Source organism: Oxyura jamaicensis, chromosome 3 (genome assembly GCF_011077185.1).
Source record: "Oxyura jamaicensis isolate SHBP4307 breed ruddy duck chromosome 3, BPBGC_Ojam_1.0, whole genome shotgun sequence".
Taxonomy (NCBI): Eukaryota; Metazoa; Chordata; class Aves; order Anseriformes; family Anatidae; genus Oxyura; species Oxyura jamaicensis.
This window is the reverse complement of record NC_048895.1, coordinates 23,583,332-23,654,711: the sequence shown is the minus strand read 5'-3', so window position 1 is coordinate 23,654,711 and position 71,380 is coordinate 23,583,332. Positions and strand designations below refer to the sequence as shown.

Here is a 71,380-nt window from a genome sequence, read left to right as displayed (position 1 = left end):
AAAAAAAGCAAACAACAACAATAAAGAAAACACCAGACTTTGTTAACAATCTTGCAATGGCTGTGAGGAAAAAAAAAAAAAAAAAAAAAAAAAAACTGTTAAAAAATGCTGTTTTCAGTTTTGATCTTTGGTGCTCATCAACACAAGTTTTATGAAAACTGCTCGATCAGTGTGTAAGTCAGGTTCAATGGGTATCTGAATGAATGGATTATGAACACAGACTTCGTGTAAACATAGAAAACATACCCAGACATGACATATAATTGCAGTTATTACTATTCAAAAGAGGTTTTAAACTACATTATTTGCTCTGGTATATCCTCATCTTTATTCTCATGGAGTCATCCATCTCAAATGAGGCTTGAAAATAAATCAAACTGTACTTCTCAACCATTTGTAACATTTTTTCTTTTTAAACCCTCTTGCACTTTGTTCCCCTCTTTCCTTACATACTGCATCAAAGCCTCAGCAGCCATTGATTTCTAGTCTGCTGTTTAGACCTCTGTTATTTTACTAGAGGCATCGCAACACAGGAAACTTTTATAAGTTTAAAACTTCATATCTCCAACCACGATACTGAAATACTTGTTAAAGGTTCCCTTGCGACTCCCATTTGTCTTCCAAGAAAGCATAAATTTTCCATCATAAACTTTAACACAAAACAGACCATTACTGAACTGAAATGATAGAGAAACTAAAATCAAAATCAAATACGACTAAGCCCATTTTGGACTTGCCCCTTGATGGGGCAAAGGACACATTGAATTAAAGCAAGCTTTGGCTGGCTGCTTTCAAAATACAAGCCCTAATCAACCCTGGAACAGGAGACTGGAAGTAATGAGATGCACATTCAGTATGATGATGATCGTATGGTCTATGGTGATTCTTCTGTGGTCATCAGTGCTTTCTCTTAAACTTTTACATTGCACTATAACTTATTGATAGAATAAGTCCATCCGAAGAGAGTACGAATAGTTAATCTAGAAGAAAAAGATCCAGTCCTATTGATCTTACTGCTTTGAAGTTTTATTATAAATGGGTGAGCGTGCCTCAATTAAAAACATTGTTCTTCAGTAAAACTACTCAACAGGTCAAAACTAAAATTGGCTTTGATCAAGCAAAGAAGAAACCATCCAGCTCCTAGAGTTACCCTGCTAATGTTAAGATTCCACTCCTGTAGATCTTTTGGTGACATGGCTGTTGCAATTAACTATAATTAATTCTGATTTCCTTCTTAGCTAGAGAAATCCTACACTTAAACCACTCCTTTGGCTTCCATCGGTAAGACAGATGTCAAAGAGAACAAAAAATTGCTTCATGCTGACCCCAATCTATAAAAGAGCACGATTCCAGCAGTAACAAGATGACGCAGATAGAGAGAGCATAAATAAATTCACAGTGCATTTACAGTGCCTACTTTACCAATAGACAGGAGGACTTTCTTTTCCAAGGCTGTCAGTGCAACAACCCCCTAAATGTTACATTCATCTCAATGATTTCCCTCATTACGCAATTAACTCTGAAAAATACGTTCCATTTATCTCTGTCTTAGCATATGAATAAAACCTCAGAACCACTGAGGCATTATGACTCCATTCCTTCGCATGACCTCACATTTACTGATGTTCACCAAAGTCAGCACTCACACCACTGGGCTGGCAGCACTTCGAACACTTCGCTGTTTATCTAATAATAGGTCACTAACTGTATGATATTTATATTTCCCCTACCCCCTGTATTGCAAACTGAGCAATCTAGCTGTCATCTGAAAGTGGAAGGGTGCAGGACTCATAGCTGTTATACAGCCTGACCTCTGACTGAACACGGGATAAATCTTAATTGTCATTCGTTGGCAACTCACCCCAGAGGCCTCAAACACTGTAACTCTGATTGGGAAAATTGGGGCATTTATACTTTTTGCTCTTTTACAACTCTCCAAAAATGTTAGTACATTATTTGGTTCTGTATTATCTTTTCTAATGTTCCTATCAGAAATATATTTTGGTCAACTTATCCTCTAGTTAAGATGCTATTTGTGAACTTGCACTACGTATGTGTAAATCTGCTTTAAAAATAGAAGCTCTTAGCAACTGAATCATTTTATTTTTCTGTAGTGCCCCATTCCAATTTATAGTAATGCACAAAGTATCAGTGTCAGAAGAAGCCAACCATAGTTTAACAGCTGTGAGCTTATTATCATTTAATTCCTGAAGCAATAAGCTAGAAGCTATTTTTTTCTCCATCATAACAAATAGCTACAGAAGCATGGTAAGGTACAGTGGCAAATCTAAATAATGTTTTTGAGGTAACATGTGGGTTTTAAAGATAAACCCATGCAGGGGTTGGAAAGCAGTGTGTGCAATCAGTTAGTTCCAAGGGCAACAGAAGTTTATTTAGTCTAGAGCAGATATTTCTGATATTTCAGAAAAACAAAATCAAGGTGACTGATTTCTATTACCAGCAGACAGATCCACTCAGACTTGTTGAAATCCTGGGAGGTTCTGATTCCCTTGAAGAAAGTAATTGAAGCTGCATCCAGCATATAATTCTAAAACTATCTATTACAGTCTTTTCGAGCAGAACTGAAATGAAGACAAAGCTTCCAAATATAAGCCTAAGAGTATTCAGAACTAATCAAAGAAATTAAGGAGCTGACAGGCATGTCAGCATCTTACAAAGTATTACAAGATATCTAATCATCAGAGGGCTAAGCCTATCAGTGACTTCTGCTGAGAATCCAGTTCTGGCACTTGCTCTCTATTTCTCCTCTTGTTTCTGCTTCTTATTGTCATGAATGACTACTCAAGCTCAGCTACGGTGGTTCCCTTTCACTAGTCTTTTTGGGAACTCATCTTGGATTTCTTATTTTTTCACACTGTCAAAAAACAACAACAATAAAAACAAACAAAAAACAGAACAACACACACACACACACAAAAAATCATTTTTGTTTGCAACTGTGACAGCTCTACTGCCTACTCCATCACACAGAATCTCAGCCTCTCAGACCAGGTTATTTTCCTTTCTCCTACCCAGTACCAGTTTTTATTGCAACAACACATTTAAAATCTGTTCCTTTCTTTTTGCCTTTAGAATATAAGCTTTGCCGTTCTCTTGTCAAACTGTCTCTTGGCTACCCAAATTATTTCATTTCTCAGTGACTTAAATACTCATATTTACTGGGAATAGCAACAGTAGAAGTAACTGACACCCTGGTCTGAGTTTGGGTCATCAGACTGTGAGATATGACAAAAAGTCAAGTCTTGTCTGAAGGAGCTTGATTCTAAGAGTTCAGCAAAGGAGAAAATGTAGTAAAAACTACAGGGAGTAGGTGGAAGCAAAGAAGCAATTAGATTGTGGTGTTACATTAAAAGCAGTAATCTCAGAAATATTCTCCAAAGTACAAAGAAAAATCTTAATCTTATAATTAAATCCTATTTGAAGACTGATGAATTAGGAAACTTTTATGGGAAATTCTATTGAGGAAAGTGCTGAATTGCCCTAAGTGAAAGTTGGAGATATCAGCAAACAAGCTGCAATCACCAACAGGGTTGAAATGGGAAAGTACGACCTTACACCACATAAAATAAGGAAACCTAGACACAGACTAAGATTGTTCTGTTTGGTGCTGAATAAACACAACAAACAAACAAAAAGGTATCTTGATGCTGCATGAGTATGCCAAGAAGCAAATTTTTAAAGCCACAAGGTCATGCTTTGGAGAGCATAAGAGCAATAAAAGGTAGGGAGAACACCCAATCTGCCAGTTTCTGGGGAAACCCAGTCTGTCCCACTGGTGTCTTAAGCTGTCGACAAGTACACTACAAATACACACAAATCATGTGGATACCATGTTTTATATGTTGCCTTTCACTGTCAGAGGGAAAAGTGAAATCACAATGAGGCTCCCCATCATGAATGGGGGGCATTGAAGTAGCCTGCACATGCCCTGGCAGTTCCACATGACATCATAGGATAGTTCAAGATGGATTTAATGTTGACGTAAACCACTGTTTAATTTCAGGAGTAGAGGTATCAAACAGCTCTAAGACTTGCTTCATGGATATGAAAAGAAATGTTTACTTTTTCAGGCAATTACTTAAGTTTCCCAATTATCCAGAAAAATGACCTCATTGTAGCACGTAAATGTGCATTGGAGACTCTGTATGTAAGTCACAAAAATACAGCTTTTAAAAATAGATATAGAACAGGACTGAAATACCTGAGCCCTGGACATAGGCAGTATGTATGCAGCAAGACTGAAGCGATCTTCTCCACTGTCATTACCACCCAGGCTTTACTGAACATTTACAGAAATAAGAAAATCTTCTGAAGTATTTATATCTACCTTATTTGCATGTAGTCAGTCATGGGATGAAAAAGATCAAGATTTCACATTGTGTAAAATACAAAGCTATAATTCTAACCTTCTGCTGCAACCCTTAGTTAGCTCTTACTATCCACGTTCTGCTGGCACTTTGCTCTGTTACCTTACCACCACACAGATGTTGCCAAGGGTTGTGGGATGGGACATCTTCAAAGAACAAAATCTAGGCTATCTCCTCTCTTAGCATCTAAACTGAACATAGAGAAATAATCCAGAGATTTTATTAATTCCATTTTCCTTTAAAATGTTTGTTTTAAAAATCAGGAACCTTGTAGACTGTATCTGATGATTCCTCACTGCTGGTTTAGCAAGAAGGCAGAATTTGTAATATTCTCTAATCAAAAGATACTTTGGTGTCTCGTACATTGTTTGTACAAGGTTTGACAGAGTTTCTGCATGTACCAAGAAAATCAAGGTCAAGAAACTGGCAAGCATTAAATTACCTAAATTACAAATTACCTAAAATGTTGTCCTTGCTTGCAACCTTCAGTCCTCCATTTAGCTTTCCTTTCTTGCAAGTCCTGCAGGTTGAATCTGTTCCAGCTGGGAAAGAAAAAGGCAAAGGCTTGAAGACCTCCAGTGATGCCAACTACCAATTGCTTCTCACACTCTTTGGCAGCATAAAAAAAGCCATGAAGGCACATGCACGAGCAATACGTGTATGTGAAAAAAATGATTATGTTCCATGAGACATTGCATACATTTTCCCAAATAAAATAGTACAGTGGAGGCTGAAGGGATAAACTCATGGGTGGCTCTGAGAAGTATGATGCAAAGCCAAGCTTTCTCTACTGCCACCTTCAAATGCTTCTCTGTAAAATATTAAAAGGAAAAATATCATCAAAAGAAGTTTGCATCTAAGGTTTTGAGAGAGCTGGTTAGTATGCACAGTTGTCCCAATAAATCGTTAAATGTGTTTGCAGTGAATTCGTAAATCACTGTGTGAGGCATTGAAATAACTGGCACTACTGTTTTGGCTCAGTTACCAGTTTTACATCAGGGACTTATTTTCCAGTTTTTTCCTCTAAGTTGTTGTAATCATTTGCTGCAGTTGAATCTAAATTGAATGGCATGCACAATAAATATGCTCCCTCACTGAGATCATGCAAGCCCTATAAAATGTAAAAGAAAACAGTGGAAGGCATTGAAGTGGTTCACACTGTGACCTTTTATAAACCAAGAAGAGAAAAACAGCAGAAAAACAAATTTTGTCAGATTTATCTGCTCCTTTTGGCTTAATAACAGAGAGTGCATTTGCTTGTCTTGCGAGGACATGTGGGGCGCAGGAAAAAAACACTACCTGAGCAGAGAAGAAACCCCAGCTCAGATCCCTCTTTCATCCACTCACAGATGCAATCCAACTGGGGTTTTATTTATTTATTTTTAAATCTTGCATCTGAAGCGATGACCTTTTCACAAAAGAAGTCACTGGAATGAGCAGACACTGACTTGCAAAGTAAGCAACATGTTTGGAGCTGAAAGACTCATTCTGTACCTCACCAGCACTCCTGTCTGTCACAGCTTTGTTATTGCTTGATCTTATGCCATGTAAAATCCACAAATCATCAGAAAGCAAAATAGCTACACATGCCAGAAGAGACATTAGCATCTCTCAGTCTCCTCCAAATGTAAACAGTTACAAATCAAAACCTGGTCTTACAAAGTGCCCTTATCGGTGTTTAAAAACAATCAGAATCCTATAACACAGGGTTATCTGCTCTTGGTTGATTTTGGTTCTTGCATTGACAACAAATGCACTGAGCAGGATAGCGAAAAGTGAGCTGAGCTGTATTTGCCCAGAATACAGAACTGTTTTCTCACCCCAAACATGCCCCCTGCACGCAGAGCCTCCACGACAAAAGTGCCATGCCATGCTGTGGAGCATGGTTTTTTCTGTCTTCTAGTTGTTTATTCATCTGGTCAATTTAGACGACAAGTTCTAAAGGGCAGGCAAACTTTTTGGTAAGCTTCAAAGTAAAGCTAATGCAAACTGACAAGATTTTGATTGCTGTACTGGTGATACATTAGCAAAAGGCCAGTTCTTCACATTTCTTACCTTCTACAATTGTGCTTCAGATTTAAAAAAAAAAAAAAAAGAAAAGGAAATAAAGAAAGGAAACAATAAGTAAATAAATAATCAACAATAAGTGTAAATCACCTTTTCATAACATTATGCAGTGTTTTGAGAGCACTGTTTTCTAAAATATACATCATACGTGCAGCTCCAAGATCACTATTTTAAAAATGCAAAATTATGTACATTAAGTGACTGAAAATGTGTGAATAAGTTCTACATGTTTATATATACACATTCATATACATGCACAAACATACTTGGAGAACGTGACTGATACTTTCATTTCCTGCTTTGAAATGGAAATAAACTATTTGTTAAGGTTTTTGTTTTGTTTTGTTTTGAAAAGCAGGAACTAAAATATTAAGTCTACGGGTACTGTACCTTCTCGCAAATTACAGGAAAAGTCTTCAGTCATATCTGATAGAGGTTATTTGCCTGCTGTCTGGAACTAAACTCCTTTTAGAAGGGTCTGTTTTGAAGATGCTTTATGCTTAAATCCACTTTTCAGTAGAGAAAGAAGGGAAAAGAAGAGCTGCCCAGGTTCATAGCTGTTCAGTGTCATTACTGTAATACCCTCATAAGACACGATGTTTTCCAGTTGACTACCAAAGAACAATTGGGTTTTTCACAACAGGCCTCAGGTTTTGCTTGGGCATGCAAAAGGCATGTACAGAAACAGTAGGGACATAGATAAAGCTTTCTGTGGGAACGCTAATCCAACCAAAGCTACCAGAACTCAGAAATGATTACATTACATACCTAGTGGATGTAGATCCTATGGGTAATTTTCAAGGACCCATATCTTGTGTTAGAATCATAGAATGGATTGTGTTGGAAGGGACCTTAAAGACCATCTAGTTCCAACCCCAATGACATGGGCAGGGATGCCACCCACTAGATCACGTTGCCCAGGGACTCATCCAACCTGGCCTCGAACACCTCCAGGGATGGGGCATCCACAGCTTCTCCCGGCATCCTCTTCCAGTGCCTCACCACCCTCTGAGTGAAGAATTTCTTCCTTATATCTAATCTAACTCTCCCCTCTTTCAGTTTTAAACCATTCCCCCTTGTCCTGTCATTATCTGTCTGTCTTTTTTATTGACCCCTTTAGGGTACTGTAAAGCTGCAATGAGGTCTCCCCAGAGCTTTCTCTTCTCCAAGATGAACAGCCCCAGCTCTCTCAGCCTTTCTTCACAGGATAAGTGCTCCAACCCTCTGATCATCTTCATGGTCATTCTGTGGCCCACATCCTTTTTGTGGTGCGGGCCCCAAACCTGGATGCAGGACTCCAAGTGACAGAGCAGTGGTGAACAATCACCTCCCTTGACCTGCTGGCCACCTCTTTGTTGATGCAGCTCAGGATGCAGTTGGCCTCCTGGGATGCAGGTGCATGCGGCTGGCTTATGCTGAGCTTTTTGTCCACCAGAACCCCCAAGTCCTGGTTTGCAGGGCTGCTCTCAGTGAGTTCTTCTCCCAGTCACAGCCCAAGGAAATGTACCTGCTCGCCATGTAGCACTGCCAAAATCCCAGCAACCTTGACAACTTGAAGAGTTCACACAGAGCTGAGGAACAAAAGTCTGGACAAAGTGGTTAAATACGAACCAGCAATGAAAATATCATAGCCCTCTGTCGTTCATACCAGAAACCTCCACAGGTGCATGAGGATGTAATAACAACAACAACAACAAACAAACAAACAATTGTTTTCAAGCTGGCACCCAAAAAAAAAAAAAAAAAAAGCAAGGGTACATTGCTTTGGTTATGCCCTTTCGTAGTCTTTAAGAAGAACACCATGGGGGCCAAATGAGTCACACTGACAGTCTTGTGGACTAAGGGCTGAACCAATTGAATACATCTTTTGCACTGAAGTAATTTAGAAAATTGTTATAAATAACCCACATGTTGGTCTTTGTCTTCCTGTAGCCAGTGGCAGTATGAGAAATGACTCCAGGAATAATTCCAGAAAAAAGCCCTGTCCACTTGCTGACATCCATTCTGCCTTTTGCTTTCACATCCACTTTGAGATAAAATTGCTTCTGGTTGGAATATCTCAGCGCACTGAAATGCTACAAGAAATCACACTGCTGCTCTACTTCTCCTGCCTTAGGAAAGGAAAACAATCATAGTATTTTCTTCTAAGAAGAAAATACTTCATGCTTAGAAGCATTTTGCATATACTTTTTCAGTGGGTTTGAATGGAGTGTGGAAGAACATTTCCATTCTGCAGACTAACATTCTAGGAACCCTTATCATTTCACATTTTGTGAGTCCCATAGCTGGCATTCCAGCCCCATTGGATGAATATTCATCCATACAGCAAAACTGTAACTTTCCTCAAGCCAGCAACATTTCCTAGCATCCTCTGCCCCGGTAAACACCACTTTGAGTATCTTAATTAGTAAATCTATTGGCTCAATTAAATGAACTGCCTAGTCAATAGGAAAAAGTCCAATGGCAACATAGGAAGTCAGGAAACACTGGGCAGATCCAGCAAAAATTACTGGGGGGAAAATCAAATGCCTGTACGGAAAGTGTTGTAATTTAGTTTTATTCCAGGTCTAAAAGTGGAAAAACTTAAAGCTTCATTCTACTTTACAGCGGCGCCGTTCAGGGTCTGCCAATGTTTCCATTATGAACTGCAATTTTCAGGGGTTTATAACTCAGCCATAAAAATTTGCTTTGGGATGAAACTAGAAATAAAAGCTTTCCAGCCAAAAACTAACACCCCCCCCCCCCCTTTTTTTTAAGAAGATAAATAGAATTTATTTTTAAGCCCATTCGGTTTAAAATAATAATAATAATAACAACTTTGACAGTTTTTGTACTAAGTCAAAACAGGTTAATTTAGAAGGATCTGGGGTTATACTGGATGACAAACCAAACACATATCCATACCACTGCACTGCAAGAAGGTAAAAGTCTTTTTAGTTTGTGTTAAAAAAATGAGCATCATTCCTAAGAGGCAGGCAGTTGTTACCCTATGAAATTTTGCAATGGCAAAACCTCATCCAGAGCACTCTACCCAATTTGAGCATCATGTGTTAAAAAGGAGCAAGTCACAAAAGAACAATAAAAATGATACAGACCTACAAAACATGACATATGAGGAAAGACCAAAGAACTTACATTTCATCTAGAAACAGAACAGCAAGGAATAAGTGGTAACAGTTTCCCAATACACAAAAGAATGTACTGAGGAGGATGGTGATCAGATGCTTTCCAGGTTCATTTCATATACAGTAATAAAAATGTAAGTTTATCTGCAAGAAAGAAGTTTTAAGTTACGTCTATAATTTTTTTTTTCCCCCTAAATACATGGTAGTGAAGTCATACAGTGGAATCAGCCTCATCTTGACCTGGTCATATAACTTAGCAAATATTTCTCTTGAGGCTGGATAATCATTTTGAAGCTGGTGGTGAAACATAGCACTCAAATATAGTTCACTCAAATATATACTCCTAAATTGTAAGACCAGCTTAAATATACATCATTCAGTATTTTTTCCCCTTTCTGTTGTATTTCTAGAGTTAGAGAAAATGTCCTAAGTTTCCCCAGAACTGTAAAGACTGAAAACTGGACCATACTAATAAGTGAAATTCTCGCATAATCACAAGTCTATAGAAGTTACAACTTTATGAAATACATCATAAAACCATGAAACTTGAAAAACAAACAAACAAAACCCCGAGTTTCTAGCTCTGCATGTATCCCATTATTCTTTCTTTCTTTTTTTTTTTTTTTTTTTAGAGCTTGACTTTTATTTCACTCTGTTCTGTTAAATTAACATAATTTCAAAGATCTTTCAGCTAGTAATCTTCCAATCTTGACCTAAAGAATTATTTGCTATATAACCAAAATTCCAGACTCCTTCCAGAGTAATCTACACTGGTTTGAACAGAATTTGGGAATCGTTTTTTCAGTCTTTTGGTAGAGAATTAGGAGTTTGTTCTCAGATTATTAGCAAGAAATATTTGCTGGCTTCTAGTCCTTTCTGTGGTAGCTTATTATAAAGTCTGTGTAGTTAATGGCAATCTCAATGCAGTGCAAAAACATTGATTTACAATTTAAAAGATTACAAAGCTTTGAAAAGCTTCTGACTAGGTTTTATATTTGGCAGAAGGATCAGCTGACAAAGCATTTTATTTTATGCATATCACATAAATTTTAAATATTGCTGATTCTTTCCTAAGCAGCAGCTTATCTCCAAGTGGTGGTTGGGGAACATATCATAACCATCTGCCCTTCTCAAAGGCTTGTGACATTGTCTAATCCCCTTTTGGCTCCTGTAAGTATTACGTCTTCTCTCAACCGAGTTTACAGGCCCCAGGGTCTTTCCTCTGCAGGTTATTCACCGTCTTTTCTGTCCTCCCTCGCCCTCTCCACCCATGTCCCATTGAGGTGAATCATACCTGCATTTTCATTAATGACAAAAAAGGAGGATAATGTCATTTTTTTTCCCTTCCCATGCATGCTGCAAAGACAGCAACCCACTCAGTACACATCTGTTTGCAACACGGGTTCCAAGCGTCCTCAAGACGATGTTTTATCTCTCCATCTAGCTTTTGTCTCTCTAGGCACGAGCCATGATTTTCTTGTGGAATCACAGACGTAAGTATAAGATTGCAGACAAAGTGCACTCATCTGGCAAAAACATGCCCTAAATTGTTGAGTCACCAAACATATGAGGATGGAATTTGGATTTACACAGAACCACATAGATACGTATTACTGCTATGACCTGTTGGTTCTTGGGGGTCTGAAGTAACACCCTGCATCACTATGAGGAGCATGCAGCCTCCAAGGTGGCCATGAACCCCTTCACAACAGAGCCTTTTGCCAACATGCGTCACCTCTCACCCTTGTGCTGGCTTCCTGGAGGAGGAATTTCCTGTTCTAGGTACTGCATGGTAGAAGTATAGCACACAAGATTCAATCCCCAGACTGCCTTACCTCCTCATTCCACCATCACCAGGATTTTAACAAAATAGCAAATTCCTTTATCTGCACAGAACTCTTAATTTTGGTATGGCACTTGAGGTTCCCTAGACCACATCTCACCTTTAAGTAAGAGATTTTCAGGAGAAATAACAAAATGAATCAACACTGTTATAAGCAGTCCTTGGGTGGGTTGCAAGTCAAGCTGCTGATGGTTGAGTAAGTTACAGAATGCAGTAACCTCCCTGAAATAGCCTCAAATGTTATGAAATTGAATTTGTACACGGAAAGCAAGGAAAACAGACCTTTTTTTTAACTGGACTTACAACTACGATTATGACGACAATGGTGGGTCAGAATGTTCCTGTTACATCAGTGCCTCTATAATTAGCCCCTAGTTTTTGTTTTTGAGAGAGCAAGCACATCCTCCAGCTTGCCACTGGCTGCTACATTAATTGCAACACAAGTGCCCCTCTCTGTCTGCCAGCATCATGCTACCTTTTCACCTCCAGTTTCTCAGGGCTTAAAAATCACCCCACTGAACTGCCTCTTCGACATCCTCTTCTATTTGATGTACGATGCAGGAGAGCTGGCTCCTCAGCTGGCTCAGTGTCGAACCCCCAGCAGCTGCACTTATGCCAGCTCCTTGGCTGATGCACATTTGCACAGTTCATCTGATCCCAAAGGAGCTACACCAGTTTACAGAAGGAACTGGCACAGATAATGCTGCTCTACTCCGTATAGCATTAACAGGTCCTCTAATTATTTATTGAAAGAACATTTTATTTTCCTGCTGTGCTCTAAAGCCAAGTCCTTCCCAGGTGGTCTCAGTCCAGTGCCTGGATCTGGATGCTGAGCTATTTTTGAATGCTCATAAGTCCTGCGTGCCACAGTCAGGTAGTGTTACCAGGTTTGGCTAGCTGGCCAGAAGTTAAAGCACATTCAAAGTTCTGAATGTGATGCTGGGCACAAATATGGGAACACAACTTGCACCATTTAATGGTCTCAGTAAACCAAAACACAATTTTGGCTACACGAGACATCAGTGCATGCAGATGTTATACATGTAAAGCATTATACCATACTCGTGGTTATAGCACAGGAGGGAGTTGACATAGTAAAATGAGGCCCATCACTCTTAGAACCACTTCAACATTTGATTAAGTACAAAGGGAAGGGTTTAAAGAAATTACAGTGAGGTAAGTTAAAGTTAAGTGACTAAAGTTAATTACAGTACAGTGATTTCTAAAGCACACCTTACAGCACTGACTGCTATGGAAGAACAATATGCAAAACTCTGACACGTATCTGTTTCATTACAACAAGGGAACAATACCGATTTCAAATACTGCTACACAAGTAGTACGTATATGTATGCAAATAAATGTCTGGTAGGGAAGGATGTATGTGTAATGTAACCTACTGTGTTATCCCATTGAAATTCTGTGGCTGAAAAGGTGATGGCTGAAGCAATGTGATTGGGAAGCAAAACTTTTTCAGCATTGCTTCCTTTCAAAGAACACAGATTGTCATAATTAAGGAAAAAAACAAACAGTGTTTTCTGAAAAAGTATTTTTTCCAGAAATATTAATTCCTACAGTAATAATTTAAACTGTGGAAAAAAAAAAAAAATCCTTGCCTTTTCTTCAGTTTTTCTCCCTCCTTTTCAATCAGTTTCCACTGGTATAAAGGAAATAAGTAGACGGGAAATGGAGACAAAATCCTCAAAGGAACGAAAAAACTTCATGGATTTTAAAGATAAAGCAAAGCTCTTTTCCAGATGGAAAGTGCAGAGAAATGAGAGAATAAAAGCTTTAGTTGAGTAAAATTTTTATGTAAAAAAATTAAGAAAAAGAACTGTTACACTGAAAAAAGCCTTTTTTCTTTCTCCCCCCGCCCCCCCCCCCCCTTTTTTTTTTTTTTTTTCCCCATCAATACTATTTGTAGCATTTCAAAACCTCATACAATAAGGGCAGCCAGCCTGCAAGTCTGGAAGGGAATTCAGCACATTATTGGTGGATGATTTCAACATAGCCACAAGGGGAATGCATTTAAAGATCCATATGTTTGGTTGGCACCAAATCAAGTTCCATTAAATAACACTGTATTCAGCTACACAACAAATTTACTTACCATACATTTCACATGAGAACTAATTTGTTTGATAGGAATATTGCTGATGTTTATATTGGTTTACTGTAATGAAAACAGTATTTTCCAAACTATGAACAAATGCATACCAGTAGTTTTACAGTGGCTTAACCAAAGTACTGGTAGTGCTTCAAGAAGGGAATTTATACAATACGTATGTTTCTTAGTGCTGCTCACGCCAAATGTAGTATGGGGTTCTGCTACGAAGAGGGAACCTTCTTGTAATTCCCGCAGAGCAGACGTGATTTGCATGCTGGTGACGGGGATAGCTGCTAACACCAAATTCAAGAGTTTGCCGTAACCATGTTCAGAAATACCAAACAGGTATGTCTAGTCCTGGTAGAGTGGAAGCACAATACAATCCCCTGTAGAGCCTTCCTCATGAGGCTCTACAGAAATTATGAAGGCACTATTTTAGCTGAGCATCAACATCCTAAATTTTAGATGTGAAACAAAGGCCTTTACATGAAAACACAGAATTCACATACTGTTTCCTATCTGGTCAACAAAGCTGCCAAATATTTTCACATACAGAAAAACACTGGCGATGGAGTTGTGCTATAAAAACAATAGAACATCTTGAGGATTTCACTTAATAATTCCATGTGGTCTGGCATTAATCAATTGGACATCTTCAGGAAAAAAAATATATATTTCCTTAGTGGGAAAAAAAACAGTTCTTCCAAGAAAGTCACCTTCAGTGTTTCACATGTTTATATTTTTGCTTAGAGAAGCATCATTTAAAGAAAACAATTGAGAAGGAGCCAAGGATGATTTAATGATGCACTTACTGAAACTTCTGCAAATTGTCTTTTTTGTCAGCTTTCGATATACAAAATCTGCCTTGGCACTTGTAATCTTAATATCACATTCTTTTCTCTTCACCAGGACAGTTCTGGCTTCTGGTTATGAGTCATGCTAAATTATAAATACAAACAGAAGCATCAACTACATTATTTCCAAATACTATGTCAACTTATTATTAAAAATACTTGCAGCACCATGCTTCATTTTTGATCTGGTTCATTACTGAGAAAATTACTTAAAATTAATCCATGGTATTCCACATCATTTCATATGTGCTGCAAGTGTCTTCTCAGTATAAAAACCTTTCCTTGTAAAAAGAAAAATCTGCATGGTTTTCTAAACGTAAATCTGACGTACAGTGTCACGGGACCATTTATTCCTCTACAGGCTGCCTGGTCAATAGGACAGGGAATTCGCTTTTAAACAAGCTTTGTCTTCCTTCCCAAACCAATGGGGAAAGAAAGATGACAGTGCAATGTGCACTTGTAAAACCTAACTAAAAAAAAATACTCTGATGTATAGCAAGAAAGGATACCTCCCATTTCCAAACACTGAGCTCCTCATTGGGTGTTTATGTAGACTGTAAACTTTTCAATACTAGAAAGCATTCATTTCTCTCAAAGGTGCAGGACCAAGGCGTAAGTCAAGTTAGGTCTATGGATAAAACCTAATTTCTGCATATTTGGAAAAAAAAATATTGATGGTGATGCAGTTGTTCTCACCCAGAAGGTCATCAGTCAGCCATTACTATTTCTGCACTGTAAACATAATGGAGGGAAGCTTATTTTTAAGTATAAATTAAGTTTGCTGCCAGAATGATGCATCACATTAACCTGCAAATTGGTCTACCTTAAACTTCAGGAAAAAGTAAACCTAAAGGAGAGGCCTTTCTCGAATATAGGCTTACCTTAACTGGGCTGAAGATTAGCTATTAAAAATCACATCCATGAAAGGGATGGATGGTCGAGCATTCAACCATTCTTACTACTCTGGAAGTATTAAATCACTGCCTTTGCATTTTTGGCACAGTACTGTGACCAAGATTCATAATTATTTTGGCTGCCCCCCACAAGACCTTGGCTACATTAAGAATTTCACCCTAAACCTTCCAAGCTAAAACAAAACAAACTCCATCTTTGAAGTCAGACTTGCTACTTCGATCCATCAGTGGGAACCATAGGCTCTAAGGCAGCAGAGGTTGTTCACAAGCTAGAATACTAGTTTTGGCTGAAACATGCTACAGGGAGGATTTTTAAGTTTAAGATCAACTATGCAGGTAAGCCTTGCAGTCTGATCTAGTTCTGCATAGTTCAAAGGTCATGAACCAGCAGAAGTCGTATTTTATAAATTCCTTACTCTATACATGACAGTAGCATCTCATAGAATCATAGAATATCCCAGGTTAGAAGGGACCCATAAGGATCATTGGGTCCAACTCCTGGATGGACTTGATGGCCTATTTAATTCAAACTACAATACAACGTTTGATGTCTATTGTATATGCTCTGACAAACACCTTCAACTACATCAGGAGAGCACAAGCAATCTATTAATAAATCTTCTGCAGTTTTCTTCTGAGTATCAGTATCAGAGTATTAGATTATTACTCCTTCGTGTTGCGTTTAATTTAAAACAATAAGGGCTTTGCAGAACCCTGTGCAACATATCCTCCAACCACAAAATACCGGCCCCATGAAGTAGTGGAAAAGTTGTAAGTGTACTCTGGCCTATTTTGACTGTCTTCACTATGTTTTAAGGCCTAGGTTACAAAGTCTCATTGGCTTTGTTCTCAGGCATCTAACTTCCTCATCGCTAGCAATTCGTGATCCAACAATAATGTGTAACACTCAATACACAACTTTTTTTGAGAACTTAAGTTAATAAGGAACAAGCAACTTTTGCTTGCATTTTCATAGGAACCTATGGATTTACAGAAAAAGCCACAAAAAAAAAAAAAAAAAAAAAAAAAAAGGAAAGAAAATCAGGTGCCTCCACACCAAGGCAGCATCTGCAGCCCTCACATGCATAACAAAAGAGTGCAATTTCTGTACTTCAAATCAAACTCACAAAAGCTATCTTAATCACCCTTAGGTAATCTAAGGTTGTCAGTCAGCTATGCCCTGAGGAGTAAGGGGCCTTACTAGATCCAAACCACAGTTACTGCTAACATTTATTTTTTTTAATCCAGAGAGGATTTTTTTTTTTTTTTAATCTGCCTGAGAGGGTGCAAGTCTGTATCCCACATGCGCAGGAGTTTATTCAAACCATTTATCAGTAGTCTGAGGCAAGATACTCTGTCTCCTCTACTTCAACTGCAACAGGTAACTATTCTCTTAGAAGAGAGATGGAGAATAAGCTTAACTCATTCCCAGCTACTCACCTAAGCAAAGAAAATACATGACACCTTCTCAGTTCCAGTGAATACAATCTTCCACTGAATATAATCAATACTAAACAGATGTTTGATAAATGGACTATATAGGTAACATGTTAAGGCCTGGCACACAGGTGAACATGCACAGAGAGGCATGGGAATTAAATCCAGGCATAACACATCTCTAGTTAAAACTAGCCATTGTAATACAGATTGGTGGTGGGGACCCACTGACCTCCTTCTGGCTCTCATTTGTAAAGACAAATATTCTCACTCACAGCTCTGTACAGGAAAAACACTTGTCTCCCACATTCTGGGTGAGTGCTACTGATCAACTGGTAACTAAGACATGAACAGGATGTAGTGAAGTCCCACAGCAGAGAACAGAGACATGTTTGAGCATGTAATCTGATACTGAAAATAGAACTGCCAGCTGTTTCTTCTACGTAGTGATATCATATCCCCCCAGTGGAAGGGGGTAAAAAAAAATACTAAGAAAGTAGGAAACGGAATGAATTGGTAATAGCGTTACTTCCTTTCTCTGGAGTACCTTTAACTATCTGCATCACAAATAAAGATTGACTCAAGTCAGAAAAGGCACAGTATAGGTTTGTCTTCTAAGTTGTCTCAAATAACCTTAGCTGTCCTAGAATGTGTGCTAATGGGAAAGTAAACTCCCATTGCTTTCCTCCATCTCTGTCTTAACAAATTTTATGCTGTCATAGCCCACTAGGTTCCCATTTCCATGTTTTGCCATCTGGATCTCATCTTTATAAATACAAGTTACATTCACCCACTTGGCTCACTTCATCTGTAGAGACTTGTTAAATAGCTTTAAAGATGATTTACTGAAAAAACCTAGAGCTAAAGATTTAACAGGAGAATAGATTAAGTAGAGAACTTCTTACTTTAATGTCAAAGTTACATTACCAATGACTTTTGGCTTCCCACATTGATCAGCTGATTACGGCCTCCTTTACATTTGTTCTCTAGCTTGGTATGCTTGTTCTAGCACATTAATTACTCAAAAGGTACTCAAGTTCACAGCAATGATCAAGACAGATTTCAAACGTCTGAAATACAACCGTGTGATATCAGAAAATTAAAAATTGAGTCCGAGTACTGGGGCTTTGTTTCTGAAGCAGTACAGAACACCCTCGCTGAGCCCAAGAGAGTTAAACTTTCATTTAAACTAGTTCTCTTTAGCTCAATAAATTGCTTTTCAACGAAACAGTACCAAGATCCAACAAGATAATATCAATCTGAATAGGTCTACTCAGTCAGTTATATTTTTTAATTTAGTGTTCATGCTAAAATGCCAAACTCTATTCTAAGTTATTTTTAAAAAAGGGCCTTGGAAGAGTTCCACAATGGCCATGAACAGCATGCCAACTAATCGCTCCTGCCTTCTCCAGATCAGCACAGAGCCATCTTCTTCCTAGTTAATGTTCTTTTGTATCTTCAGTAGTTCAAATGATACAGATCCATTCTTGGCACTGGAATTTTTCTATTTATTCCTCAAAATGATGTACAGGACTCTATCACTCAAAATGTTTTCTCTCCTTCAATCTGAAAGAAAGAAATGTGAGAAAAGAGAAGGACCTGGGGGTGTTCAAGTATTAAAAACTGAACATGAGCTGTGCTTGCAGTCCACAAATCCAGATGTATCATGGGCTGCATCAAAAGAAGTATGGCCAGCAGGTCAAGGGAAACGATTCTCCTGCTCTACTCCGCTCTTATGAGACCTGGCCTGGAGCACTGCAGTCAGCCCTGGAGCCCCTAGCACAAGAAAGATGTGGACCTGTTGGAGTGGGTCCAGAGGAGGGCCACAAAGATGATCAAGGGGCTGGAGCAGCCTGTGAAGAGAGGCTGAGAGAGCTGGGGTTGTTCAGCCATGAGAAGGTTCCAAGGAGACCTTGCAGCAGTCTTCCAGTACTTAAAGAGGGCCTACAAGAAAGCTGGGGATACCCTTCATCAGGAAGTATAGCAATAGAGCAAGGTATAATTGTTTTAAACTAAAGTGAGGTAGATTTGGATTAGATAATAAGGAAAAAAATATATATATTTACTCAGAGCATAGTAAGACTCTGGAATAAGTTATCCAGAGAAGCTCTGGATGGCCCATCCCTGGAAGCGTTTAAGACCAGGTTGGATGGGGCCTTGAGCAACCTAATCTAGAGGGTGGCATCCCTGCTTAACATACAACCAGTTCCAGTTAGTCAAAAGGGAACACTTCCCAATCTTTAAGCATTCTACCAAGTACTTCAAAGCCCACCCAGCAACCAACAGGTACATCCCTCATCTGTAGTGCCATAAGCTTTGTTGAGATGCCCACTTGGGTAATGAACCACTGCCTTGTGCTCCACTACCGATCTGAAAATGATGAAAATGAAATTTTGGAACTATAGTAAAAATGGGCCAGGCCCTAAGTTTTAGTCTGTTTGTCCAGTCTTAGCAAGGCACCATCTCGGACACAGAACCACACCATCCTCAGCAAATGGGCTAGACATGCACTGTCCTCACTGTAGCTATCTGCATGCTGAAGGAAAACATTATTGTTCTCTACCTTCCAAAAATGTTGAACTCAGATTCTGAGATGTGGGATCCCCTCACAGCATAGACCTAACAAATGCCAGTCTTATGTCACAATACATCTCCTGCATAGCTGGAGTTTCACTCACAGACCAAGGAAGATGGAGGAAAACAGACGCGAAATAGGGACCTGTTTTTTGAGAATGCCATGAATGTATACAGGTCTTTGTAATTGCTCTCAACTACAGCAAGAGAACAAAACCAAACTCTGTATCCACTGTATTTGCAGTTATTGAGAATAAAAACAAACAAACAAAAAAAACAAAACAAACAAAATGACAACAACAATAAAAAAAACTGCCAAAAGAACAGTTTGACTTGGTAATAATTTCTCAACTGTTTTGTGTTATCCTCCAGCCTTGTTAAAAGCCACCTTGCCAGGAGCCTGCCACTTTCCCATCCAGCTGGACTTGCCACCAAAATGAATTACCACCTTGCACTAGTGGTTCAAACAGCCTCCTGATAGGAACTGCAGGAAGAGCAGAAAATAGTGCAAAACTCAAAATGATGTATTATCACTCAAATGTTAGAACTCTACTTGTCAAGGACTGTAATTAGAGCTGGACCAAAGCAATGTTAGCTCAGCTGCCTCTGAACACACCTGTTTCAATTTAATTTGTAATAATTAGGAAGCCTAGGGAACCAGGAAAAAGTGCTTTTCAGTTACTGTTTCAAATAGCAGAGTTTTCATGTGCCATTTAGAGTCCTGTTTTCCGAACAGACTGCTGACTTGCTAATGCTAGCAAAATGAAATAAAGCAAAATATTTTTAGCAGCAGGAAGTTGTTACTTGCTACTGCCAATTACATGCCTTGTACTTGAACAGTGACATTTTTTCCCCTTTGCTTATTCTTCAAGATAGGTAAAAGCTGGCTTAGGTCTCAGTGCATGAGAATTTGAACAAAACTCAGTCCCCTGGAGCTGGCCGACACTTCTGGAGTCATAGCCAATACTGGCAACAATCTGCTGTGACAGAGCAAACAACAGTGTCCTAGATCCACTCTTCAGAAAAGGGGAAAGGGGGAAGGAGAAGATTAAGCAAGAGACTTGGATCTGTGGACTTTGGCAAAAGGCTGGATACCTTGTCATGCTAATAAAATTACTGAATTTGGGGAGGAGAAAATTGGGCAGAAGAGAGGGAAATAAAAGCAAAGCATAGAAATTACAGAAAAATAGATATTTATACTCTGAGTTAATAGATCAAACTGACACAGAGATGAATCATCCACAATTAAAATGGATACAAGGTTTCTTTATATCACAATCATTATTTACAACTCTTAAATGCTCATGGAGGAGTCAAGTATCCTTGTCTTTTAATTTAAAATGTGATCTTGAAAGCCAAAGTAAAACTATTGGCAAAAATAAGTTTCTACAGGAATAGTGCCCAAAGAATGATTTCTTCAAAAACAGAGAATCTTAACAATCAAGGCTTTTTTTTAAAACCTACGTGGTAAGCCACATGGACCTCAAGCAGCTCACATAAAACTCGATCTGTAAATAATACCACAATGATACCAGGTAGTACCAAGAGTCAGTGGTACAGCTAGACACTCCTACTTGTGACTTTTAAAAAAAATATAACACAAACACATACCATTCTAAGTTAACTAATGCAAATTGTATTTTGACAGGTAAAGGTCCATTATTTTAATGTCTGCCCTTTGGTCTGCTGTCTTGCAAGTGGAGACAACTATACCACTGCACATTTTCTTCCACTTCAGAACACAAAAAAAACTGCAGAAATGCAGAGGGTTACTTCCTGAATGTTGTTTTATTATTTAAGAGTTTTTAACAAGATCAGTCATTATGTTTCACAGACTGACATGGACGGGTCTTCAAAAACTGGGCAAAACAGAAAAAGAAACCCATATGATAAAGTGAGTTTTAATAGTCAGCACCATCATATCAGTACTTAAGTGAACTGTATGAATTTAAGTGTTTACCTGAAGGTGTGCTTATATAGTATATATGATCTTAAACCCAGAAACATCAGACAGTATATCAAAGCTGCATCTTTTATTCATTTGTCTCTGCTGCTTCAATAGGCAATTTCTTTAGAATCCAGGTTTTTAGTTTTTCTATTTCATTTCTGTTTAACTCATGATTAAGGTTTGGAAAAGTATGAAGTGATGTTGACACACCCAGTGACTTTAACATCTTGTTGGTTTCTTCACCCCAAGAGTAGAGAACTAATTCATCTGCAGTTCCATGACACTGAAATAATTCTGGAAGGACACTTTCATTTCTTTTCAAAGTCTAGATGGAAAAGAAACACTGTTAGACACATCACTACAATTTTTCAAAGAGTAGTTACAATTACATGTAAATTGTCCCCATAGCATTTCATTTACTTATCTGCCTTTTAGTGTGCATATCATACTGTCTCTACAAAAGCAAACAAGAAATATAATTGGAAAAAAAAAAACGCACTTCAAATTCCCATGTGCTACCTCTTGACAAATTATAAGGTTTACATTTAGGGCTATGTCCCTCTCCAAATAAGTGAAACAGAAGAAATTCAAGACAGCAGGTGGAGCCCATGAGTGTTATAATTCACTAAAAATTTTCAAAGAATATTTACATCTACAGGGACTCTAATACCTAATGACGACTTGCAAAGCATTTCATTTGTTAATCTGTCTTCTACACTGACTTACTCTGAACACAGTAGTTGTTCTGTCTGTGCAAAAATCAACATAACATCAAGGATAATTTTAAAGTCTTGTCTCCCTAATACCCTTCTTACCTATTTACAGGAAATGTTTTAAGTTTAGAATATTAATCTCTTCATCTGAGGCAATAAATATGCTATATCTGATTTTAATTATCATGCTTTTCTTTTAGCTAAGCAATATTTCTGTAAAAGCTTTTCACTTACTCACCTGGTAAACAGCAGAGTCTTTATTGAGAAAGCTAGACAGCGCAAAGACTCCTGCCAGATCTTGATGAAACCTATATGCTAAATGCATTGCCATTCCACCTCCCATTGAAAAGCCTCCTACAATGCAACAAAAGAAACAAAGATTAGATTTTACTATGTATTTATAACCCAGTGTCCAGTTTGATTATTTTTATCTTCAGACTTTTATCTTTTATACACAATGCAACTGAAAACCATTTTGAATAACAGGAAGATTATTATAATCTTAAATCAAAACATGATTCAATTAAGAATTGAGTGGGCAGCTAAAGAACTGCTAAAGAGCTTTTTTCTTGGAAAGAATCAGCCAAAACACTTTAGAAGCTGTTTTGTGTATGCTCCCCACCAGGTACTTGAATGCCATGGCTATATATTCTGTGTTGTTAACAAAGCAAAACCTTTAAAACAGAATTCTGTTTTTGTAATGCGACTTATTTCCCCCTTAGGCTAGTACCATTAATGCATGAAAGATCTTTTACTATTGTACATAAATGATAAACTTTCACATCATTAGACTACCACACAGAGTTTGAAGTTTGTTTTTTTTTTAAAAAAAAATTTCTACTCCTTAAGATAGATAATAGGGAAAACCAGCAACATACCCCACCCAAGTTCTAAGAAGATCTCTGAATTAATGGCTTTCTGTGTTCCATAGGTCTCTTAAGCTGCACCAATTCCTCATGCAAGAATTCCTCAGGGATGTTTTTTACATGACAAACAATTACTCATTACGAAAGAAATCCAGACCAGTATGTTACTTCACAAGGACGCAGTACATAGGTTATTATATTGACTATATCCAGATAACTACTAGCAGTAAGAATGACTGGCTTCCTAAAACATCTTCAGAATCAAGATTACAATTGGTAGAAAGGCTGAGACTGCAACTCTACTCAGAGCAGCTTTAACATACAAGTACTGGTGATATAATTGGTTTGTGCCAGGCTGTTAACTGGTGTTAATTAGTTGCAAAATTCTGCACACAAACCTTTTCACACAAAAGACATGAAATTAGAGATTGAAGGAGAAATACAAAAGAAGCAGACAAAATATCCAACCATTTTGGCTTGTTACCCTTCTGGAGTGATCAAAAAGACTCCCAGATGAGCACAGCTCATTTGCAAGGACTGTACAAACCCCCGTGGCTTGACTTAGTGCTGTCCTATGCAGAGGTTTCACACAGCTGCCAGACAAGAGCCCAGCCAGAGGAAGCAGTGCCTATGCAGCACTGAAACTGAGCCCAGTGACACCAAACAATTTTGACACTTCACTGGATCCCGGGATCACACGGGAAGTCCCTGGTGCACACAAGTTCAAAGGCAGATAACGGTTGCACTCTATAATTACTAGTTTGGTCAAGGCAAGACAGTCCCTAATAGATAATCTTCCAGCATGTTTAACTGCAGGTCCCACCAGGTCTGAGACCCTTCAAAGCTCACAGTCCATCCTGCACCACAACTGGAAGATTTGGCTTGATTTACATAAGAATTTTTCCTACAAACATTAGACAAATCCAGACAAAGTGTCTTCTTTTTCCCCACACAACAGTATTTTTTGATTTCTGATCATTTTGTTATCAGAATTTCTATTGAATTTTTGTTTCTACTTACTGTCACCTTGTAGTCTTCAAAGTGAATAGTGCCACAACTGTAACTGAATTTTCATCACTTACAGAACCTGAATCTTAGGGAGAAAGTAGAATACACAGCTGGGAAAACTGGAGGCTGGCCTTCCTTTGTAAACACAGTCCTCAAATTGATTTGGAGAGCTGTATCCTCAAACCAGGTGATATACCTGTAGCTATGCACCAGGGAGCTAATAACACCCGATATTTATCCTTGGTAATTAAAGACAGACCTGCTGTCTATTCTTTGAATCAATCTTTTGTTTAAAGTTAAAAGCAGTATGTCTAAGTGCCCAATGGCAATTCAGAAACATCAGTAGTTAAGGAAAAGAAGGAACAAGCGTGAATAAACAAATGCGAAGCACACTTTAAAAACCTCACACAGCCCTCATCACCTGAAATTTCGGAGAAACCCATCTTCACAAAAACATCAACCACGGCAATCCTTTCACCTGCATCATCATTTCCTACCAGATGCGTTCTCTGTAACACGTATGAAGATTCAACAGTGAAAAAACAACTGTACAAGACTCAGAGTAAACAAATTACAACACCACTGACCCTGCATTCAGAGAGAAAAACACAGCTTTCTGAGAAAGTATATAAAAACAAAGCAAGTTACACAGTAATTATATAAATAACCTGTCTTTAGCTGAATTTTTATTTATTCTCTTCTGCAGAATGTAATCTTTTACTTGTTCATTTCCTCTTGATCATTCTGAATAATGCTGTACCTTCCCCCCCAGGCACTTACACTGTAAGAGATCCTTTTGCATTTGTTTACAAATACTGTCCATGCATAAATAAAACCCATTTTAAGTGTTTCAGAATACAATAAAGAAAAAGTTTGTACTGAAAACTCATTACTAGTTTGTAAATGATTTAATCTAAAATTTTGTACCCAGTTAGTCACAATCTGGCAACTCTATATGCAATTACTCACCAGCAGTCTTTGACAATGCAGTCACCTTCTGTTTAGAAGAATATTAGGTAATGGTGCTTTCATGTGCCTCATACTACTGTGAGAAAATGTAGTACATAGGACTAGCTCTTCGAATTTGCTTTTCCAGGGGAAAACCTGAACTTTATCACTTGACACCACAATAATCTCTGAGCAAATGCCATATAGTAAATATTTCAGAAACAACAATTTGGATAAGCATCTGCAGTTGGATGATCTTTCACTTACAAGAAGCATTACATTGTAAGTTTGACATAACACAAAAAAGGCGTGTTCATTCAGTTACTTCTATGGAAGTCAAATTTCAGATTAAGACAAAATAAAAGGGACAGTACAGATACTACATGAAATAATGTATGAAGTGACAGAACATAAGCAACACAGAAAAGTTATGTACACTGACGGTTTCAGTATAGTAAATACTGAAACCTTACAGCATTGCTAAGCAGACTATAATAAGTTAAGATCAAAAATGACACTACATTTCAAATGTGAATTGGCAAAACACAGCAAGACCTTTCAGGACAAATCTATATGCTAAGAGAACAAAGGCTGTACACAAAGTTCAGAATTTACTTATGTTTCATACAAAAACTCTGCTTATTTTCCAATTTTCCACCCTTTATCTATTTTTAAAGAGATCTGTGATTAATGTTTAAGAGTTAAAATAAAGATTGGTTTTATAATGTCCAGGAGCAGTGATCTACTAGTATTATTTCTCCTTCCATTTCAGGAAGGCAGGAAAGCAATTAGCCATTTGCATTCACTTTCCTGCATTATAAAGGAGGTTTATGCACAGGCTAAAACATAAGTGCATACAAAGTGGTCTCAATTCAGTAAAGCCATTTCATGGTTACTGCAGCCAAGGCTGCCCTTGAGCTTCACATTCCCCTCAGCCCCTTCTTGTTAGTGATAATGAGGTCCAAGATAGCAACTCTCCTCATTGGCTCCCCTACCATTTAGAGAAGGAAGCTATCATCAACAAATTCCAGGATGCCTTAGTTGCTTTATTACAAATAATGATTATGCATTTATGAAACAGCAAACCATGTCACTTTTCAGGTCTTTCCAGCACAATTTTTAAAAAGTAATCACAGCTGTTTTTTCAGCAGTAGAAATCACAGTGGCAGGAAAGAATCTTAATTATTTTTCATTTATAATCTAAATTAAATCTATTTAGTGCATGAATTCTGCCATCTGCATATGGTACAGATCTTGTGTTGCTGTGTTGCTTGCAGAGACAAAACTTGAGATCTTGCATGAGTTACTTTTGCAGAGGTAGAAACTGCGTTGTTACAGCACAGAATCATGGAATGGTTGAGGGTGGAAGGGACCTCTGAAGAGGAGTAACCCCCCGCCAAGCAGGATTACTTAGAGCACATTGCACAATACAGCATCAAGAGGAAGAGGAGTAGCTATGCCCGAGGCTTTTATAAGATAAGGATACAGGTTTGGGTGTAGGGGTTTCATCTTGGAGTGTTTAATTTAAGCAACATTTCTTCCTTTGTTTCTCTCTAATAGTTACCTTTCATCTTTCCTGAATTTCTTCAAATTTGTCAGTACAGCTTTGGTAACAAAGTGGCAAGAGACGGATGTCACAGAGCCTGTGCCAGCACAGTGCAAGCAGAGACAGTTACCCTTCTGTTCTATGAGGCTACACCAGCAGTTAGAAATTGCCTTGGTCCATTTTGTTATCATCACGATACATAACATACTCTTACCTAATTTTCTTTCTATTTTCCCAGCATTTTTCATTCTCAATTTCTCCTTTCTTTTTGAGATATTAACTTGGAGTTGCTTTAATCAGTTTATCATCACAAATTTTTCCCTAAAGCTACATTTCAGTTTACTTTCTGCTCTCCCTAGGGACTTTCTGTGATTTACCTTCTATTAATGGTAACAGCAAAACCTTGTTCTACACATCATCTGCAAAGAAGCTGACTTTCTGTTCTGACCTTCCTTTTTCATACATGAATGGAAGTATTATATACATTTAACAGTGCTCATATATGAATATCAGAGAAGAGTACAAAAATGGCAGTGGAACAGCAAACTCCGTTCTCTACAGAACTCCCAGAACACTGCTCCTGTGTAAGTGCTTCAACATGTACTTTGTCTCAAGCGAATTTCCTCAGAGCAGCAATTTTCTCCTTTTAATCTATCTGCGAAACTTTACCAAACACTAACCTTACACACTAACAGAATTGAAATGAATGGTTTAACCCCTGTGAGAAGTGTTACTGTTTGTTAATCAGTGTCTTTACAACAAAGGCAACTTCCCTTGACTGCATCAGCCACTTTGTCTTGTTAGTAACATGAATAAATTTGCTATTCAACCTTTTCCCCAGAAAACAAAACATGCTTTTAAATGTGTATTTAAGTGGCACAAGTTTCACTGCTTTCTTGTAAAAAGCATACAATAGTTTTATTGTGAAATGATGCATTAGAAACTACAATCCAGTTATGCATTTTTTTCAACTGAAACAGGTGGTAGAGGGAAACTCTATGTGTACCTACGCAATAACTCTTTAGCAATAGAAGGAAAATAGGACTGGTGAAAAAAGTCTCAAATCAATTTTTACACAGATGTTACTCTATCAAAGTATTGCTCTATCTACACCTCATGTGTGTTCATGATTGTTTCTAAGAATGACAGCAGTCCTACTGCAATACTTACTTGACATTTTTATGGGCAGTTCACTCTTAATATTGACGATGAGTTCTGAAATATCTACAAGTGCAGACCCCCATATCCCTCATGTGGTTTTATGGTGCTCTGCTCAGATGTGAGTCCCTCTTCTTTCTAGTGAGATGAGTACCTTTTCTCTTGGCAGTCAGGCTATAATCAACAGGATGGAGAAAGACGCATGACAATACTCCAAAACCAAATTTGCTCCCAACAAGAGAAGTCCTAACTTTGTATGCATGAGGTACAGAAGAGGAGTACCTTTGAGGGCAAGTCAATATGAAAGAAGGGATGAAAAAATTAGGTGTGAGTGCAGGAAGGAAGAGATATTCACCACCTCTTAAGTATAAAGATGGCCTAACATCAATGCCAGTCACCGAAGAGAAAGTCTTCTAATAAGATCAAACAAGCCATTCTGTTAAAAGTTTCCCCGTTGTTAAACTTACATTAAAAAATAAATTTAGAAAACTTCCTTTAAACACCTCCTGTCATTTCCTTCCATATTCTTTCTCATACCTTTGCTTCTTCCATGCAATCTGATACACTAACAAACTCATCTTGAATACTAACCCTCCCTATTTTCAACTCCTTCCTTAAAAAATAGAACATTTTCCGTTTCTTTGCAGAAAGTACCACCTATGACTCAACTAACCAAATCTATAGCAACTATTTGCTGCATTGCTTGCAGCTAAATGTTTATCTTTTGTAAAACAGAGGAACTGTAAATGAGAACATGAAACCACATGAACATTTTGAAAGCATACACACAGAGCAACCTGCATCAAGATCACAGAACAGAAACTATGTCATTCATATGTGAAATGTCATTCACTCTGTGTATCAAAATTGATAATGTGCCACCTTTCAAAGCCTCCCAATTTTAGGTGCATCAATAAGCAATGCAAATTTACTCTGAAGCACTGAAAGTTAATGTAAACTTTGATGATATTAGGGGGAAGATGGACTAACAGTACTGCATTGAGCCCAGGACCTCATCAGCATAATTTAGATAAGCCACAAAGCCATGTAATGGGTGGTACAGAAAGAAATCTCATTTTAATTGTAGTGAAAAATAGCAATGCAAAACCATAAATTTACTCTATGAGAGCAAGGTATTAAATCCCTCCAAATTAAAGACAACATTTCCCACATAAAGGCAGAAGATAAAAGATGAGATGACAGCCAAAGCTTTTAAGGCCAAAATAATAAAATACCAAGATTGTAGGTGAAGTACTTTGTGAAGTGTTTTAATGATTCATTGTTGAATTTTCATCTTCCCATATTTACAGTATCCTCTTTCTCCGGGATGTCAAAGCCAAGTTATTTCCTCCCCATCCCATTCTCACACACGCACACAGAGATGAAAATGCTAATATTTACACACACAGAGGCACAGAACTTTCATGTTACTTCCACCATGGTTCAGTAGCTATGTAAGAAGTCTAGCAATAAACAAAAGTGGTTGTGTGTCTTGTGTTATTGTTACAGTACAAGGGGTTAGGAATCATGCATGTGTTTTTTGGCATACAGTCAGATCTACAGGACTGTTGCTGAAAGTTTATTTTCACTGGCTGCTTACACAACTGACTACAGGTGGCAAAGCCCAACGTGCTTGGATCAGCGTTTCTATGCTATAGAAAGTGGCCTGTAAAAGAAGAAGTACTAAAACAAGAACAGAGAACAAAAGGATGGCCTTTCACTGAAATGTAGTTGACTGAAGCGAGCAGAATCAGTATGCTCCAAATGTGAAGTGGCTATTTCTGTATTTTTACACACTATCACAATGGGAGTGGTAAAAAAAGAAAAGAAACAGACAAAAAAGACCCACCATCCCCTAAAAACCAAGTCAACTTTAAGTAGAAAATGAAATGATCATCTCACATTTCAAAATCTGTTTATTTGCTTAACTAATTTTAAGACATTCAGACATTTATATAGGACTACATTCAGTTTTTAATAAGGGGTACTATCAAAGGTCCAAGTGTCATAATTTGACTAATTTTATCATATTCTTATCTCCAAAGTCAATATAAACTACTTACAGGGTTATTTGCAAGTGCTTTAGCCAGGAAGACCAGTAAGAGTAACATCAAAGGAAGTGACTTCCATTATCAAATTCAGAGGATGATGTAATTATTTTTGAGTAATTAATACTTCAGTAACAGTTTCCCTTCCTTCCCACTACAAGGTCAGGGGAATAAAAACCTCAATGAACCAGAAGTCCACTTCTATCAAAAGACCTCTGTATTAGGGGGAAAACAGCACATCAAATTATCAGGAAAAAAGAATGGATAGATGAGCCACATGCCACTATAAGATGGTTGGCACCATGCATTTACTTGCAGGTTTTAATAATACTTTATCTCCAGTGCATTAAGTAATTCTTTTAGAAGTAGATTCACAGTGCAGCTGTTAAAAAACAAGTTTGCTGTGATTTTTTTTTTTATTGATATAGAAAATAAGGAGGGGCATGGCACAACCAGACTCCATTCTCAGGTTTAGGGTTCAGCTCTGCAGGCAGCTTCTGAACTTCAGAGCTAACTGTGCTACCCAAACAAACAGCACACGCTGTAATTTTTCTCACAACACATGATCTTACTGTACCCATAATCTTCAGCCTGGTGGAAAGTTTGAATGACTCCAGAAGGACAATCATCCCACAGAACACCAGGTGCTAGGCTTCTCATTTTCCACTGCTCAACTGCCTGCCCCTGCTTCCCCTCTCTCCCTTACGCAGGGCTCCCTCAGATCTTGCCTTCTTATCCCACACCTCAGAGCTGTCAGCAGCTGCCCACCTTCCTGCTTGCCCAACACCTAGCTCTCCCTCATCTAACAATATCTTACACTCATCCTCAGCCTGTAATTTCTAGTCCACTATTCCATATAAAACCATAACCTTCAATCTTGTTACCCTCCTCATACTTTGTTTACTTTCCACTCATTAAAACTCCCACATATTGCAAAATAGACTGTCCTACAACCCAGTTCTCCTTAACCATTTAACAACCATCTCATTCTCCCTGACTCCCTGCTTATGCAACTGCTCTCAGACTCTGTGACTTCCCTGAAAAGGGCCCCCACTGCTCTGCACAGACTTTTGTCCGTGTCCTCCAGTCCCCTTCTCAGCTATTTTGTTTGTACCTTCTGTAAGACATGTATCATTATGGGCTTTATAATTTGGTGCAGAAGGACTGAATACATCTTCATAAATTGTGGTCTCATGTTCTCTGTTGATGAAAGACATTATAAAGCTGCTGGGTGCCTTTACAGGAATCGATTTCCTCTAAGAAACAATGCCAGAATCTGGGAAACTATTTACATAAAGTCTCACCTAAAACAACCTAGGATGTCACGTTATGCTGACTGTGACTGATATTTAAACCAACCTTTATGCACAGAAACCTCACAGGATCTGTTCAGCTTCATTCTCCATTGGATCCCATGATAGCTAATCATTAAAACCAGCACAGAGAAGGCACAAAGTTCCCACTGAGGAGCACAATCTTGTGCAGCCATATGTGACAACTCATTTTCCACTAGACAATTTTTTTTTAAAAAACAGATTCCTTTCTGCACTTTGGCTGGAGCTAATTCCAGGCTGCCTTATTTTGTTTGTTACATAAAAATAAGATTCAACTGTATAGAAGCAACATCTGTAACAGAGGCAAGGAAACAGTACCTTACTCTAGAAGCCTGCAACCAATGTTCTTAAGAACAAAGAAAGTAACTATCAATACTTTTTTTTTCCTCTTACAGAGAAGGCATGCAAGTATGCAGGGAGAGGGACTTCCAAAGACATGCTGAAACAACTGGCGCATATCAACTTCCTTACTCTGTTTACAACTTGCAAAAAAAAAATAAACCTTTCATACTCTGCAGTCCCAATACTACTGATGTTGCGGGCTACAGAGAAAGGAGAAAAGCCTAGTAGCAAATTGGATCTGTAAACAGAACATCTCCCAGCTCACCCTACAGAAAAGCACCTGTGCTTCTTCAGCTGTTTCCAAGCCATCAGGTATAATACAGGAAAGACAGATCAAAGAGAGTGCGCTGACAGCCATCCAAAACAATGCACTCGGCAGCCAGGGCAAAAAGCCAGAAAGGAAAAGTAAACAGAGGCCTTCAAAGAGCAACATAGGGCTGGACCAAGAAAACATGTAGGCTGAATGGTAGTGGCTCCACCACACAGGAGCTTGATGGCATGACTCAGTTGGCCATAAATTTAAAAGTTCCCACATTAAGAGTTTTTTCCCTAACCTGAAATAGTTTGTGGTCTAGGAATGGGATACTGAGCCAAGGACTCCTGAATTCTCATTCCCTCTCACACGCACACTATTTCTTTGGCCTCAACATCCCACTACCTATTTCATAGTACTGTGAAGACCACTGGAAACCTGTGGAAATTAAGAGGGGCAGGAAGACAGACATATGAAATATCACAGCTAACACATCATTTGTTATCAAGTGTTAATCTTCAGTGGCATAACATGAGACTCGTTTCCCCATAAATTAACTTAAACCAAGATGTTTTGAGCAGTAAGAAAAAGTCCATGATTATTTATGTGCTACCTCTGCATTCTCCAAAATACAAGCTGCTTTGGGAAAGTATGTTTTTCCATCCTCGAAGAGGGCAAAAAATGAGAGGTATATATTTTCCACTGTTTAGAGTAAAGCACTGTTTTAAATCACAATTACAAATTATAATTTACAATAAAAGCAGTTTTAAATTACATTTGAGGACATTGCTTGCAGTTGCCTCATTCACCACCTGACACAGGTTTAAATAACTACTAAATATCCTTGAGGACTGGCTGCTGTAGGAGTTGTTCAACAGAGGCAAGGCATGCTCATGTGAGTTCAGGGTAGAGTAATTTCAGAGTAGATGATCTCAATTAGAAGGATTAAAATAAACACTTTTAAAAAAGTCTTACCTATTAGTATCCTATTCTTTGCGATGCCATTTTTAACCTCATCATTGATCAAGTCTGTAAGTCCCCGACACATAGAGTCAATGCTTTCAATGTGTTCTGGACAGTCATTAGAGATCTTATACCTGTCAAACCACACAGTAGAAAACGCTCCTTTCATGGGTGTATATGGCCTGGAGTGGTGGAAGGAAAAGAAACAAATGATTAGCGAAACATAAGATCAAAGTGGTCCACATCACTGATAAATAGAAACGATTCACTATGTGCCCAACAAAGGAGAGAGGGAACCTCTTTCAGCTCTAATTCAATCACTTTGCATTTTTCCTGCACTCAAAACACCATCCTTCAAGAGTGAAGGCGACATTTGGCAGCCATAAGATGCAAGTTTCAGTCAGTTCAATGTCAAGGTTCATTAGCTGAGCTAAACACTTTCAATCATAATCCTGTCAAGAGGTTCCTAATCCTAAACAAAACTGGGATTGAAATCTACCTGGGAACAGGACAGACTGAAGTAACTGCTCAACAAGACATCTTGGAAGGATCTAGCTTTACGTGATCCAGTTGTCTTATTTCTGTTAAAATTAACAGGAGAGGGTTATTACAAACCTCCACGTATTTACAGAAAATTTCTTCCGTTAATTTTTTTTTCTTAAATAGATACAGCCTTCCTCACCTTCATGAGGCAACTATCTAAGTAACTGAAATAAATGCTGTGGAGGTACTGCTTGGTGTGCAGACAAATTACAGACACAATACTTTTTCCTTCCATAATACTGTGTTGTCAGATCAGTATCTTAAATTCTTTAACTTGCTGCCCAAACCTCAGATAACCATGAAAGGTACAATTTAAAGCAGTCTTTTCTTTGTTTTTATATAAAGATTAATTGAGCTCTGAAATCCCAGGAAAGGTGATCTAATTGCCTAGCGACAGTTTCACAATTTAATACCACGCAGTGGTATTAAAACATAGTGCTTAGAGATCGATGCTTCAGCTCAAAACCAAGCCCCCTAAAATCCTTAATTGCAATGTTTAATCAGCTGGCACATATTTCATTTTTACTTAAGCTCAGATGAGTTCAGATCAGATTACAGATCAGCTTTGCCTAAAAACAGACAGCCTTTGATAAATTTGTCTGGATGAGAATACACTGAAAAGCTAACATTGACTTCTGTGCTCTCTTGACTTTTTTCAGTATTAAGATTAAACAAAACCACAACTAGCCTAAAATGAGAAAGCCACTATTTCAATTATTCTTAATGAAGGAACAAATTCTGCTTTTATTAATACCAGAGAGGTTTCATATATGTAAATGTCTATTTCAAACACAAATACTTCCACTAGCAGAAGTGTACAAGAGACTGATGCCTTTTGGATTACGCAGTCATACAGGTCAAAAATGAGGATGCAGATTTTCTTCTGCCGGGTACTATGAACACAAAATATGTAAGATTCATGACAAAAGCTGATAAACCAAGCATAAAGAAAGAGGCAACAAACAGCAACAGACACACACACACACATTGTTTCAGCAACAGTCCACACACACACACTACATTGTTTCATCTATTTGAACACAGCCTCAGTGAAAAGTATATAAAAACTGAAACAATCCACTGTTACTCAAAATGGCACACATGTATGTGGTCAACTTTAGTACAGAGTGCCCCTTAAGTTATCCCTCATTCGCTTAGTTTGAAACTAAACATTTACTTAAGCACTAGAATTAGCATGTACTTTTAAAATTAGCCCTTACTTCTCCACTAAAAAAAAGGAGACTCTTAATGTAAAGGACATTCAGTGGAAATATTTCACACACCCAACAAGCTGAAGATAAATGAAAAAAATAGTTTCACTTTCCTAGCATTAAGAGTGTCTCTAGGACTCTTCCCTAATGAATTCATCAACACCTAAGAAACAAGAAGTTTCTAATTTACCTAAGTTTATCAGTTTCTAAGAGGAGCTGTTTCAGCCAAAATTACCAACACTGGAGTCAATGGAGTTTCTGAAAGTCACTTGGATGATCTGATGTACAACAGACGAAGCACTTCAGCAAACAGCATTTAATTCATGGTCTAGGTTTCTCAAACACTTTTACATCAGTCCTGGTAAAAACACTTAACAGCTAGAGCCAGAATGCTTTATTTTCTAGTAAAACCAGAGTAACTTACATGTATGTTAGAAGAGATGTGTAAGGTTTTAGTATTAGTATAGAAGGTCAACCCATGATTTCCATATAATGAAGATACATTTTGCATTAAACAAACAAAATATACTACAAAATATTAAAATGTACTTCCCCATAACTGAAAGACAATCTAGAATCAGGACAAAGTCCATGATGAGATTATAATACTTGATCAGAAGTCAAAACTCAGGACTTTTACCTTTCTGTCTTTTCAAATTCTTCAAAGACTAATGTGTCTTAATCCCACAGGAAAAGACCCCCAAGCAAACAGGCAAGACTCTTTCAGCTGTCTCAAGAACATCCTTGCAACCATTCTTGATTTCTCAGAAATGCATTAAAAATAACTTTTACATAAAGCTGAGAAGTAAGATTCTTTTAATGGTTCACCCAACTGGCACATCTGTTTTAGTCATTCACCTTGTTCCTTAAATAAATCCCTTTATTAGTTGGCACACTACAACTCAGACATTACCACGGTAAACAAATATGTTTGGCATGGAACCATCTGTACAGCTCCAAGAATACAGCACAAAATTTCTTCATACAATTAAACCACAAAAGAAAAAATTTCCCTATGTTACATTGACACGAGAGGCTGGACTAAGACACACTAATGCAAAGAAATAAGCCTGGAGTTAAATCTCCAATTAAGCACAGCATGGTCAGTTATAGACAGTACCAGGCCAAACAGTCACTTTAAGTTTGGATTTTTTTTTCTTGCCTAAATTCAATCAAAACTTGAAACATTAGTCCTAATGCATTTAGGTGTGTGCGCGCCTCACTCTCTTTTTAAATGGTATTGAAAAATAAAGCTTTGTGTCCCTAAACCACATGCTTTGGAAACTATGAATACAAATGTATAGCCCTGCCCACACCCCAGACTATTCATTTTTTTTTTTGAAGGATGTGTTTTTCACTTGCTTATTAGGCTCCTGGAGCACACAAAAGATTCAAGATCATATCAGAAAATAAAGATCACAAGTCCTTCTTCCAGATATATCCAACTTCCCAATTTGTTCCCATTTTTAAGAAATGTTTAAAACAACTTCCTAGAAGTTGCACCAACTCTCTATCAGAGATAAGAAGAGGGAACCGAGACACGGCTAATGGCATTTAAGAAACTGCAGGCAGGTTACCTCAGGAAAAGAAACTTTAAAATGCTTCCTAAAATTCTCACATTGCTTCAGGCCATTTTTTTCTTATTACTTCACAGGTCTTTTTCGAGGGTGTGTAAGCGTTTTCAAGGGTGGGTAAAGCATCTATAATGCTTGCCTCATGAGTACACTTCTTGAAGGACTGAACATGAGAATGCAGTTTCAGGAAGATCCTACATACCTAACATCTGAATGTCTTAAAAGGAAAATACATGCTGTAAAACTCTATTTGTCAACCTTTTAATCTTTTAAGCATATATTCAAATACAGAGGTAATCTTCACTGTTGGTTTCAGTGCAAAGTTCCTAAGTAGCACAGATCATTGTTTTCACAAATTAAAGATAGGTAGGCTTCTGCTAATATAAGTTATGTACCAATGATGAAAATGTAATGAAAGCAAGCAGTAATGCCTCCATCTTCTTCCACCTACCTGAAGCATGGAGGCCTAATTATGCTTAGAATTGTGTCAAATAATTTGAAGTCATCTTAACAGAAGTGGAGAAGAACCAAATAATGCCACACAAAGTTCAAATTCAGATCTAAAGACATACACAACTCCATCTCCAAAATGTTATTAACATAGCAATTCAAATAAAACTGTTTTGTTCATTAACCAATAAATCACTGTCCCTGTCAAACATTTTAAGACCTAAAAAGATACAACACCAAGACAACTCGCTGCTTTAAATAAGAAACATGAGACAACACCTTGATAAACAGTAAGTATTCTTCCCCCAACTCTTTCTCCTAATGAAAAATTATAACACTGCCTTTACATTCAGAACTACAACCAGCCTAATACAGACACAAACCCCAAACCAGTGGTGCTGGCTTACAACTTTCTTGAAGTTCCAGACAGAACTTCCTGAGATGTCAGACAGAATTGGAAATTTATCGTGAAGTTAGGCTTCAAGACTCACATAAAGGAAGATATGTTAGAATTCATGTTAGAATTTCTGAAATCTTTAATTTTGCTTCCTTCCCAAATCCATCCCTTTTCAGTTAGGAAGCACAGAGTCATGTAAGACTTTGTAACGTTGTCTTTTAGAAGTCTACACATCCCTTCAAGAAAAACTGCAGAGCACATGGCCAGGTTACTCAAGTTCTCAAAGCAAGTCTTGACTCTGTTAAAACTGATGGCAGTTTTTCCAATGAAAGCAAGTTTACTCCCCAGTCTGCAACAGAAAACCTGGTTCATAATTCTGCTTTTGATTCTGTCTACTTGAAGCAAAAAATGAATTAGGAAAAGGTAGGGGGAAGGCAGAGAATCTACTTATTCAAACCAGAAGCATTATGCAAAGATCTAATCCAAGTTACACTTTACGCTAAATCTGAGGCTCAGCACAGCTTACCAGTGAAACTTTGTGGTATGGTAACACAGCACACATCAGGTGTTGTTTTTTTTTCCCAGGTGTAGGGGTGGTCACTTGTGGATTGTACATATCAGAGAAACAGAAATAATGTTGTGGTTGAGTACGCTATTAATTACCTTTCCCACATTACCTGTGGCTGCCACATTACCTGTGGCTGCCTTATAAATTCATTGAAAAAAATTGCAAGAGGCAAACCAAGGCTCTGATCTGAATCAGTTCTCCATTAAGGGGTTTGAAAGATGCTTTAGTTTTCACAATGGTATCCCTTCACAAACTGGTGGCAAACAACACTGAAGATGGATGAATGACATTAGCTAAGTACAAAAAGACCCTTAAAACTCTAAAAAGACTGTAAAGCAACAGTACAGAATGACAAAATTTAGAATCCCACAACTGCTTGATGGAGGGCCTATACGTAAAAGACTATCTCCAATTCTTCAGCATTGGAAAGTGGTTGAGGGAAGAAAAGCAAAAGGAAGGATGTTTAAGTGTGTGATGTAGTTAAAAAGATTAATAATCCTAGATTATTGCCAGTAGGTTCTCCTTTGTCTCCCTCAAGCACTATTAAAGCATCTCTGACAAGAGCTTATTGCATCTACGTAGTATTTAGTATATATCCACATTTTCCTCACCTAATGTAAGAGGAGCAATAAAAGGAAAATATGAAGTTTGTCCATACATGCTTTCATCATTATTATACAGAATATGATAAATTTCTCTTTAGGAGGAGAAAGAACTACCCCGTAATAAAAACCCAAACCCTTTTCACTTGTCCCTCAAAATTCCACTTCTAAAAAGACGTCTTTGTGTTAAATTTATGAATGAGGTTAGGGCTCACAAAAGTGAAGGATTAATAACATTTGCTTGAGCCAAACATACTATGATAGGCACCGTGCACGCTCCCCAATGCGGCTCCGCCAATCCATCTCCAGTCTGACCTGCAGTACCCCTGCTGCTTTTCCAGTCCTAGGCCTCTCACAAGGAGAGGCTGCCAATGTAGCTGAATGGTGCCAAACTGTCTGGTGGTTTTGCAATATAGCCAGATGGGGACTGTGATGAGATGAAACTCATTTCCACCCGTGAGCAGAGCAAAGATACAAACTTAGGTAAAAGGATGGAGACCAATGCATACAATACTGAGAAGCTCAGAGCAGCCACATAGTTACAGACAACGGAAATTAGAATACATTGAAAAAATAGACAACAAACTCTGCAGAGACATATTGGCCATAGAAAGGTATGTTGAATGAATGTCAAAAAGATCCACAAAATAGCCTGAGCAGTATTTATAGTTTACTTTCTGACTTGCAAAAGAGGAGTACTGTCAGAATGGAATGCTAGACAACGCAAAGAATCTTTGACCTAGATTTTTTAAGGGAATTATAGAAGGTAAGGTATACTTATTAAAACAAGTGGAGCCTAAATGGTTTTAACTTTACCACGTTAGCTCCTGCAATGCCAATTTAAACTATCACTTTCTATTAAAAAAAAAAAAGGTTAAATTGGGTGGTATTCAGTTCTGATTTAGAAACTCAATAGAAACCTAATGTTTAAGTCACAGGCATAGCAGCTGAAACAGTATTTAAAGCTGTAACCATCCTGACCCAAATAAAAAAGGAAAAAAGGAAACCCTTTCCTTTAAAACTATTACTGTAGACGTGGCTTTAGGGATTGCATCAGATACTAGGTCTACAAATTGAGATTCTGCTTTTTAATTAGAAGATACGCACTGGCATTACAAGGGAGAGGAAATACCAATCCTGTTGTCTTTAGCAAGTTAGCACTGGTCTTGAAAGAAAGCTAAAACTGAAAGAACCATCTACTAAAATAAAAAACTTATATTCAGTATCCCAGTTGCCTATGTTACAAAGAAAGTAAAAACCCTCTCTAAGAAGAATAATCTTAAAATTCAAGTTTGTAAAGAAAGACATCTGAACAAAATCTGCATGTATCACCTTCACGTATTTAATTTCCAAACATTTTGCACTTTCAGGTGCTGCTACTCTTGCTGCATCACACTGAGTCTCCAGATCTGTGTATTATTCTATATATTATTTAAGCATGCTCTTAACTGCAAGGATTTATTTTACTGTGATTTGCTATTAAAACAGCTGCACAGTTTCAAGCTACATTCTGTTATTTTCAGTCAGGAAATAGGCAGATTTGAGACACTTAAGACACCCCAAAGTGATGGAGAAAGTGTGAAAATGCTGCACATATTTTATCTGTTTGGGGGACATCCAGTGATTATTCTCTAAATAGACCCTGTATATTATATAAGTGAGTGATCAAATAAAAATTAGCCTTTATAAGAGACATCTAGAGCATTTTACAGAGACCTACGGAGAACAATACAAAATATTTTTTTTTATAAAATATAGTTCAGAACGGTTCTATTGCTTGTACCCATATAAGGAAAGTACCCTCTATAGTGTTTGCTGAAATCAATGCTAATCAAGCAGAAAACATGTTTTAGAATTCTTCTAGATTACATGCTGGGATGGTTTTCCAAAATAATTTTCAAATGTATTGACTCTTGAATCAAAACATGTCTGAACATCTGATGCTGTAGTAATAAATGAAAAACATGTGTATCAGTGCTGGGGATAAAATCTACATAAATTGAAACACAAAATCAACCCACCCTCCACAAAGAACAAAAAGTATAATGCTTCATTGAAAAATTTGAATTCTACTGCTTTTCAGAACTCTTTTTATGTGCATGTAAGAACCCTTTTTATGAGCATATAAGGCCAAGTCTACAGATCTACCTATCAGCAGAATTGTATCAGTCAGAATTGTGAAGAGGTTATTTCTGACCTGCACTTCATCCTGTAAAAGCCTCTAACTCTGCAGTTGTATCAAACCTGCTTTTACTGGCATAGCTACTTTGAGAGTGGTCAGTGTGTATGTGGTAAACTATGCTGGAAAAAAAGGGAGCTTACAGACTATGAACTACATCCACATAAGCAGTATTTTGCCAGAAGAGCCTATTAGTCAAACAATCCTACATCTTGCCTAACTTTAAGCTTCTCTTCGATTTCATTATCAGTGTAAAAACCTGCTGGCAAACTTTGCACTCTGCTCCTAAAACTGACAATGCAGTGGCAGGTTATGCCATCCCTCTTGTCCCTGTAGCTTTTTACCAGCACCCCTCTTTATTTCCACATGTTCAAAGGCTGGATTAGAACTTTCTTCAGCATTATCTGCACACCTGTAAGTATCATTATCAAGGACACTTAATTCTCCTGTGGTGCCAGAAGCATTTAGCATTCTTGTCAAAACATATATGTTTTTGTATGTGCATGTGTGTATATATATTTATACATACACACAAAATCAGAGCATATATTCAAGTGGCTAATGCAGATAAAATTATTTTAATGTTTGCTATTCAGTTTTGGATGTTCTAAACCTTGTTTTTGTTTTCTGCGGACAGAAGGAGAGGAAACATTGCAAGCATTCTAAAAAGCATAGTGTGTTTTGAACTTGAATACTAAAACAACATTGAAAGGGTCTGCAAAGGCTTCTGCTACTTCTGTTTCCACCAGTAATCCGTATCTTCACAAACTTCACTTCTCATTGCTGCGAACAGTGGCAAACATTATCGTATTAAGGGTTTCTGTTTTATTTCACTATGTCAGCTAATGGTGCTTATCAGCAACAGAGGGTTCTACATTAATATTCCTAAGCATACTTCATATTGCCAAAGACAAACATTGTGGGTGCTTTTTTCTTTTTTCAATACAAAACTGCTCACAGTTCTAAGAAACACTCCTGAATCAAATCCTAAACAACTTCAATCTGCTCTAGAAAAGAGTAAGAATGGCTTCAGCTTAAAGAAAGAAAGAACTATTATTCAGATCTTGCAATTACAACCATATATTTCTTCCCATCCCTTTACCAAATTAAATAAAACCAAAGCCTTATGATAAAAACAAATTCCCCAAAATGCCATCCATTTGACTCTGATCTTACCGGTTATTAATATATACTTTATATACGTAGTTATCAAAAAAAAAAAAGAAAAATACTGGACCTCAAAATTGCAGTGGGATGGAAAAATGAAGCACTGGCATAACAGACACGGTTTGAGGTGCTCTGGCTGCACATAACATGTGAAGAAAGATAATTTCACAGGGAATCAAAGCCTCAGCAACAGTACTTGCTGTTGATTGGGAAGAAGTGGAGCCCATCAGCATGTTTGATGTGATACTGAACACCCCAGCCATCACTTTAGTCCGTCATTGATGAGCTAATGATCACATTATTTACAGTCATATACCTACTAACCCCAAATACACTGCTTCAAAAACTTCTCATGGGCTTGATTTTTCTAGAACAGCACGTATATTCACACAATCTCTCGATGGCTTTTCCTGCCTAAGTAGATCATAAAAATACATGGTCAAGGAAAGGCTTTTCACATATTAGTGAGTGCCAGACAAAGTCTACTATTATACTTGTTTATACCCTCCAATAATTTTCTTTCAAACCTCTGTACCTTGAAAGTCCACATAGAATGTCACAATTTCCTTTCCCCTTCAGCATTCAACCACACTTCAGAGCAAATTCAGATTGAAACTTAAGTCCTGTTATCTTTAAAGGAGACATTTTCCTAACCTTGGCCCAAAGACACCTTTAAAAATGGACTGATACTAAGAAAAAATAAACATCTTTGAAATATAAAGGCAAGTCTTTAGGTTGCTAAATATGAAGGTAGGTACCCAAATTCTGGCCTTTTTGGTTAACCTCATTAACTTCCAAATTGCAGGAGCATATATTTTATCTCTATTTCTGGTATACCACTATGACAGATGTCACCTAATAAGATTTTACCTACAGCGACCACTGAACACAATTCTCATTTAAAAAGTTGTGTCTGACACAAAGTAAAGGAAATGTGAAATGTTAAATTCCCAGTCCTTCCTCCAGTAGCTGAAGATCTTTCATATCCTATTTGTCACAAAGACCAACCACCAATAAGGACTGAAGCTTGGCATTAAATACAACGACATATTTTAGTGGTTAATTTATGGAAGTTAAATTAGGTAGAACAGCGACCCAGAATACAGCTCTGTAATATCATTACAACACACACTGGAGTATCTTCTACTTGCTTTGAGGATGTGGAAAGTGGCTATGAGGACAATATTTGAAAGTGAATTAGAAACTGACTTATGTGAAGTCTTAACCATTCAGCATTACAGATGCAGGACAGAAATGCACTGTTGAGCTCTGATTTTTGTCAAAAAGCATATACACTAGGAAAGAAGAAGGAAATGTTACCACAATCTGTACCAATATTCACAAGCGTACTTTACTGTACTGGACTACAGTAATTTAATCATACTGTTAAAATATACTGTGCAATACCTGGCAGGAGCTGTTGGATAAATTACTTTTATATGCTGGAATGCCATGTCTTGATTCAAAATTTGTTTTATCCATGTTCTTGCTCCTTGGCCAGTATCACCTGTATCACAATGAAACGTACAACAAAAATTATTCTGTGCATTTAGAACAAAAACTACATCAAATATATTTACACTAGATTTCTAAATTAGATCTGATTTCTAAATCAGAAAGTTAATCCTTCAAATTGTTATATTTACATATATATTCTTTAATAACCTCAATTACCTTCACAATGAAGATGGACTCAAAGATTCCCAGAAACAGACTCTTTAGGAGTCTCGACAGCTTAAGCTTAATAAATACTTTACTACATCCAGTGGCTAAAGTACCTCCTAATCAGTGCACAAGGCTTTATGCCTTACTTGCAACTTACCTTATTTGCTGGTAACAGAAACAAACAAAACATAGCAGTGAACATTTTAAAAAGTAAGAAAACCCACTGCTTCTCTAGGAAAAAAATGATCATTTTTACTACAGCATTTTATATGAACCCACTTCAAAATTTAGTCAAGCAATACAGAAGACCTTCACATTTAATTATGCTAGTATTACACAAGCTTTAAGCAAAGTATGAGTCAAATACCTCCAATTTTTCATAAAGTGTTCAAGATATGAGTTTTAATTAAAATATCTTGCAGGCTGCTCAAAAACATTAATCCAACAGTTCAATTTGAAGACTACTTGAGATCTGATTCTCAGCGTGCTTTTTTTCCTAGTCTTATCAACGGAGCCTATAGACAAAACCCCTATTGACTGAAGGGTGATGAACAGATATACAAGAACTCAAATGCAGCACGTGTTCCTTGTGAACAAATATACATCAATCTGACTTAGTCTACTCCATTACTTTATCTTAGATTGGTCAGGTTGACTTTGGAACTCACTCTATTCGATAAAACACCAAGGCACAAGAAAAAGTATTGTCCTAATCTAAGCTTACTGCCGCCTTACATGGTTTATTCCAAACAATGACACGAGTATACCAATTTATTCCTAAAATGATTATAATCCCCCAGCAAAGGTTTTCTCTTGCTTTACCATTCACAGAAAATTCAGCCATTTATATTTACAATTAACACATTTGCAGAAATAAAAAAGGAATGGAAGAAGGATCCAAACCCAGCTTTTTTTCTTTTACTGAGCATAAATGGCCTACGAAATTCTGTTTGACCTAAATATTCCAAGTGGCAATTAAACAACAGGGTCCCCAAACCAACACAGATCTTATTCTATGCTATTTTAAACTGTAAAAATCGAACTTAAATCTCTAACTGGATGCTCCTGAACACAAGCACTTTCCTTATGCAAGCTGTAAGGCCTGAGGTCCAAATACAACCTCTCAGAAGACATTGTTGAAACCCAAATCTCAAGAAGGCATCATTAAATTTTTTTTTTTTTTTTTTTTACACTTTTTTCCCTCCAACTACAAAGCAAATCTACCCATTTCAAGTACTTGCACAGGACCAACCCTCATGAAAGGAAACCTAAGCAACTATGCAAACATGCAGAATTAGGACTTAGGTCTTCGTAAACTCCTTAATGATGCGGAACATATATTTTATTATTTACTCACATTTCTTAAGCTTCACCTTCAGCACAAGCATCTAGAGTTCTTGAGCTAGCTTGGCAATGAAAAGTTAACAGAAAACTCAGTAAAGTAATAGAAAAACTGACTATGGCATTGCGTGTGCCAAGAGTCCCCATAGTCCAAGGGCTCTGCAATCTGCAAGCACTTGTATGCAGACAAAGCATTTTGGTTTGCTAAGAACAGGATTTGGAGGAGAGGGTGAGGAGACAGCAACAGACTTCCAAAGAGTTTGTCTTTCAAGCTGTTCGTAGATTTCAATACTGTATGTTCTTCTGACTGTTACTGATAAGAGGCAATTAACACAGTCAGATCTCTGTTACAAACCTGTAATAAACTGCTGGTAACACTGTCTTTTTCTCCCCTCTGAAGTAAAACATGAATTATTTTCCTTCAAAATATAGCTTGAATTTTCAAATTTTGTCTCTGTATTTGTCAAGTAAAGTTGTAAACTTACATGGAAGTGCATCGTACAACATGCAAAGTTATAAAATTAAGTCTATAAAGTTACTGTACATCTGATGTTTATGTCCATTTGCCTTCCTTGGTGAGCTACAAAACGGATGGATCCTTTATTTAAAATTAGAGGTACAGCACTGGGAATTTTCTCTACCATTTTGCACCTCCATTCTCAGCTTGTTACAATTTGTCAGCAGCAAGCATTATGGATTCATGCCATCTGACTGCCACTTTCCATCAGAAGTGCTGTACAGAAAGCACCAGTTGCGCTTCATACGCCAACCCACAGCAACGGCACTGTGGCCACCTCTCTGTTTTAAATTCTGTTCTGCGGAATTGCTAAACAAAACCAAATAAAAGCACCCTTGTACTTCTCCCTCGCAAACACTATGGCTGAAATCGTATCAAAAATGAAAAATTGTAGAGTACTTTAACCACATGTGGCATCAACCTCTAACCATAATCCTTCCTTACTCCTCCAACATGAGAGGAAATTATTTCCTCAAGTATAAAAGTATTAGTGTTAACAAGAGGGCTAAAAACATCTTACCAAGCCTTTCACTTTAATTCTGTAACATACAAGACTTGAGAAAAATGTAATTAAACTATATTAAGGAAATTAATTTAATAAACACCTACACCTTTGTTAAACTAAATATAATTGCTAGCAAAAAGCAAAGGTTAGAGATAGGCTGAAGGAATTAAGCACTTTGACGTGCACAAAGGCCAACAGAACAAATTTCCAAGGCCTTGAATCTACTAGTCTGTGACCTATGACATTTTTTTTTTGTTGTTGTTACATAAACTTTTTTGCCCTATTTAACGGTTCTGTTAACCCTTCGGGGAACACCCTCTGGTCCTCCCTGACTGCTCACAGATGCGGCAGAGGCTCGGGGTGGCCCGTGGGCACAGGCCGGCACCCTGCTGAAGAGGCACCGTGCATGGCAGAGGCACACATTAAAGGAACCTAGCGATGCTCTGCCATCAACCTGAGCCCCCATTCGGCACGAGGCACAGCAAAGCAGGAGGCACGCCAGCTCTGCGGGCCGCCCGGACACACGCCGCGGCCCGGCCCGGCGTGCTGGCTCCGTGCGGGGAAGGCGAGGCCACAGCCGCGGGGACACGCGCACCCGGAGCGGTTCTTCCTCGCCCTTCGGCCCCGCCGTGACCAGGAACCGCCCGGCCGCGGAGCGGGCAGCAGGGCCCGCCGAGCCCCTGCCCCGCCGCAGAGGGAAGGAGGGAGGGGAGAGGGAAGGAGGCAGCCACCTGAGCCGTGCAGGAAGATGAGGGAGGCGCTGTGCCGGCCCGCGGGGAGCACCACGCTCCGCTGCAGCGCGGCAGGCGCCGCCATGCCCGGAGCTCTCCGCCTCCTTCTCCCTCCCTCAGCCCGGCTCGGCTCGGCCCGGCCCAGAGGCGGCCCCGGCTGGCCCTGGCCCTGCCCAGCAGCTGCTGCCTGCCCCTGTCGGCGTCTCGTAGCGCCCGCCCGGTTGGCAGGAGAGCTTCCCTCGCCCCTCTGGCACAGCCAGGGTGTGCGTAGGCATACCTCTCACGCTTCTCGGTCGCTGTAGCCAGACCTGAAAAGCTGAAGGCTTTACGTTGAGAAAATATAAATTATATATATATATATACACTAAGGGCTTGCCTCACCGCCTCTGCGCCCAGAACCCCCAGCTCCAGGCACTGTCTCTCCAGGGGAAGAGGCTTGTTACTTGTTCTCGTCCAGGCCACAGAGAAAAACTGCAGCAGTACTGCGTTGTTCTCACTGATTTTTCCATCTTCATCGGTACTTCTTCAACCTTGCAAACGGCGTTGTCTTAGATTTAAAATGAGGTTTCCATAGGTACCTATAAATCTGCCTTGCCTTTTTTTTTTTTTTTTTTTTTTTACTAGGCCAAGTAAAAATCTTGCCATGCTCTCTGAGTTAGGCCTGGCTCTGAAGTTCTCACTTTTAATTCCATACTCTATTACTGCCATCTATTTATAGAATATACTATATCTGTACAAACCCTTTATTTAGAAAGGCCATATGGTGGACAAACCAAGGATCAAACAGCAAAGAGAGGGGGGGAGCTTGGAGGGTGTCCCTTTTATGTAGCTTAGATGTTTGGAAACGTGATTAGGCTTCAGTCTCACCAGGTGCACATTTGCGAGAATAAAAGCCCCATTGGCAAATGAACTGAGGAGAGGCAGGTGGCAAAGGGCCCTTTGATGAATCCTTCAGACCCCATTTCAGAAAGTGAAGGGTCTGTAAGGGCTAGAATAAAAAAGGCCCAATGGACATTTGCAAGCTTATCTGACCTTAATTCATTTCTGAGCATAGTGACCCTGATGTTCTTGGTAGGTTGTACCTGTGCTGCTATATGGGAATAAAAAGTAGGAGTATTCTTCTGCACATTTGCTTTTTTATTTTTAATATGTTAATATACGCTTTCATCGGGGTCATAAGGCTTTTTTCTAGTAATGTGTAGCTTAGCCACCTGCCTTGATGCTTTGAGGTTTGCAGCACTGGAATAAAGATGACCAAGCATAAACTCCGTTACTGCCATTTCACTAGCCAGGTGCAGTGTGATCCAGGGGGTGAGCAGCAAGTTTACAGATTAGTTTTGCAGTTCATCATGAAGTATTTTGGCAAGCCACAGGGGCACACCTGTTAGTCCTTAAAAATGTAATGAAACCTTAGCCTCTTGAGGTAGCATGTTATTACCTTAAGAATGGCCTGTGGGTTAAGTAGATGAAACATTGGTGTGTGTGTGTGTAATATGAAGAGCATGCTGTACTTGTATTTCTGTATTCCTGTCCTGCCTACTATTTTCCTAAATATTTAGGCCATGAAATCTTCGGGCAATAGTTAAATCTGCAGTGACACACTAGCATGCTATGATGTCCCTACAAGAATGTGAGCAGCTGTCTTTTTAGTATAGCTAGGAGCATTCTGCAGCTGGTCCATGAAGTAAATAGAAGAAGGAAAAAATCTGATAGTTGTGGAAAATGAGAAAATTGCATGTTGGGGAGGGATGAAATATTCCTCCTGATATATCCAAGATTTTCTACAGTCTCATTTTCCCAATTCAAGAACGAAATCTCAACGAAGTGGTATCACCCAGGCAGGCGGTCAGTATTGCTAGTGCTTGATAGCTGAGACATGCCTTACTTTTTGTTTGACTTTCAAAATACCAAAATAATTATGATATTTGAGACATCAAGGTTCTATTAAAACAAACAAACAACAACAAAAACATAAAGAGTTTAGTGGGAAAGTTTTTAAATCATGATTATAAGATGTAGCCATTCCTCTCATCATGCTTATCTGTAATAATTTAATACATCATATTGTCTTTCATGGGCATTATAGTTTAGTGAGGGCTATTGTATGTGAAGGATGACTGAATAAAGTACAACAGTGATGAGTGGCTTTGGACAAACTCCTCTACGCAGTTATGGCAACAAACTGACATCAAACCTTTTTAAAACTATGGTTTTTCATTCCCTGCCTTGATGAGTTAGAAGCTTGGAGGTACATTTCTTTGTGCCAGTAAATAAAGCTTAATGCCAGGAACAAAACAAAGGATAAAATATCAGACCATGCAAAAATAGTATGCTAGGATTAGAGGATTTTGTGTGTTGTTGTTTTTAAAGAGAAACAGTCAAGTTCTAAAATTTAGTTTCTTTTCCCTTGGAAAACAAGCAAAGAGTTGTCTTTCTCTTTCACTGAATGAAGAGGGCTTCAGGGAAAAACCACTAATTTTCAAAAATTAAAGACAAAATAGCCAACAGTGTAGAAACCTGGGAGAGGATAAGAGCTGTGAAAAAACATAAATGGAAAAGAGCTGAATTAAAGTGCTGATTACAACAAACTTACTGTAATAACTTGTTATTACAGAACAGAGGAAAATCCATTGTTTAGGATTTTTAAATTGCATTAATTATATTAAATTTTAATGATATTTGAAAATAATGGCTTTAAGAACAAAAACAAACAACAAACAACACTTTCTAATTGTGATAGAGCTGAAACGAGAGCTCAGAAATGGTCAGGAGATTTTTTTTTTCAATTCTGGGAGTTTTCTGTTGCTAGATAATGTCTCCTCCCTTGCCAGTTTTGCCTTCTATCCTAAGAAGGAGGGGAATGAGGGAATATGCTTGGTGTAAAAGTAGAAAAGGATTACAGTTATTTCACTGGGCTATGAAGCAGACAGAAAACCTGTGAAAATTGTGGCTGCTGCTAAAACTGGAAGGACTATCCTGAATGAATTAACAGTATGTTAATAGCTCTAGAAAATTATAGACAGTATGAAAATCTTTCACTGCTGACATGTAACATCTCTAAAAGGAATTTATTACATTTCACAACCTCAATAAAATGCCTTCTCACACCCTTAAAAGCCTATTGTTGCAATTGCTTCTCTTTTTAAAATTTGCCTGGTCTTAAATAAATTGATTCAATTTTGACTTAAATACTGCATAAAAAATTGAAATATGTGTCCACACACTTAAATTTTCTAACAAATTTAAATGTGAAGTGTGAACTGTGTTTTGTTCTGTATGATAGGCTGTTGTTCGCAGGGCTCTCTGTTTGGACTGTGTCCTCTCATACTGACTGAATTCAGAAGAAACCAGAAGAGTTCAATTTCTTGCAACTGTTTCAATATTTTTCTCCTTTAAAATGGATTTAAACTTCAAAATTAATTTTCGCTGAGAACAGTAAGTTGCAGAGTAATGTTTATGTACAACATGTCTACATATGTAACATCAAGAAATACTGTTATCATTGTATATGCAGAATTAATACCTTTGAATCCCACACTGAAAAATAGTTTGTAGATATTGTATGGTTACTGTGGTGGTATTTTATTTTATTTTATTTTATTTTATTTTATTTTATTTTATTTTATTTTATTTTGTTGTTTTTTAAAGGTGTGATGAGTTGAATCATTATAGAAGATTACAAAGAAGTTTATTTTAATTCTACTTGAATTTAAGTGATTTTGACAGAAGCAGGAAATAAAAATATAAAGTATTTGGATCTTTCTACACACGCTCTATATTTCTTTCTCAATAACATGGCATTATCACTGTGTCAGAAGATTGCTTCATTTATATTTAGTCTTTATTACTTGAGTGACAGCCATCATACACTTCCTTTCTTCATTATTAAAGGCATTGAAGTTATATGCTGAATTTCTCTGACTTTTTTGTACATTCCATCCATCTTATACTTCCTTTTATATCTTTCTCCCATTTTTTTGCATGTTGAAAGATCTGTCCACTCTGTCTGTTAAGACCATCATACCAGTTACTGTGATATGATAAAAATAAGTTAGTTCCTTAGAACAGGTTGCAGGTGATTTCACTCACAGGAGATGAATTGCAGCAATATGACAAATTTTATCTGGCACATTTTATTTTTAGATCTCCTCTTTGAGTGTCTATCTTGGCATAGCTAATTCAAAAAAAAAAAAAAAAAATCTTCCAAATAGTTTTCTGCTACAGTGCCACAGTAGAGGTAGGAAGTGCTGTAGTGGTTGCTATTCAAATGCACAATTTAGTGCCCCATTTATCATGCTAAACCATTCGTGCCCTCACCAAGCCAAACAAAAAATGTATTTACATTGGTATTTTTTAATAAAAAGTTTTAGTTTTTAGCAAATGATCAACATTCAAAATATGTGGATTTTGAAAATTTGTTTTTCTGTCCAGTGAGAAATATATTTTGGTCCCTGGTTCTTCTGTTCCTTACTAGAAAAAAAAAAAAAGCTCCTCTGTAGCTCCTAGGCTACATCCCTCATATTGTGCATTACAGATATTATTTACCGTCCAGTTTGGTGGGCAAAATTAGTCCGCAAAGAGAAAGTCAAGTTATGTTCTGCATCTGAATACAGTCTGACACAACAGGATCTTGACCCAATGTTTCTAGTTACCACAGCAAGGTAAACAAGTAATAAATAAACAAATCGTGTTCTTTTTGGCCCAATGTATAATTAGTATTTAGGGTCTTGTGAGATAATTTTGCTAGCAGAAGCCAGATATTTACTGCATGCCATCCAATCAGTTTAAAAACAAATGAGGGCACAGTCCCAGGGACAACAGGAGGCAGTTCCCTTCTTTAGAAATCTGAGTCTGCAGCTAGCCAACACCCTGCCAAAACAAATCCAGTCTTGGCTACATTACCGGGGCCTGTATGTTTCTTCTACTTGTTCTTTGCAGCGGGTTTGCTGCTTCTGAGTCATTTGGACATCCACTCGGCTGCTGCATCTGCAGTCATCTCCCAGGCAAGCTCCTTGGCCCATCTTGTTCAGCTTAGAGCCCGCTGGAGCCTGGAGGGATGTTCCTCATGCAGAATTCCCCAAAGAATCCCACAGACATGCTCAGGGCTTACCAAAACCACGTTAACAGTGTTCTCAGCAAATAGTGAAGCTGCTTTCTATTAATGCAGGAACTGGTGCTGTCTGCCTTTTCTTTAATACGTTACTAATTAGAGTTACGGCTGCTAACTGGTATGGCTGGTTTTACATTGACTTGACAGCTGCTGGCCGAGCTGCTTTAAATTGCAAACAGTATTTCAGAGATGCTTACCCTCGGTAAGCATCCCCTTACCCGGGGTAAGCATCACCATACTCACCTCGGCTAGGGGAGATGTGAGTTCAGGATGTTTTGGAGAAGGCTGAAGTGCTCTGGGAGGGTTTGACTCCATTGGAGGATCGCCTATGGAAGTATGGCCGTCCTGGGAGCACATTATCCCAGTCTTTTTAAAAATTTCAGATCTCAGAATGAAGGATCCTTTGTCCATTTATACTTTGGTATTCCTGATTTCCTTGCATTTTTGGTATTTTTCTCCTGAAGACTACTTCTTGCACATAATGTTACTGAATATGAACCTCAGGTTCTTATTAGTTTAAAAGGACATAAGCAGTCCTGAACTGAGGAAAAAGTTTTGAAAACATGAACCTAAAATCCAGACATACAAGAAAAAAATCCCCAAGATTCTTGTTTTTAAACTCTCATAATATTTGACTCCATTTTTTTGAGTTCTGGTTTATGAACTAGGAATTCTGGATGTTAATGGGAGCTTTCTAGTGAGATTACTGCACTGTAGTTCATAAATGGGTATACTCAGCTCTATGCTGCCCTGTTCTGCATTCACAGGTATGGGAATTGAGAGTGTTAAACATACCACGCTCTCAAATAACATAGCTGTGCTAGCAAGCTCTCTCGTTTTCTCCACAGAAATGTAATCTATCCATCCAAAGTATCTCGTGTTGATGTGAAGTACTTTTGCCAGTATAAATTGGAAGTCTGAAAGAGGGCTTTGCTCATAAATATATTGGCAAGTCTTTATACAGTCACAACAATATCTAAATTTGCTTTCTTAATGCTAAAATCTGGTTTTGGTTACATTACTGTCAATCTGGAGTAACTCCTCTGGTTGACCCAAAGATATGTTGGACCCAACTAAAGAGTCTTCTGGACTCATGACCTTGTCATGACATTGGAACATGGAAATAGCAGAAACCATGTTTTTAATCTGCAAGTGGAAACTATCTTTATTCACATTTTTATTGTTTTTGATTAATTTACCCCTTCTGAGCCTCAGCAGGTAAAATATACACATTTTTATTAACTCAGAGAATGTATCATATGGAACAGCCAGACAGACCTATTTGTTGTTTTCCTTCCGCTTTCATACCAGTGGGACTTCATTCCTACGGCTTCCACATTTTGGCATTTATTTGTCAAAACTGGGGCGTAGGTGCAAACATTTTTTATTTTATTTTTTATTTTTTGGTGCCAATTTACATGATGCCATAAAGCAGCATTTTGCATTTTTCAACACTTATTAGCTCAGCTTCTCAGCTGTGCAGCACCACACCCTGGTGTGAGACTTATAGAGGCATAATTCTGACAGGTTTATATTGGCTTAAATTTATAGCATTTCATTTGGGAAAATGAGTATCTTGTTCACATTTCCAGCACAATTTTGTGACTATTTGACAGGATCAACCACCAAGACCTCTGCAACACTGGAAATCAGAGAGAATCCTAAAGACTATAGTTCCACTTTCAGACAATGGATTAATGGAAACCCTATTTATTTAAATGGAATGTGTCATATTTTTATTTTAAATTATTTTAATGGCAGTGCTCCAAATTCTTCTAAAAGAGTGTCCAACATGTACGTACATACATGTATAATATTAACACTTAGGTAAATTGTGTGGTGTAATACTGTACTCTGAACTTTTAAGATAAAACCTGTAATGCCTGAAGATAAAACTATGTGGCGTATTTTTTCATTATAGACCAGATATGGTATAAGTGCATACGATACATCTATAAATTTTTCTTACATAGAAATTTATTATAGAATATAAAGACAATATGCAGAGTGAGTATCATACACACATTTATTAAGTTATGGGTTTTGTTTTGTGTTTAAAGGGATTATATCTCGGAAGAGTTGATCTGTAATCTCTGCTAATAAATTCTGGATGTACCATTTTGTTCCTGGGTGCTAAGAATAATAAAAACTGTGGTTGTTCCTTACTGTTCACAAATAATTTGAGTTTAAGGGTGTATGTATCCTTTTCTGTGTCAGTAATACTTTTTTTTTTCTTTCTGTAGTCAAGAGAGACACTGGTCAAGTTATGGATGGCAGCAGGTGCCTATGGCAATTAGCACAGTTATGGCCACCTGAAGTTGGGATGTCTAAAGTGAGATTTAACACACCCTAAGTTTCTACCTTGGTTTTGTATTTTTGGATTCGAGATCAATGCCATGCAAGTATTAGCAGATAACTGAAAATCATGCGTCTCAGCAGTCTAAGTCAATTCCAGTCTGGATCTCTAAACTCTCATAGTTGGAAGATGATGGCTGTGGCTATTATCCAGTTATGCCATATCTGAAATGTACCTGCATTTTTAAAATCAGCTCCATCACACTAGCAATAACAAGGATTTGTTTTTGTTTTCTGCAACAGAGGAACTATGGAATTAGAGTATGGAAATTATGAACAGGTCACTGTAAAAAAGTTACCCACTGGGGTGTTATATCTGCTCTAAGTCTAGCTGTAGAGAAGTTCTTCCATTATATACCTGGATGAATTCTCATGCTTGTGAAAACTGAAAAATGGGATGACTCTCCATTCTGAGTCAATTAACACAGAGAGAATTATGTAGAAGATTAAATAGATTTTCAGACAAACATAATCAGTGGTTTTGGAAGCACTTGCAGAGAGGCACATGGTATGTGAACAAATCTGGCCTGAAGAGTTATGTATTATATAGGTGCAAATTGCTCACTGATGTCTTGAAATGTGACCTTTATGAAATGCCTGTGAATTAGAATAAAATATGATAAGTTTATGACATTAGAACATTGTCTCTTTAAAGGAGCTGACACCAAAATATTTAAGTGTTTGGATAATGAAAATCCTTGCCTGGATTTCTGTGCTTCCCATTACACAACATTTAGCCACAATTTTCAAATAAATTGGATATTCTTTCAGATTCAAAGGGAATTACTTAGTTGACTGAACCCTGCTTGAAGTGGGGCCCATCCAAATGAAAGCCAGTATTACATGAGAGCAATTACTTTTCATGGAGCCTAGCATAGACCATGTGATGCTGGGGAGTTCTGAACGTTTGAATATGCTAATTATTCTTTTCTTTGCTCTGTGGTAGATGCTGTTTTGCTATATAAATTGGCTCAGGAATCTGCATGTTTTTTTGATGTGCTAGTTGCCATCTGCTTTGGAGCTATTCCCATGCACTTTTGTTGATGCAACAGCTATAGTGTTTTCAAATGTTGATACTATAGAAATGTAATGTGATTGGACTTGGACAGGTGCCTTAAACAGACCACCCATCATATTTATTTTGCTGCCAGTCAGATCAGGCAAAGTCTTGGGTAAAATGTTGGAGTGCTTTGAACTTTCCAGATAGATGCTGAGTAATTTACAGTTCATTTTAAAAGAGATTTTGACAGTCCGAAGAAAGTCGTGCTTAATTAACTAAAAGTAACCATTATGATCAAAATTTTCAAAGTTTATGATGTAATTTAATTTTAAGTTTTCAAATTCTTTTCAGAAATCAGCTTAGGTCAAATACATTATTTTTGTAGTAGAGAAAAAATCTTGCCAAAGAGCAAGCTGTAACAGTATGTTTATTATTATTATTACTCTAAGTCAAATGAGAGCAAGCAACTATATTTGCTTATGTTTATAAAGTGACTGGATTTGGTGCACAGGGTACATCAAAGATTCTGTACATATACAATGCAAAGAATGTTTAATGTGGACCTAGAAATGATGTGGACCCTGAAGCTTAGATATGCTTGTGTCATGAACATCATTGGAAATCACTGGTCTTATATCCAGTAGGAATGTTTTATCTCTGTCAGTAAGAGAAAAATAACAAAGTCAAGGGTCAAACCACTAAAACAAACTACATTCACAATAACGTACACTCGAGCTTGTGTTAAGCTATTTGATGTCTTGATTTTGCCTCAATAGTAAGCTGAGTTAAAACTTTGACTTGAAGCCTTAACTTTTTCAAGTGTTAAAGACTGAAAGTGATCAATACAAAGTTCCTGGGTAGAATACTGATGGTTAAAGTAGATGGCAATATAGGTGATCACAGTAAAACACAGTGTTGTCATCACAGATCCAGAGAATTATCTGATACTGGACCAGAGAAATTTTATTTCAGGAAAAGAATACTCCTTGTGGTGGAAGATATCATAGTTACAAACACAGAATAGTTAAGAGTGAAAAAAAAAAAAAAAAAAAAAAAGTCTGAGTGAAAAATAACAAAGCAGACCAAAGCAGACAGTCAGGATCTTGTTCTTCTGAAAGGTTAGATGCAATTAAGAGCAATTCACTGAAATTATGGCCCAGAAATATTGGCGTAAATGGGAAAATAACTTTTCATATGGTCACTCGAGCAAAATTAGGGGACTCAGGAGTTTAGGTTTGAATTGACCTTTAACAGAGCTTGTTTTCACATAATTATTCAATAATCATTCTTTAAAAAGTATGTGCTATAGAAAAGGGATTCTCCATAAAGATTTTCATAAGGAGCAAGTGAATCTTAAAGGATCTTTATAACCATCAGCCACATTTTAGATTTTAATTGGCTGTTGTTATGCCAAAGAAGAAGAGAGGACTTAGGTGTGGTTGGATCTTTCTGAAAAAGAAATAGTGTTGACAATTCTTAATAAGAAAAAATAGTCTCAGGAGAGGATGGCCTAATGGCAGAGTTATTAGTTACATCCAAAAAGATGGTCTCACATCCTTGCTGAAACATTCAAATTACATGAGAACACAGTGTGTTTTCCCAGATGGGTGAAAGAGAAACATAATCATCTCTGCCTTAAAAATGATGACAGAAATTGCTGATAAAATTATACCTCAATTATCTTGATCGATCTCGTAATAAACTCTGCACACAATCTATGTGTCTTTGCTAGGAATGAGATCAGGCAGAGAATATAGGCCTTTTTTAAGAGGAGGACCAAGAGGAACTTTGGGTGAAGTTTTTTCAAATGAGTGTATTATTAATTAGAGATACTCTGGAAGCAAGAGTCACTGCTATCTAAGTTTTGTTCAAGGTAAGCCAAAGTTCAGTACAGATTCAGGTAAGAGATTTCTATTATGGTTAGTTTTTATAATGAACAAAATCAGTATTTTTACTGAAGGTTCTCATTCAAAATTGTTGTGTTAAGATCTTGAACAAGCAAATGCCAATTTGCAAGTGCACAAACAGCAGTTTAAATATGGAAGTACTTGAGTTTAGCTCTAGTTACTAATGATACTATGGCTTTTGTATCACATATTTTGCTATTCAGATACAAAGAATGAAAAGCTACTGAGGTCCATAACGTGATGTAAACACTTGTCATCTATCACATGTAGGTATAGTTGTGTAGGCAAGACTGGTGCAACTCAGTTTCTGGTGTATTTTTAATGTAGATATAATACCTTTGTGTATCTTCTTACAGTGATTATCAGTGAAAATCGTTCCTGTATTTTACATTAAGAAACTTTGCAGGTTTCGAAGCCTTATATTTTTATCAAAGGTGATTGTCCTTGATTGTCCAATATTTTTACCACACCATTGAATTAAAAAACTCTTTCAGAAAGGTACACAGGAAATTGTATATACTGAAAAGATTTTGCAAACCAGGTCAAAGTTGCAGAAAAATAATGAATTGTTCTGTTTAATCTCATTTAAGTCGATGTTACAAGCAGGAAGCTTGAGAAGATACACTTGCATAGCAGTGCAAAGTGGAAAATAAACACCTTTGTCACAATATGATATAACTTTTCTTTCATTCCATAAGATCATATATGAGCTTAGCTCTGCTGACTGAATGCAGAAATTGTAGATTTAAAAGAATCTCACATTTTTGCTAACAGAATGGACCATGAGAGATATCTGCAGAAAAGTGCTGGCCTTCATTTGATTAGTTCAGAGTACTGAAATATGATTGTATTGTCCTGAAATGGATTACTGAGAGACATGTGACTGGGATCTCAAAGTACATGAAATTCTTCTGTATCTGATGCCAATGCTTAGGAATACAGTTTTATTCTTTCTAATTAAAACAACAAATAAAAATCCTATAGAATAGATTTTGGGGTGAAATTCTTTTCTACTCCTGTCTAACCTGGTGACTGCCATTCCATATGGCCTGTTTGAAATACTAAATGGGGTTGTTCAGGTAAAGCTTTTTTTTTGCTGATTCTTTGCATTGTATGACCATTTGTAATTCTGAATCTCAGCTTTAGAAAAGCTCCAAAAATCTGAGCCACCATGAGACTTTTGACTTATCTGAGCTGATTTAATAGTAGAGCCTTGTAATGATAATGTAGGAGAATTATGGGTTTAGACACCCTGCCTTCTGAGTTTTACCAGGACCTTTCACTCTTGCTAGATGAGGATGGGGTTCGTAAATCTATTGCATCTTCCAATATTACTCTATTTTATTAAGGGAGAAGCAAGAAAACTGAGTGACACACAAATTGTCCAGTGCTTTGTCTTAACAAAAAGCAGGAGGATGAAGGAGTAAGTCAAAATTGTAGATTTTGATCTGATTTAAGGGACTTACAAGTATAACTCCTTTTGATATTTTTTGTTGTTTGTTTAGTGATGGTGTAGAAAACATCTGCCAAAACTTAATTTTAAAGCAGAACTTGTTGGTTCAACAAATGAAGTTCTGCCCTAATATCTTAGCAGAAAAGGAAACATGCACTGTGCATGTCATCCATGTGTCAGTGTTTGATAACATTACTAAAGAATCTGACTTACCAAGCTGGTTTTGATATAAAAAAGCTATGGCTTCGAATTATTTCCCCCTTTTGAAATTCCTAGTAATTCTTTTTCTCTCAATACTAGTGTTGTTATATTTGTTTCCTAAGGGCATCCAGGTGTTTTCACTGGAATAATGCAATTTCAATACACTTCTGCGTGCCAAATTCATTGAATTAATCATCATCTGTGAATGTGGCTCGGCACTGTCCAGAGGCAGTAATGAGATGCAGCTTCTCAGTGGCTGGCTCCCAAGGCAGCAGAGGGCCATGAGGAGTGACAGCCTTCTCCATCTTCTGCTGCTCTGGCTGTGGGACGTGGGGTGGGAGCTGCAGCACGCTGAGGCTGAAACATCACAAAAGCCTACATCCAGAGCAGGCAGTAATTAGCAGTCATCCAGGCAACTCAGTAATGAAACCATGTTGCTTCTGTCTCCAAGGCACCATCTGTCAAGAACAACACCAAAAGCAGCTTGTGAGGACTGAGAAGAGAAACTTGGACCGAGGGTTGTCCTGTGTGTAAACAGAAGGTTGTCATCCAATGTGTTTGGGTAGTATTATCTGAGCATGTGAGCATTCCACCTCAGGGCAAAATTTTGCAGAAGTGAGAGAGTAGAACTGTTGAAGAAGAAATTGAATTTGCTTCCATATTTTTAACATTATTACTGATTTAACACTACTTTCAAAAGCTGTGTCAAAACATATAGACATAGGCTATATGATGTATTTTTTCACCTCAGTCTTTAGGAAATGAACACAGCTAAACACTTAGCAAGTATAAATTGTTGTGGCACCAATAAGGCTATTGAGAAGGAGGACCAGGGAAGGGTCCAAGTTTCAGATTTAGGGAAAAAAACTACACTTTTAAGGTTTTAGATTTGGAGTTTGGATTCAGACTTAGCTTGAAATGGAGCAAATCATTTTGAGAGGCCAGGAGGGTATTTTTCAAAGAAGAACATACTCTTGGTAACAATGGTCATAACCTCTGAAAGGCTGGCATCTTTCATGAGTGGTTGGGCGTAATATGTCAGTACCAACGTCCTGAACAGTGATAGCTCAAAGTAAGAAAACAGGATTTGTTCTTGTGAGGCTAGTAAGTAAATACATACTTACAATTCTACTGTAAGTATCTGGCTTTGCTTTCGTATACATTTGGCTTCATACAAATAATGATAACTAATAATAATAAACAGTTGCTCTTTTACAGTCACTTTTATTTCATCTACAGCCTGTATATGGATATGTCCAAGTGTCGTCTTTCTATTTTCATTCTATTTATCTCATTCCTGCTTTCCAGGGTTTCATATTTTTATTTGCAGCAGCATGAAAATACTTAAATCACTGTTCCAATTTGTTTTTATTGCCCAGTGTGACCACTTATTCCAGGTGTTTATATCTCTTAGTGAAAAAGACTCTTACTGGGTTTTATTCATGTTTATGTTTAGAGTGCTTCTGCCACATTTCATGGCTGTTGAGCCTCTTGGATGGGAGGATGTTTTGCCATGTGCATCATTATCACTTCCTTCATTATTTTGTACACATCCATTAGGTCATCCTAAATGTTTTTCATCATCATTGAAAATAAGTCTAACACATACCAGGTGTGGAGACAGATGGGGAGAGAAAACTCGAAGGAAAAATACTAGTATATCCACTGCAGTGCAGCACAGAGGGCTCTCTCCATCAAACAGCATGAGCATGCAGTAATGCCAAGGGGGTATAGTCTTCTTGGTCCACTGCCTCTCTAAATCCTCTTCTGCATGAGTGCCTTAATTTGAAGGCCCATGGGACTGAGAGCAAAGTAAAGCAAATCTTCGAGGTCCAAAAATCCCAGGCCACTGGCCATCTGATTGGCATTTCACAATCTGTTACATTATACTGAGATTTGGTATTGTCTTGAAATAACCATTTTCCCTTTCATGGACACAAGGTATAAACAGAGTAGGCTGGAGGTTAATCTAAGTGTTACTGGGCTGCCTTGGGATTTCTCTGAAGAAGAGGGTGCTGAAGCGTAGTGGCTTTATAGCACCCTGCTCTCTGGCATCAGCCTGGGGCTTTATTTAGTAAGTGATTAGGAAACAGCTGATCCCAGTGACTCACAAATATTGGAAAGGTTTCTCCAGGATCACTGCAGCCAGGTGAAATGTGCAGGAATTTCATGCCTCCCTTCCATGCCCTACAGCCTGAACTACCCTCCTAGTCACCCCAAGGTGGGGGAATGAGGGGAAAAGGTGGACAAAGTGTCCACTTTTTCCTGCCTTTTCTGTCTTTGCCTCTACCTGGCACAGCTGAAGATCTGTCCCTAAAGGAGTAAAGAGATGCATTTCAATTCCTGTAGAACTGGGCTCTAAATCAGGAAAAGTAATATAATCCTTGTTTTTTCCCTTGCTTCTCCATACTATTATTAGACCATTTCCTTTGTCCCTGTTTCTCATTTTTTTCTGGTGCATTTTTAGGAGACCACTATTATATTTTCCTTTTTCTTTAATGTGAGTATGTCTAAAGAGCCCATTGTTGTCAGTTGAAATATTTATGTAGTTTAGCATTCAGTAATTCCATTTGCTCCTTTAATTTGATCCTTTAACTTACTTCTGCTTATTTTTACATACAGTGCCTCCAAATCCTCTGCACCAGATTTGTTTATCTTTTTTAAAAGCTTTCAGCTCTCTGCTTGTAAAACTCTTTGCATTTCATTCCTTACCTAACCACAATGGCCTATGTTGCACTTTTCCTTGTTTAGATTGAAGTGGGAAGAATTTCAACTGCACTCTTTCCAACAGTTGCTTAAACATTTCCCACTTTTCCCCTAGTAGCTTTCCCACAGTTAGTAGAAATCCAATCAAAAGTACTTTCCACTTTTTCAAAGTCAGCTACTTTATTTCTCTTATGCTTTCTGGTAATATTTTGTACTCACCCTTGAAATTTCTCATCCATCTTCTATATTTTGAGGCAAGCTTATATATGTGTGTGTGCGTGTAAATATACATGTGCATGCACACACAGAACTGTATTTAGCCTTTTTTGCTTACATCCTTCTCTTTCCTCCAACCATTGCAACGGGATTTTCCTTGTGTAGCAAAACTAGTAGTGGGATAGAGAGTCGTCAGATAGGAGGCATATGTCCTGTCCTTGGGGAGATCCTGACCAATTGGACGTCTTGGTGTGAGTTCTGGCACAGGCCTCCAGCCCAGATGTTTTGGTGGTACATAGGACAGTGAGAAAAGAGTGATGTTAGGCTGAAGACAGAGAGTCTGTGAACAGAAAAAGTTGGATTCATTTTCCCTAAACTGATGAGTTCAGGGCTAAAACTGAGCCTCAGAGCAGATGTCTCAGAGAGTTACAGAAGGCTAGCCGGTGGGTGGACTGCCTTGTTCCCTTGTTCCCTGTCATTGTCACACTGCAGCTCTCTGTCAGCCCCCCAGTTCAAGTTTTGTGAAGTCAAAGAAGTCTCTGAGAGAGAGATGAATTTGCTGCTTTAAATGAACAAGAACTGAAAAGGCATTAGCTAATTCAACCCTTTCAAAATCCTTGGGCTTAATTGAGCCGTGTGTGGCTCCAGTTTTACGTTGGTTCAGGTCCAACAATTTCGCTGGCATAAAAGAGGATGAATCAGGCACTTTAAGAATTGTTTAATAAATGGGTTGTATAGAAAGGCCAACTGGAGCAGAGGCATGAGGTGGCTTGAGTCAAGATTTTCTACTCTTGTGCTCATTCTTCAAGGCCATGCTTCCACATCAAGGGCATGTACTGGGTTTTGCAATTCTGTCAAAGCCAAAAGCTAAGAGCTTTGGGCTAACTCTTCAGCTGGTTTTAACTGGCAGAGATCCTGTGAAGCGAAGTTTTAATTTGTAGAGCAATTCCAGGTTATACCTGCCAGGAAACCAGACCACTGGCTCTAGCTCCCAAACTCGTATGATATTTGTTTATTTTCCCCACCCAGGTAGTGCCTCCAACCCAGTTTTATTTCCACATGACTACTTTACTGCACATTTCTCTTTGAAATCCAGCCTCCAATGGTATTCCTCTGCAGTGAGTTCTTCCTCACAAGTTTATCTGCTTTAGCAACCAAAATGAAACACTATAAAGATGCTCAGACCAAATAAGTAAGAGAACAAGCCCTGGTATATGAAGCATGCATTAATTCACATGCTAGCAATAAAGCAAGCATAGATTGTTTTATTTTTCGACTTCTTTAGATAAAGCAACTAGTCAAAATATGGTAGTGAAACAGTGTATTTAAAGAGTTAAAGTATGCATGGCACATTTTATTTGTCATGTAGCTTTTATTGCTAGGTGCTAAAAGAATTGTCTTGCAACTAGATAGAATGACTAGAGCCTTTGAGCAAGAGACATTTTGAAAGAGCTGCTTTGTAAAGTATGCAATAATAACAACATCCAAGCTGATTAGGGATGTCATAATATTATCAGTAGGTATTTAAAATCCCCAATGATTTGTTTGTTTATTTGAAGTTCTGGGTTTTATTTTTCCTCCTTTTAAAAGTAGCGCAGCACTATGCTTCTTTTGTAAGAGAAATAATGTCAACAGAAGGCTAAAGAGCACGTGCCTGTAGAACATCTGCTATAAGAAGCCACTTGAAAAATAACCGCTCAGTAGCATGATAAGAAAACATCTGTGAAGCACTGGGAAGAGTATTAGCAATAGGAGGAGGTAAAGAGGGACAAATGAAGTTGGACCTAGATCAGGGACAGATATTTACCAAGTGCCAATGGCAGCACCTCTGTTATGTCTTTCATCTGCATTTATAATTAAGGGTTTATTTGAGGTGAGGAGGGATGTGGTGAGGGCAAAACTGAGGAAGGTCCCAGTCATCGGTGTGAGGCTCAGCACCCTGGCCCAGACAGCTGGGGCATTGGGCTGGAGGGAGGGAGAGTATTGCTGGCCAGGCATGGGGCAGGCATTGGAGCACTTAGCATAATCAGAGACTGGTATGTGTGTGTGTATAGCCTGCTCCTTGTTTTCCTTTGTTGTGCTGTACATGTTGGATGAATCACACAAGATTTTATTAGAAAAACATTGTTCTTATTAAAATCACATATAAACAAGCCATCTGCCTTCACACATCTATTTGAAGATTTATTTTTTATTTTTTTAAGCTGGCAATTTGATTACAAGGCACTTATGGAACACTTCTTTGCCGAATATTGGGAGGATGACACATAGCTCTGTCTTAACCATTAAGCAGACATTTGGCTTTAATTGATGTAGCGATTACACTCCCTTTTAAAAGTGGGATAGTTAGTGTTTATTCAATTACACCAAGGCAGCTCCACAGCAACTTTTAACAAAGAACACATACTACTGAGACATTTCCCACAACATACCATGGCCTCAAAATCCCATTGGTTTGCTATAGAATAAACAGTCAGGAATTCCTGGAAATTAAAAAACAAAAACCACATGGACGGTAGGAGAAAATTAAATTAGTGACCTTAGGTAGAAACAAGTAAGATTTTCAGGCATCTACTCTGTTTCCAATCTTATTTATTCGTTTTCTGGTATTAATCAACCTCTTAGATTTCCCTTTGGATCTGACTTTTTCCATTACAAATTTAAAGGTATTGTAGAATGACAACCTCAATATACTAGGGGTTGTATGTTATCCTTCTGAATAATGCGTGCAGAAATTGATACATATTCATAAAGAGTACAAATATTTATGTGTATATGAGAAATGGCTTAGTATAAATAGACAGACAAGTATGTATCTGTATTTAGAGAGGAAGAGAGATGCTTGCCAATGGGTGCATCAGTTCATTATGAGATGCTTGGTTTAAAGAAAAAAAAAAAAGAAAAAAAAAAGTTGTTTTTTTTTTATTGCTGGTTATAGATCCTATTTCATGTAATAGATAATTAAATGAAAGAAAGAAGAAACTATGACTAAAGAGCCAGGCACAGGAGTCAGGATGTTTTGTCACCCTGAACAAATCAAATTTGCTCGTATTCCAAAAAAATAGAGCAAATAATTTTGGCTTATTCCAGGTGCTCTGAATCTCACTAGTCAGGAAATCCCATCAGGAAAATATTAAGCACATCATTATTTCAGTGGACTTAAGCATAGTCCATCCTGACAATGGACAGTTTCATGAATCACAACTGGAATGCTGCATTCTATTATGGAAGGCTAATGGTAGCAACATTTTAAAAAGAAGAGTAGGTATTTACAGGGTAGGTACTTGGGAGAGCAAATGATAGGACTGTAAAACGAGGTTCTTGGGAAAAAAATCTCATCATTCTCTGGAAAATAAGTTATTTTGATAATTTCTTGTTTGGAGAGGTTGAAATTCACAATGCTGTTCCTAAATTTCCTGACACTGGTATACACAACATACCAAGTATGCATTTTCTTCATTTGTGATCTTATCTACACAGGCAGACCTTTCTGTACCAGGGAACTACTGGTTAATTGGGCCATATGATGGGAGGAGGCTTTCAGCAAGGAGCAGACTTAGCCCTCAACTAAGCTGAAGATGCAAACTCCATGATCTTCCAGGTAAAGAGGTTTTCCAGTTTCAGATGTTCTCTTCATCAGCCTCCAGAAATTTTCATCTGCTTGTTTGAACTGTGAAGATGATGTTGTGGAGGTAGGTTGGGAAGTTTAATTTGAGTTTGACATAACCAATCCCTTACAAAGCTGTATTTAAATTCTTAACTTGGTCTATATCTTTTTGTCAATTCAGTCTGTTGTACAAGTTAAATGAGATTTAGGAGTAGCCAGACAATGATCTGTACCAGTTTAAATTAGTTAATTTTTAAAAATATCATAGAATCATAGAATGGTTCAAGTTGGAAGGGACCTTAAAGATCATCTAATTTCAACCCCCCTGCCATGGGCAGGGATGCCACCCACTAGATAAGGTTGGCTAGGGCCTCATCCAACCTGGCCTTGAACACCTCCAGGGATGGAGCATCCACAGCTTCTCTGGGCAACCTGTTCCAGTGCCTCTCTACCCTCTGAGTGAAAAATTTCCTCCTAACTTCTAATCTAAATCTCCCCTTGTTTAGTTTAAAACCATTTCCCTTGTCTTGTCATTTTCTGATTGAGCAAAGTATTAAAATATGTATAGTTCTGCTGAGTAACATTTTATTTAGAGTTAGGAACATGAATGGTACAAGATAATATACAGACTTTGTGACCCTATCCTTACTTTCAATATTTCCTGTGTTTCTTTTTGCCCATTCATCTAACACATCAAGGATATAGAATTGTATGCATCTCCTGACACAGTGGGGAACAGGTGTTCATTCAGCTTCTTGGTACTAATGGAAAGTATATATTTTTAGTAATAAAGGGCTAAAAAAATCTAAAAATTAGCATTTTTGTGGTATTTTTACTCTAGCTGTTAGAAAAGAGTTATTGAGGAATGAGAAGTATCCCAAAGTTTACCAAACTTATTGAAATCTAAACAACACTTGATCAAGTTTGATTTTCCCTGAACTCACTGCCAACTCTTTGTTGATGACAAAAATTTTCTTCACCTGCAACATTCTTTATTCTTCACAGGGATACAGAAGGGAAAAAAAGACTCTAATGCTAATAAACATTCAAACCATTTACTTGAATAGTTAGTAATCACAGTATAACGATTTACAAAAATTGCACATCCTCTGTTTAACTAAGGTTTTGCCTGTGATCATCATAATCATTTTTGCCTGTTTGAAGAAACGCATGCTTGCACAGCTTGAAACATTTAAAACCTTTTAAGTTGGGCCTTGGCACCTCTGATGGTATGTACTGTGCTTATGACAGTTAATCATGTGAACTGAAGTTTTTTCTCTTCCCTTTAAACTCAGTAGATTTAAGATTATCTTTTATTTTATTTTTTTCCCCTCATATTATTTCTTCAAAGTTAAATTTCCAGTGCATGAAACTACTTGACCTGGAAAATAAACACAGCACCACATATTAGCACTGTGGGATAGCAAAAGAAATCTGACCCTTGTAACTAAAAAGAGACACGTAAGACAATGGGGGCCTAATTTTCTATGGAGTTTTAGCAACAGTCTTAAGGTATCTAAATGGATTTATGTGTCTGCAATTGTCTCAATGATTAATACCTTCCATAAAGGAGTTTTAAAAATCCGATCCTTGTATCTTCAGTGACCTACCTTTAATTTCCTCATGCTAATGAAAGTTGACATCTTTCATAGACTTCAGCAGAAACAACTGATGTTTACTCCCTCTAGCAAATCAGGCCCTACACACCAAAGTCTCTGCTGGTGTAATGTGACGGGGCCCCTCTCACAATAGTGGAATTGTATACTTTATACCTGTGGAGTCCTCTTAGTCAAATTGCAAAGTCAAAGTTGCTCAGGATCTTGTCCAATTGAATTTTGAGAATCTTCAGCAATGGAGATTTCACAGCCTCTGCGGGGCACTTATTCCAGTCCTGTAGTGTGACTTATTTATTTATCTATTTGTTTGTTTGTTTGTTTGTTTATCTCAGAAGTCCAGCCAGATCTTTCCTTTCTATCACCTGTGATTGTTGCTTCTTCTTTTGTTGTGCACCTCGAGAAGGCTGGAAGGTACAACAGAAACTGAAGAACAACCAAGTCCTTTGTAAATGTTTGGAAATCTTGTTTGTGTGGCTTGTAATAGCTGTTGTAAGGCATAAATCTATGGAATAGATTGTTTATGCAAGAGCGAATCAACAATTTAAGCACAAGCTTAGCTTCCTAATCACCCCTTAGTTTCCCAAAGGGTTCTCAAACGATGCCCTTTTCTTTAGACTGCCTCAAAGTGTATGCTACCACTTTGATTCATAATATAAACATACACAGAATTTTTGCATCAATATATCTTATTTTGTCAGACAAAATATTAACAGAATATAGAACTCACTACTTCCTTTTTTACTTTAAAAGAAATCTGTCAATCCCCCTTTTAGGCATCAGGCTAAAAAGATATAAATATATATAAAAAAGATATAGCAGCAAAGGACAGAATAGATTGCCCACCTTAACTATAGACATTAATTGATTCCACATAGGCATTTACTCATACTGCTTCTCTCATCCTGGCTGCATTATTCTCTTTATGCCATTATGGTACCTTGTCTTAGTTTGATAGGTTTTTTTTTTTCTTGTCTTTGAATGGGGTCAGACTTTGATGGGCAATTTCATATATGACAACAATGCAAATGCAATCGTGAACATACCTGGCTACTGCTAATACATGATTACATTATATATTTGGGAATTATTTCAGTGTTTCTACAGATGAGGCAAGTTAGGAATGTTGAGTGTTCAAGCATGTTGATTGTGGTGTTCAAGAAAGTCATTGCTTCTAACACAACTAGATGCAGTTACATTTTTCCATTCTGCTTGTATTGGGCCTATTTTATAGGCATCAAAACAGCATCAAAAGGTAACAATGACTATTGAATACATGTTTATTTATAATTATCCCTGGTCTCATGCAGGATCTTCCAAGTGTATGTTGAAATGATCTCTGTAGTTAAGGTTTGTCACTGCATTTTTATGTTGACATATTTTATTTTTTCACTTGATTTTGGAGTACTAAATAGGAATGACAAATATATTTTCTTTGTCTGGAATGCTTGTATGTTTTGCATTATGAGTTACTCACAGAGTTCAAACACATTATGTATACTGGATTTCTATCCTTAAATATGTTTTATAATACAATTCATCATGCTGCCATCCCAGAATTTTGGCTGTACAGGAAAGATAGACAAGATCATATTTTTAAAAATATAAGGAAGTATAAGGCTCTTCACAAGTTAATTTTGGCAAGCTAAATTTCTTTCACTTCTATTTTTTTCTGGAAACATTAACAGTCACATTTTCCTTTATCACTTAAACATGCATGGCTTTGGGGGTTTTCTTTTGTATGTTCCATTAAAATAGCAGATTTTTTCTATTATAGAGTTATAATATGGGTTGTATGAATTTTAGCAAGATACTTGGAGTAACAGTCTAAGCAACCCAATCAAGTTATGGGTTGATGTGCATAAAAGTGGGCTGTCTTGCTACAGAATGTTCATGTCAGCAAAACAATGACAGCGTGTTAGTTGCAATCAGGTTTGTTCCAGCCTTTCCTGATGGTGAGACGTGTTTCCAGATGATAAAACTACATTTTTGGCAATCAGGATTAAATGCTTGCAAATGCCCTTCCTAGTAGTTCACCAGCAGAGTTATCACAAAGTGGACTTGTCATTTTAGATTAAATTTTGTTTATGTACTCTTTAGGAAAAATGAAGGGAAGTAGAAAGATCATGACCAAAAAAGGGAACAAGAGCAATGACTTTGCAGTGAGATGTCATCCTGGATGAGAATTTGGAAAAGAAGCATGGGTGTGCTTTCATAAAGGTGCTTACAGAACAATGACCTATTTCCCAGTCTGACTAAGCACTATGGCACATTAAGAGCATTTGGGCATTTCTAAAGATAAATTAACATGATTTGTGAGAATTTATAAGGAATTGGATAAATTAAGATATGTTGGCATCTTGTCTAGTAGCACTGTTATGATATTACCTCATTTAGCTTTCCACTTTGTTAAAAATCTCACAAAATATTTGCAAAATAAATCTTTTTAAAGGTGTGTGATGTTTCTTGATAGCAGCTGAAGAACAGCACTGTGCCCTCTAATATAACATTGCCTGGCATCCTACCCCTTTGTCACAACGTTATCTCATTGTTTGTCATGCACACATAAGACACAAGTAGACCACCTTTGTTCAAGAGAAACTAATGGTAGAGCTGATTTAATAATCTCTGGAACCTAAAGAGCTATATTTCATGGACCAAATTTCCCTCTTTAGGTTCGTTTACAGTTTATGTTGTTCACACATATTAAATAACTTCTACCAGTTTTGGCTGAGAATTCAGTTAAGTGACTGAACTCATATATAGTCAGCATTTCTTCATCACACTGAAATGCACTATTCATAATGGAAGTGACATTTGACTCACACTTAAGAACCTAATTTTTTTCTTCCAAGGATTTGTATTAATCCATACCCAGAATATTAATGTTTGCTGCTTATATACAGGAGAACAAGGCCCCTTTGGTTTTCAGTTGTAAAAGCGTTAGCATTTTGAAGAAAAATCATCATTTTGCCATACTTCACAAACCCGTGAACTCTGCAGCTCAGATAAATTCTTAGCATTTTTTTAAATATATGACTGTAAGTAAATACTGGGCCACCTGAGTGCTAGGTAGAGATGGCTTTGGGGTCTGAACTAGCTTCTATTATGCAAAACTATGGTTGGCATTCACTGGTGAAGAAAATCCTGCTTATCCCAAAAGGTGAGGGTGTAGACTTTGGTGGAGCACTCATTTGTGGAGCATTCATTTTTCACTAAACTTCCCACAGGGTTCACAGCTGGAGTCTTGGGCAATATTTATGACTTTGCAGATAACCAATGATTCCAATAGTTTCGAGCTAAAACAAACAAACAAACAGGGCATATTGTCCAATGCAAAGCTCCACACACCACCTCTTCCTCTTAAACAGCATGTTACTAGCAGCTAGTGCTGAGCCATCTATTTAGCTTTCAGTCTTCTCTGAGGAATCATCTTGGTGATGGTATTTTTCTCAGTGAGTGATGCAGAATCCTTTTGCATGCAAAGATCTATAGCAGTGTTTTTTACCTGAAAAAATATTTCAGCTAGGAAGTATCCTTAAACCTTCTGTTTTGGGCTCAGTGCATTATTAATTCTGTCTGGCCACAGAGCCATGATAGCCAGCCATTGTCAGGATTTTCTTGGATAACACTGCTTCAGAAATAAAGCAAACACTAGGTCACATCTGAAAGGAAAAAATCTCAAACCAAGCAAGGTATTCGATATTTTTTGTACATGTTACTGCTAGATGTGATGGGTAGATGTTTGTATATGGACTGGATTCATCTCTCTCAAAGCTTGGCACGTCTCACTCCCGTGGTTCATGTACAGTTTAGATTTAGAGATAACTGTTAATATACACATCAACAGGTTACTCTCAAAGTAGTATTAAATGGATATAAATCTGAGTGATCACTCTGGAAGGTGATCTAAGAATTCACTCTGGAGCACTGAGGCTGAAGGATTCTTATCTTTTACCTGTTAGCACATAAATGACACCATCTTAAAGCTACCCAAAATGTCAAAGTACCCCTTCTCTGTTTACAAGGAGTTACCTGTAAATATCTATATATTTATGGACATAGAATATAAAATATCAATATCTAGATATATCTATATCTGTAAAATATCTCTCTATATATATATTTATACATATATAATAGTGCCTGCTATCTTTTAACAGGAGACATAATGTATCTGCAGCTCTTTACAATCGTCTGGGCTTACTGATGTAAGTCCTGGGTTCCATTTACCATGGCCACTTGCCTGTCTTCCCCTAGTCTTCCCCCTGGGCCCCTCTCGTGTAGGTTCACTGCAGTTGTACCACCTGCATACGTGATGGCTTTGCCACAGGTTTGGAAATTGAGCTTTTCTGTTACCTAATAACTTGACAGAAGTGTTGGTTTCAAGCTTCAGAATGATCTGTATCCATCCTGGATTTCTTCTCTTTCCTCATGCTGCACTTTGATTTTCAGATTGTCCCAGGAGAAAGGCTTTCAGGTAGCTGGGGATAAACACTGTCCTCAGTGGGTTCCCAGACACGTTGTCCACGTTACTTACCAGTAGAAGCAGCACTCTGCTTCATCTTTTCTCCTCTGGTACATTGAATAAAAAGACCTCATATTGTTCCGGGACTTCCAGACATGTTTTAAGAGGATTCTGTAATATTGTTAAAACCGTTGCAGTTGATGATAGTTTCTCAGATGAGTTCTATAATTTTAAATCTTAGAAACTGGCTTCCAGAGTACATAGCACTGCAGCTTATCATTTTTGCAAATTCCTTCCATCACCTTTATTTGCTAATGAATAAGCTATGATACATAGGCCTGAACCAATAGTCTGGATTTACATTCAGGAATACTTGCAGACACTTGATACTTTTCAGACTGTATCTCCCTTAGTATACAGGGAGTGATTTCATATTTCTTGTCATCTGTAATGTATGTCATGACACAGTCTTACAGAATAAAAAGCAGTACTGGAACTACTGATAGCAGAGAAATAGTAACATAAAAAGAAAGAAGGTAAAAGTTGATTGTATTCCCTTCCAACTCTGACAGCCATTTTTTTTTTCTCATCTCTTTGAAGAGCTATCAAAATCTTAGAATGATAATTAAAAGAAATTTTGGCTGAGCAGTATTCACATTTCCTAGTAGTTCTGCAATTTTCTTCGAAAACTAAGGAGACTTAAAACTAAGATTCATCTACTTTCGACCCATGACTAATGCCCAGAGAGAAGCCTTTCCTCTGAGCTTCATTTCCAGGCAGCAGGAAGAGCTGTAGGATGAATTTGGCTGAGGGGAGGAGAGTGCAGTTTTGTTTCAGTTATGCTTCAGTGTTTTGTAA

At 37.7% G+C, this 71,380-nt stretch overlaps 1 protein-coding gene and 1 long non-coding RNA gene across 3 annotated transcripts; both read right to left on the bottom strand.

The window, feature by feature from the left end:
• Positions 1 to 13,308: 13,308 nt before the first annotated feature.
• LOC118164606 lies at positions 13,309 to 18,668 on the bottom strand. The gene is made up of 2 exons (XR_004749564.1): positions 13,945 to 18,668; positions 13,309 to 13,887 (listed from the first exon to the last, which is right to left on the bottom strand). It is a non-coding gene; the product is annotated as an uncharacterized LOC118164606 (long non-coding RNA).
• Positions 18,669 to 20,765: 2,097 nt separating this feature from the next.
• On the bottom strand, positions 20,766 to 46,040 carry LYPLAL1 (lysophospholipase like 1). Of its 2 annotated transcripts, none has more exons than XM_035322244.1 (5): positions 45,887 to 46,040; positions 42,535 to 42,634; positions 32,449 to 32,618; positions 22,209 to 22,324; positions 20,766 to 21,582 (listed from the first exon to the last, which is right to left on the bottom strand). In XM_035322244.1, the coding sequence occupies exons 1-5, from the start codon at positions 45,969 to 45,971 to the stop codon at positions 21,343 to 21,345; spliced, it is 711 nt and encodes a 236-aa protein (XP_035178135.1). In that variant the 5' UTR covers positions 45,972 to 46,040; the 3' UTR covers positions 20,766 to 21,342. The 2 variants fall into 2 exon arrangements, with proteins under 2 accessions (XP_035178135.1, XP_035178136.1); XM_035322245.1 differs by lacking the exon at positions 45,887 to 46,040 and adding an exon at positions 44,150 to 44,301.
• Positions 46,041 to 71,380: the final 25,340 nt, after the last annotated feature.

What these genes read in the sequence shown, in the direction of transcription:
- LYPLAL1 (XM_035322244.1), bottom strand. Translation starts at nt 45,971, where the DNA reads ATGGCGGCGCCTGCCGCGCTGCAGCGGAGCGTGGTGCTCCCCGCGGGC. An exon ending in CATCTTCCTGCACGGCTCAG is followed by an intron (nt 42,635 to 45,886) that starts GTGGCTGCCTCC and finishes ATTGTGATACAG; the next exon opens with GTGATACTGGCCAAGGAGCA. An exon ending in AAGACTCTGCTGTTTACCAG is followed by an intron (nt 21,583 to 22,208) that starts GTGAGTAAGTGA and finishes TTTTCCATCTAG; the next exon opens with ACTTTGAAAAGAAATGAAAG.